This window comes from Trichosurus vulpecula, chromosome 3, assembly GCF_011100635.1.
Source record: "Trichosurus vulpecula isolate mTriVul1 chromosome 3, mTriVul1.pri, whole genome shotgun sequence".
NCBI classification, from domain to species: domain Eukaryota; kingdom Metazoa; phylum Chordata; class Mammalia; order Diprotodontia; family Phalangeridae; genus Trichosurus; species Trichosurus vulpecula.
In genome coordinates, this window is record NC_050575.1 from 367,232,843 (window position 1) to 367,304,931 (window position 72,089).

The following is a 72,089-nucleotide window of genomic DNA, read 5'->3' on the forward strand; positions in this document are numbered from 1 at the left end:
GTGTGTGTATGTATCTTAACAATGTTTTCAATAGAATTCACCATATCAAATTCTACTCAAGAGTTCCAGTTAACTTGCTTTGAACCATATAAATCATTCAAAATATAAACAACTATCAGAGGAGGACAAAGTCCTATGGATCTGGATGAAATACATGCCAACACCAATGGAGTTGAACCAAGGATGTTTACACTAGCCTTTGAAGAATGGGTTTAAATCCTAACATTTTTCTACAACTACAAAAGGAAATTATTTTATACACCTATGTAATAATTTAAATAAACTAAAATGTAAAATAGTAGTAGCAGGATAGGGGCTTGCCTCACAACTTGCTATTAGAATATAATTTTTAAAGTGAGAACAAAAAGATGATGACAGTGGTGGTGGTGGTAGTAGTGGTGATGGTGATATAGAAAGTCTCCTTTGCTGATTCATTGCAGATATCAAGGCTGCCAATTATGGATATACCACTAGGGTTTGTCCTGGGTTCCTCCTTTATTTCCATACACAATGAAGTAGTGACATCATTAGCACCCATCAATTTAACTATATCCATGATATCCATGTTCATTATTCTCATGTATTTGTATGCATTGATGTGTGTGTGTGTGTGTGTGTGTGTGTGTGTGTGTGTGTGTGTGCATATATTCAAATGTGTGTTTGTCCAGTCCCACATCTCCATTGTCCTTTTAGGTATGTCCAACTGGTCAGCATCTAGGCATCTCTAATTCAGCTTGTGCAAAATTGAATTCATTAATGCACTCTATTCCAAATTTTGTTATTACTGCATATTAGTATGCTTTGAGTCACCTAAGTTTGCAACATTACTACAACCATCCATTTCATTCTATTCACAATGCCACCATATTAGTTCTGACTCTAGAGCCTGTATTCTTTCCACTGAACCACAACAGATAACAAAATAAGTAGGAAGATAATCTCTTCCATTTGGAAACCTAGATACCAGTATGAAAAAAAAGGAATGATATCCTTTTGGTTGAGGCATCAGGAAATCAACATTTGCTTGAGTTCAAGATCAGAACATATAAACGTTGGTGCTCCTTTAGCTACAATCCTCCTCTATTGTTTCATCTTCAACATGTGGATGTGGTACTAAGTTTCCAAGCTTCATTTCAGTGGATCAGAAGCTATGGAAGTTCATTCCAAGCTAGACGAACTCCAAGAATAGGTCCAACAAAGGTCTATGTGCCTATCTTTTAAGTATTAGTCTAGGCTAAGTGCAGAGAAGATTTTCCGCAGAAAATAAATTGAGTGATTTTTTTTCTGTCTGCTGTAATTCATGTATACCAACAAAGTATCAAGGAATTTTGAATTGTGTTAGTAAAGGGTACACACACTGCTGACATCATCTGTCTTTGGAATATTGAAATATATGAAGGTTTCCTCTTTAGTTCTAGGTAGATTAATCAGTTGTTCAGAGTGACATGCTATGGAACATCAAAAAGACTGGTACTACTTTTCTTCTAAATGGGTGCATTATATTCCTTAAAAAGAAAAAATATATATATTTTAAACTGTGAAGAGAAAAGTTTCTATTAAATATCTTACCACACTGATTGAAGTTGACTTACTATATTTTTTTCTATTGAAGATGTTGAAATAATTAAATTATATTTGGTAAAACAGATTTTTGACCATTTAATTATAAATTTTATTTATAAAGGGCTATTTGCCAATAATTTGCATATTAAAATGACAGAATATAGGCTTCTAGGTAACAAATATTTAGTTTACATGGATTAGTAGTGAGGGAAAGACCGATGTGATGCATACAGTTCTGATTTTGAGTCCCTCCCCTCTATCCCTACTGCTACTTCTCATAACTGATTTTGTGACTTAGGCCAAAGAAAGTTAAATCCAAGTTATTCATATTCTTCTTCTCTAGTTGGAAAACTAACTCACTTTAACTTTAATATTCTTTTATTTAAGAGATAGAGTTATAAAATATTAGTGTTAAAAGGAGCCTTAGAATATAAAATGCCTAAACTGGAGATAACTTTAAAACATGAAATATTAGAACATAAAATATACAGCTGTGGTTCCTAATACTTTAAAGTATAAGGACCTATTTTCAACAATACAATTTATAAATCTTCCCAAGAGAGTAGTTGTAATACTATTATATCTTTTCATTGAGAAAATTTATAATAACAAAGAAGGTACCTTGAATTTAGTAACATTTTTAAATATACTGTATTTCTTTCTACTAAGCATGACTGCCGTACTTCGATTCCTCGTTGTGGTATAGAGCTGACCCTGGCACCTTGATTATTATGTTAATGGAATCTAAAGTTTGGCAGGTTTTTCCATGATAGAAAGGGTTCAAGGATGGTTCAAACAAGAGACTATATCTAAATGCTGAGTATCAGCTTAGCCAAGCACAGAGAGGCTTATCACTAATGCACAGGCCACTTGAGGATAAAGTTATTGGCCATGCATGACAAATAGGATAAAAATAAAAATAGTCCTTAGTACAGTGCAACCTCCTATCTTTTCTTCAGTGATGGTGTTATTGTAGCAGAAGGTGGTATGGAGTGATGAGAATCACACTATTTTCAAACTATCAGCATACCTTGCTGTTGGCAGCCAGAATTTGAGATCTTTAGTCAATGTTCAAGTATATGCTATCAAAATAAACTAATCTTACCAATCATGACATTTTCATTATAAAAAATAAAAACTAAAAGACAAAAATATTCAATTGAGATGAAAGTATGGATCACAGGTGTACTAAGAAATAGTATTTCATGTCATCATTTCTTTTCTTGTATAGTACAGATAAGCATTCATAAAAAGACAACCATGAAAATAATTGTGGTTTTTGTACCAACATCTGCTACAGAGGATAAGAAATGGAGAAATTCTGTGAAAGCTCAGGAAAACTTTTCAAATTAAATCAACATGTACATTGATACTCAGTGTCATCAATGCATAAGTAAGTGAAAACCACAAAATACACATTGAAACATATGGTTCATGAATAAGAAGGTCAAAGGCTTATGGACTATTCAGAAGCTGTATGCCTAAAATCTCTTGAATATTTTTTTTTTAATTTTTAACCAGATTGGAAGGCACTGGAAATGGTAAGGACCAAATAGCATAGCATAAAAAAATTAAATCAATTTAATTTTTAAAGACAAGATATGACTAAGTGACGTGGGAGTCATTTCTGAATCAGCTTTGTATGTATAGATCACCTAATTGTTAGAATAAAAAATGCAAAACTAGAATAAAAAACTTAAAAATTAGAAAAATTAAGAGGTATAATTTAAATGCAATTAGGGTATTTAACCAAGTTATCATTTCCCAAAATGAAAAATGTATAGAAGAATGGACATTAACAATACTGATACTTGATGCAGAAATTTAATTGTTGTAAATCAATAATTCCCTAAAGAGAAGCTCTTCTCTTTCTGTTTTGTATGACCTTATATTTGTAATGGAGTTTGTATTTCTTGCTTTCTCAGTGGGTAGAGGAGGGGAAGAGAGAAAAAAATTTGGGACTAAAAATAAAATAAAATAGAATTTAAAAAATAAAGTGCTAAAACTACTTTACTCAGTAAAAACATGAACATCTTACCAGGAGAAGAGAGCTGGTAGCTATGAGTTCAGAATAATTCTGTATATTTTTGGAGAATTAGGTTGGAAGATGATGAGCAATATTGCCTTATATCAGAGAGAAATGGTGGAATAGAATCAAATAGATATTACTTCCATCAAGACAACAAGTCCCAGAGAGGTTAAAAGTCTTAGTTATATAGTTGTTGTTGCAGGCAATTTAACCTAGCTACCTGAGAGGAGAGTAGGACTAGATCTTCGCAAGTAATAAAGAACCAGAAATTGAAGATACTCTTTGGAAATTGGGTTAATGTTTTGCTCAATGTATACGTTCAAAAGATTTTTCAAATTTTAAACCACACCCAATTTCTCCTTTGTTCTGATGTCTCAAGGAGACATAGAAAGCTATTCAACTCTTGCCCAGTTGAATCCATGGGATTAAGTGAAAGAAACTAGTAGACAACAGAGATAGCATTTGGGATAGAGAGCACTGAAGACAAAGTATAATTATTTCCACATCAGTCCTATCCCATTATTTCCCTGAGTAAACCAATATGCCCTTTCCTCTCCAGCTTTACCAGACCAGAAGAAGAGGGAGAAATGATTTCCCTAGACAAGTTTCCTTCCTCTCTAGAGAAAAGAATGATCCTTAGTTAAACGTACAATAAGACCATTCCTAGTTAATATGCACCATTTAATTTCAGGGTGTAATAAGAGGTTGCTTAGGGTATTAATTCTAAGTTTGTTTGTAATACTAAGGTACATTTCAAATCTCCAAAGATTTGCCCCTTGATAACTTGTCACCACTCATCATTTTTGTGGGGAAGCATATTTTGGGAAGCTAGGTGATAATTCCTTTTTAACCTATAGTTTCAGGGTGCTATGAGACTATAGGTGGTCTTCTGTGATTTTGGAGGGCAAAAGAAATACTGGGTTTAGTGTACTTAAAGTGAAGAAAACAGAGGCTATTCAAGCTATTAGTTATTACTTTTCTGTTCTTGAAGAAAAGAGAAGATATTAGAACTAGGGGCAAAGAAAGATATATTACCTCACTCGGAAAGCATCATCCTTCAAACTGTGTAGCCTGGTTTCCACTTTGTTAGGATGGGGACCAACAATGGTGTTCTACTTTTAATTTTTAACTTTCAAACAGAAGGCCCTCAAGAATAGTCTGCTCAGTAAACATTTGGTCTAGAGTCTTAACATTTCTCTTCATTTGGCAAATAGTATTGCAAATGTTAAATGTTAAAGCAGAGCTAGTGGCATGTGTGTGTCATCAAATGAAATGTTCCCTGAGAATTTCTCAGGATTTTCTGGATGTCTGTGCACTGCTCTCTGAGAAAACAAACCTGAATCACTGTTACAGCTTGGGAAATGGAAGGGTTTGAGACAAGATGAAAACAAGGCTTCTAGTAAGCCAAAGGACATTTTATAGATCAGTGATAAAATACATTTTCTGGTAGCTGAAAATTTTTTAGCATTAGATTATATTTATATAGACCTTTTGGGCTTAATTATAATTAAAATATTTTAATAGTATTGTAGCTAAACAGTCATATAGCACTTTGAAGATTTCAAAGCAGTTTTAATGTCTTATCAAATTTTGGTTTTTCAAGTCCCCCCCCCATAAACTTAAGACAGGCAAAGCAAATGTAATTATCTCCCCTTAATAAATTTGTAAATGGAGGTTCAGAAAGATGCAGTGATTTGCTTAGTCTTATAGCTAGTAAGTGAAAATTGAGAATTAGCCTAAACATTCTGATCCCAACATCAACTTCACCCTATTCCCTTCCCATTAACTAAATAGGCTTTTTTTCCTATTAGAAATGGTGGCATTCTTTGTATTTCTAGCACCTTAATAAATGTGTGTTGATTGACAGATGCTGAAAATTCTAGTGTATTTTGAAGGTCAGGATACATCAATCAGTTAAACCAATCCAAACTGGAAGAAGCTTACATTGTAATGTCGATATAATAAACACATAAATAATAATACACAAAACAAATATAAAGAAAATAAATTACAAAACTAAATCAAAATGTAAAAAATAAATAGAAGCATATATAAGTAATTAAATTCAAGGTAATTTGAGAGAGAAGGTATTAGAAATTGGGAAATGGGCATTAATAAATACTTTCTGTCAAAGGTGGTATTTAAGCTGCATGCTGAAAGAAGAGAAGGGATTGTCCAAGGCAATGAAGAGGGAACACATTCAGGTGTTGGAATGTGGGCCAGTATAAAAGGTGCTGAAGATGGAGGTGCACTACTTTTCTCACCGGGAAAGAAAGGAAGAAAAGAAGGAAGTTATTTCTAGTCCTATAAAACATAGGAAGTCAGAAGGAGAGGTATGTTTCACAAGGGTGGTCATGGGCTCCTGGAGCAAAGTGCAAGCACAGGTGCCATCTTGGGGGTGGCTACACTGACTGCAGCAACAGCTTCAGGAGCTCTCAGCTCATGAACTCTGTGTGTGTGTGTGTGTGTGTGTGTGTGTGTGTGTGTGTGTGTATTGGGGGGTGAGTGAATTGGACAACTGCTCAGAAGGAGATTGCAGGAGATGCTTTAGTTAGGCTGGATTCAGGACCCTGGTGTATTGCCCATTTAATTCTGGATCAAATTGCAGGGCCAAAACAAGTGATAGCACTTGCACTGCAGGGTGAGTAGGGGTTTAGTTCATGGTTCCAGGGCAGAGAGGAATGCTTTTGATTGCTAACAGAGAAGTGAAGACACAGATAGAAATCATAACTATGAATGTGAATGGGATGAATTCTCCCATAAAACAGAAGCACATAGCAGAATGGATTAAAAGAGTAAAGACTTAATCTTTTAAGAAGGGGATAAATCTAACCAAAAAATAAACACGAAAAAAGAAAAGAAAATTAGTAGATTTTTAGAAATGTCAATATGAAAGAACTCTGAGGAAATTGAATGGAAATAGAAAGGAGTTTACTTTTGTTCAGCTACAAGTAACATGCAAAAATCGGCCATATATTGAGGTATAAAAACTTACAACCAAATATAGAAGAACAGAATATTAAATGTATCCCTTTTAGGCCATAACACAAGAAAAACTCCATTCAGTGAAGGGCTGTGAAAACAAAGATTTAAAATTAATTTTAAACTAAATATCGTAATCCAAATGAATAAGTGAGTTAAAGAACAAATCATAGAAGCAACCAATAATTTCATTAAAGAGAATGGACAATAATGAGACAACATACCAAAATTATAAGTTACAGCTAAAGCAGTACTTGGAGCAAAATTTACGTCTGTAAGCACTTACTTCAATAAAGTAGATAAAGGGGCAGAACCCACAGAACAGCAGAGGGAAGCAGGGCTCCAGCCCAGGACAGCCTGGATGGTCTCTGGGTGAGGTCTATTATACACGGAGCTGGGAGCTGGGAGCTGGGAGCTGGGAACGGAGTGGAGCAGAGCCCAGCCTGAGCAGCGTGGACGATCCAGACCAGAAGCCGGGCGGAGGGGGCCCTAGCGCCCTGAATATGTGAGCTGCGGCGGTTACCAGACCCCTCGACCCACAAACACCAAAGACTGCGGAGAAGGTTAGTGGGAAAAGCTGCGGGAGTGGAAGGAGTTCGCAGTTCGGCTTCCAGCCCCGGGGGCAGCGGAGGTGGGGCAGCTACCGCTGCTGTTGCTTCCGGCTCCAGGCCCACCTGGTGGGAGGAATTAAGTGGCGGATCAGAGCAGGAGTGCAATAGCCTGCTGAAGATCTATGCCCAGTCTGGACTGGGGGTCCTTGGGGAAGGAGGAGTGCGGCTCTGACAGAGCTGGCACCTCCCCCCCAAACGTAGAACATAGAACTCGTTAGTCTACAAGCAGTCATACCCCACTGAAAAACTCAAGGGTCAAGTTAGTTGCTTGGGAATATGGCCAGGCAGCGAAAACGCGCCCAGATTCAGTCTCAGACTTTGGATTCTTTCTTTGGTGACAAAGAAGACCAAAACATACAGCCTAAAGAAGACAACAAAGTCATAGAGCCTACAACAAAAGCCTCCAAGAAAAACATGAACTGGCCCCAGGCCATAGAAGAACTCAAAAAGGATTTGGAAAAACAAGTCAGAGAAGTAGAGGAAAAATTGGGAAGAGAAATGAGAAGGATGCGAGAAAACCATGAAAAACAAGTCAATCAGTTGCTAAAGGAGACCCAAAAAAATACTGAAAAATACACTGAAGAAAACAACACCTTAAAAAACACACTAACTCAAATGGCAAAAGAGCTCCAAAAAGCCAATGAGGAGAAGAATGCCTTGAAAGGCAGAATTAGCCAAATGGAAAAGGAGGTCCAAAAGACCACTGAAGAAAATACTACTTTAAAAATTAGATTGGAGCAAGTGGAAGCTAGTGACTTTATGAGAAATCAGGATATTATAAAACAGAACCAGAGGAAAGAAAAAATGCAAGACAATGTGAAATATCTCCTTGGAAAAACCACTGACCTGGAAAATAGATCCAGGAGAGATAATTTAAAAATTATTGGACTACCTGAAAGTCATGATCAAAAAAAGAGCCTAGATACCATCTTTCAGGAAATTATCAAGGAGAACTGCCCTGATATTCTAGAGCCACAGGGCAAAATAGAAATTGAAAGAATCCATCAATCACCTCCTCAAATAGATCCCCAAAAGAAATCTCCTAGGAATATTGTTGCCAAATTCCAGAGCTCCCAGATCAAGGAGAAAATACTGCAAGCAGCCAGAAAGAAACAATTTGAGTATTGTGGAAACCCAATCAGAATAACCCAAGATCTGGCAGCTTCTACATTAAGAGATCGAAGGGCTTGGAATGCGATATTCCGGAGGTCAATGGAGCTAGGATTAAAACCTAGAATCACCTACCCAGCAAAACTGAGTATCATGTTCCAAGGCAAAATATGGAGTTTCAATAAAATAGAGGACTTTCAAGCTTTCTCAGTGAAAAGACCAGAACTGAATAGAAAATTTGACTTTCAAACACAAGAATCAAGAGAAGCATGAAAAGGTAATCAAGAAACGGAAATTGCAAGGGACTTACTAAAGTTGAACTGTTTTGTTTACATTCCTACATGGAAAGATGATGAGTATGATTCATGAGACCTCAGTATTAGGATAGTTGAAGGGAATATGCATATATATATATATATATATATATATATATATATATATATATGTTTATGTATATATATAAGTGAATGTGTATGTATGTATATATCTATGTGTATATGTATGTATGTGTATGTATGTGTATATATATATGTTTATATATATATGTAAAAGAGAGAGAGCAGACACAGGGTGAGTTGAAGATGAAGGGAAGATATCTAAAAGAAATAAAATGAAATTAAGGGATGAGAGAGTAACATACTGAGAGAGGGAGATAGGGAGAGATAGAATGGGGTGGATTATCTCGCATAAAGGTGGCAAGAGGAAGCAGTTCTATGGGAGGAGGGGAGAGGGCAGGTGAGGGGGGAATGAGTGAACCTTGCTCTCATCAGATTTGGCCTGGGGGGGAATACCATACATACTCAGTTGGGTATCTTACCCCACAGGAAAGAAGAGGGAGGAAGATAAAAAAAAATAAAAATAAAATAAAAGGCGGGGGGATGATGGAGGGGAGGGCAGATGGGGGTGGAGGTAATCAAAACAAACACTTTGGAAAGGGGACAGGGTCAAGGGAGAAAATTCAATAAAGGGGGATGGGTTGGGAAGGAGCAAAATGTAGTTAGCCTTTCACAACATGAGTATTGTGGAAGGGTTATACATAACAATACATGTGTGGCCTAGGTTGAATTGCTCAACTTCTTAGGGAGGGTGGGTGGGAAGGGAAGAGGGAAGAGAATTTGGAACTCAAAGTTTTAAAATCAGATGTTCAAAAACAAAAAAAATGTTTATATGCAACTAAAAAATAAGATACACAGGCAATGGGGTGTAGAAATTTATCTTGCCCTACAAGAAAGGAAGGGAAAAAGGGATGAGAGGGGAGGGGGGTGATAGAGGGGAGGGCTGACTGGGGAACAGGGCAACCAGAATATAAGCCATCTTGGAGTGGGGGGGAGGGTAGAAATGGGGAGAAAATTCGTAATTCAAAATGTTGTGAAAATCAATGCTGAAAACCAAATATGTTAAATAAATAAATTGCATTAAAAAAAAATAAAGTAGATAAAGAGCAGGTCAGTAAATTAAGCATGCAAATAAAAATAGTAAAAGAACAAACTTAAAATCCCCAGTTAAACATCAAATTGGAAATCCTGAAAAATCAGAGATGAACAAAATTGAAAGTAAGAAAGCCATTGAACTTACAAATAAAACCAAGAGCTAGTTTTGTCAAAAAAAAAAAAAACCCTCAAAAAACAACAACTATAAAATAGATGATCCGTGGGTTAAATTGATTTAAAAAAACAAAAAACAAATCAACAGTATCCAAAATGAAAAGCGTAAATTCACCATGAATGAAGATGAAATTATAGCAATTATTAGGAGCTATTTTACCCAGTTATATGCCAATAAATTTGACAACCTAAGTGAAATAGCTGAATATTTACAAAAAAATATTAATTGCCTGGATTAACATAAGAGGAATTTGAATACTTAAATAATGCTTTCTTGGGAAAAGACACTGAACTAATCACAAATGAGCTTCCTAAGAAAAAAGGAGCAGATGGATTGAAAAGTGAACTCTACCAAACATTTAAAGGACAATTAATTCCAATACCACAAAATCCATTTGGTAAAACATGCAATGAAGGAATCTTGACAAATTCCTTTTACAACACAAATATGTTGATGATGCCTAAAACAGGAAGCAAAAAAACAGGAAGAAATGTAAATCAATTTTCCTAATAATTATTGTTGCTAAAATTTTAAATGAAATACTAAAAAGGTCACACCAATATATCACAAAGATCATCCACTATGACCAGGTAGGATTTATACTATGAATGTGGGACTGGTTCGATATTAGGAAAACTTTTAACATAATTTAGCATCAATTATAAAACAACAAGAATTCATATGAATGTTAGAATAAATGTGGAAAAGGCTTTAAAAATATAACATTCATTCCTATGTAAAACAGTAGAGAACAAAGAAATAAATGCAGCTTTCCTTAAAACAATAAGTGGTATCTATCTAAAACCATCAGCAAGTATTAGTCATAATGGGGATAAGCTAGAAGCTTCTCAGTAAGATTAGAGGTATACCAAGGATGCTCATTATTACACCTGTTATTCAATACTGTTCTAGAAATGCTAGGTATAGGACATGATGAAATGCTAAACATCATGAATACTACCGTAACTCTATTAGAAAGAGTGACATGGCGGGGTGGAGCCAACATGGCCACACGAAAACAGCATCTTACTGGAGCTCTCTCACAAGCTCTGTCAGATACCTATAAAAAAGTGAATCTGAGCAGATTTGAGATAGTTAGAAATCACAGGCAGTCTGAGTGGGGCAAATTTCCAAGTCAGTAGATTCCAAAAGGCTGACGGGATGAATCTGTAGGCTGGGAGAGTGTTCAGCATGCGGAGCTGTTCCAGACAGCACCAAAGTAGAAGCAGCTGCTGAAACCAACCAGCGAGGCAGGCTAGGAGAAAGCTGGGCACCCAAAACTGGTGGAGATCCCCAGGTCTCCTGAAGGGAGTCTGTGGAAGTGATGAGAGGCAGCAGTGCAGTGCCACTGGCCATGAGACATCAACTCTTGAGACTTGCAGCCCACAGGTTTGAAATGAGTCTTCTCAAAATTCCGGGAGACATGATGGCCAGGTAAATGGCTCTAATCCCTACCCCGCCTGACCCAGAGAATTCCTCGGGGAAAAAATGATGGAATAGAGGAGACAGAAGTGGGACTTCAGTGGCTGAGTAGTGGGAGTTCCTGAGTACCAGAGGGGCGGAGCCAGCAGGAGTCCACACCAGGAGCCCAGACATACCCTTACACCCCCAGGGGAAGTGGCAGACACAAGCACAGACAACAAACAGCTGAGACCATTGCTGAAGAGCAACAGTGCTGGAGAGCAGCCCCGGGGGAAGAGGAGACTTCAGGCAGACCCCTCCCCCATACCTCAGGAAATTGAAGGCTATAATACCCAAAGCCAGTTACTAGACTCATAATCCCCAGAACAAGAAACATGGGACTGAGAGCCCTGAGCCCCAGAAGCACAAATTCATTGTAAAGCCAGGAAAAGGCTAACCAACATGAAGAAGAACACAAAAAACCCGAGGACCATTGATTCTTTTTATGGAGACAAGCATGATCAAAATATCAATTTGGAGGGGGATAGCAATGACAATATACCCATGTCTGATACCCCCAAAGGAAATGAGAATTGGTCTCAAGCCCAAAAAGCATTACTGGAAGAGCTAAAGGAGGATTTTAAAAACCAAATTAGGGAGGTAAAAGAAAAAATGGAAAAAATGAAAAAAAATAACACTGACGAAATCAAGTCCTTAAGGAATAAGATTGGTGAAATGGCTGTGGAGATTCAGAAACTAAATAGAGAAAAAAGACACCCTGAGAGGTAAAATCAACCAATTGGAAAAGGAGACTCAAAAGCAAAATGAAGACAGCAACTCATTAAAAATTAGAATTGAGCAAGTGGAAGCAAATGACTCTATGAGGCATCAAGTAGTAGTCAAACAAAATGAAAAGAATGAAAAAATAGAAAAAAAATGTGAAATATCTGATTGGAAGAACAACTGAGCTGGAAAATAGATCCAGGAGAGACAATTTAAGAATTATTGGTCTACCAGAAATCCACAGTGAAAAAAAGAGCCTTGACAGTATCTTGGAAAAAATTATCAAAGATAACTGCCCAGAGGTCCTAGAACTAGAGGGTAAAATAGTCATTAAAAGAATCCACCGATAACCCCTTGAAAGAGATCCCAAACTTAAAACACCAAGAAATATTATAGCCAAATTTCAGAATTACAAAACCAAGGAGAAAATACTGCAAGCAGCCAAAAAGAAACAATTCAAATATTATGGAACTATAGTAAGGATCACGCAAGACCTTTCAGCTTCTACATTAAATGACAGGAGAAATTGGAATATGATATTCTGAAGGGCAAAGGAGCTGAGACTACAACCAAGAATCAACTACCCAGCAAAATGAAACATAATTTTTCAGGGCAAGGAGATGGACGCTCAACAAAATAAGGGAATTCCAGACCTTCCTGATGAAAAAGCCAGAACTCAATGGAAAATTTGATCTCCAAACACAAAACTCAAGAGAGACATAAAAAGGTAAATGGAGAACCCCCCCCACAAACCTTATTAATCAATAAGGGCAAATTATTTACATTTTTGTATAGGATTATATCATCTTGTGTATGTGATATACATATACGTATGTGTATATATATATATATATATATATATATATATATATAATATATATGTCAATCTTGAGAATAGTACAGATATTATGACAATTGAAAGGGATACACATAGACTCTGGATGTCTGTCTCTATAAAATAACTGATACAAGGATAAAAAAAAATAAGAGATATAAAGGGAGGGTTATGGGAGAAGAGGTAAGGAAGTAGTAGAAAAGGGTAAATTACATCAAATGAAGAGGCACAAAAACACATTATAGTAGAGGGAAAGAAGGAAGGGAGAAGACCAGTATTTGAGCTTTACTGTCATTGGATCTGGTTCAAGAAGGGAATAACATACCCTGATAAGTATAGAAATCTAACTTGTCCTACAGGCAGTAGGAGGGGAAAGCGGGAAAAAAGAGAAGGGGTGGTCAGAAGGAAGGAAAGAAGTAGAAAATGGAAAATGGGAAGATAAGGGAGGGGAATCAAGAGGCAGGGTAAACTGAGGAAGGCAGAAGTCAAAAGCAAAAATCTGTTAAGAAGTGGACGGGGAAGGGAGAAATAAAAGCATAAGCAGGGGGGAAATAGGATGCAGAAAAAGACACAGATAGAAATCATAACTGTGAATGTGAATGGGATGAATTCTCCCATAAAACAGAAGCACATAGCAGAATGGATTAAAAACCATAATCCTACAATATGCTGTTTACAAGAAACACATTTGAAACAGGGGGATACACACAGAGTAAAGGTAAAAGGCTGGAGTAAAATATATTGTACTTCAGCTAAAGTAAACAAAGCAGGTGTAGCAATCCTAATCTCAGACAAAGCAAAAGTAAAGATAAATTTAATTAAAATAGATAAGGAAGGACACTACATCCAGCTAAAAGGCACCATTAACAATGAAGCAATATCATTGTTTAACATATATGCACCAAGTGGTATGGCATGTAAATTCTTAAAGGAGATGTTAAGGGAGTTACAGGAAGAAATAGACAGCAAAACTATAATAATGGGAGACCTCAACCTCCCCCTCTCTGAACCTGATAAATCGAACCTCAAAATAAATAAGAAAGAATTTAAGGAGGTGAACAGAATTTTAGAAAAGGCAGATATGAAAGACCTCTGGAGAAAACTGAATGGTGATAAAAAAGAATATACATTTTTCTCAGCGGTACATGGCACATACTCAAAAATTGACCATGTAATAGGGCATAAAAACCTCACAATCCAGTGCAGAAAGACAGAAGTAGTCAAAGCATACTTTTCAGATCATGATGCAAGAAAAATTATTTGTAATAAAGAACCATGGGACAATAGACTAAAAATTAATTGAAAACTAAATAATCTAATTCTAAAGAATGAGTGGGCCAAAGAACAAATCAGAGAAACAATAACTTCATTCAAGAGCTTGAAAATAATAAGACAACATACTAAAACTTATGGGATGCAGCAAAAGCAGTTTTAGGGGAAGTTTTGTCTCTCTAAATGCTTACATGAATAAAATAGAGAAAAAGGAGATCAATGAATTGGGCATGCAACTGAAAAAGCTAGAAAAAGACAAATTGAAAATCCCCAATTAAATACCAAATTAGAAATATTGAAAATCAAAGGAGAGATTAATAAAATTGAAACCAAGAAAAATATTGAATTAATAAATAAAACAAAGAGCTGGTTTCATGAAAAAAAATCAATAAAATTGCTAAACCTTTGGTCAATATGACTAAAAAAAAAGAAAAAATCAAATTACCAGTATCAAAAATGAAAAGGGTGAATTTACCTGTAATGAAGAGTAAATCAAAACAATAATTAGGAATTATTTTGCCCAATTGTATGCCCATAAATTCGACAACCTTAGGGATGTGGATGAATATCTACAAAAACATAAATTGCCCAGGGTAACAGAAGAGGAAGTAAAATTTCTAAATAACCCCATCTCAGAAAAAGAAATTGAGCAAGCCACCAATGAAATCCCTAGGAAAAAGTCTGCAGGGCCAGATTGTTTTACATGAGCAACTGATATTTTTCTCTTTATTTAGATCTGACTTTATTCACGTGAAAAGTGTTTCATAATTATGTTCATATAGAGCCTGGGTTTGTCTTGGCAGATAGACTCCCAAATATTTTATAGTATCTACAGTAACTTTGAATGGAATTTCCCTTTCTACCTCTTGCTATTGGGCTTTGTTAGTAATGTATAGGAATGCCGAGGATTTATGTGGGTTTATTTTATGCAACTTTGCTAAAGTCCAATAGCTCATGGTTAGGCTGAGCTAATATAATAAAAATGACAATTTTACCTAAATTAATCTATCTATTCAGTGTCCTACCAAATGAACTCCCAAAAAATTATTTTACAGAGCTGGATAAAATAATAACAAAAATCATCTGGAAGAACAAGAGGTCTAGAATATCTAGGGTATTAATGAAAATAAATACTAGGGAAGGTGGCCTAGCCATATCAGATATTAAACTCTACTATAAAGCATCAGTCACCAAAACTACCTGGTACTGGCTAAGAAACAGAGTCGTGAATCAGTGGAATAGGATAGGTACACAAGATGGAGAAGTCAATGGCTAAAGGAATCTACTCTTTGATAAACCCAAAGAATCCAGCCTCTGGGCTAAGAATTCACTATTTCACAAAACTGCTGGGAAAATTGGAAAATAGTAGGGCAGAAACTGGGCATAGACCAATATCTTACACTGTATACCAAAATGAAGTCAAAATGAGTTCATGATTTAGGAAAAAAGGCTGATACTATAAGCAATTTGGGAGAGCAAGGAATAGTTTACCTATCAGATTTATGGAAAAGAGAAGAATTCATGGCACAACAAGAGATAGAGAGCATTACAAAATACAAAATGGATGATTTTGATTATGTTAAATTGAAATGTTTTTGTATAAAAAAGCCAATGCAACAAAGATTAGGAGGGAAGCAGAAAATTGGGAGAAAATCTTTACAACCAGTGTCTCTGATAAAGGCCTCATCTCTAAAATATACAGGGAACTGAGCCGAATTTATAGGAATACAAGTCATTCCCCAATTGAGAAATGGTCAAAGGGTAGGAACAGGCAGTTTTCAGAGGAAGAAATTAAAGATATCTATAGGCATATAAAAAAATGCTCAAAATCACTACTGATTAGAGAGATGCAAATCAAAACAACTCTTAGATACCACATCTCTCCTGTCAGATTGGCTAACATGACAAAACATGAAAATGATAAATGCTGTAGAGGATGTGGGAAAATTGGAATATTGTTACGTTGTTGGTGGAGTTGTGAACTGATCCAGCCATTCTGGAGGGCAATTTGGAACTATGCCCAAAGGACCATAAAAATATTCGACTCGGCAGTACCATTTCTAGGGTTGTATCCCAAAGAGATCACACAATTGGGAAAAGGACCCATATGTATAAAAATATTTATAGTGGCTCTTTTTGTAGTAGCAAAGAATTGGAAATCAAAGGGATGCCCATCATTTGGGGAATGGCTGAACAAGTTGTGGTATATGAAGGTAATGGAATACTATTGTGCTATAAGAAATGGGGATGATATGGACTTCATAACAACCTGGAAAAACCTACACAACATAATGCTGAATGAGCAGAGCAGAACCAGGGGAACATTATACACAACCATATATTTATGGATTCTGTGACAACTAACCCTGATAGACTTCGCTGTTCCCAGCAACACAAGGTGCAAAGATAACTTCAAAGGACTCACGATGGAGAATGCTATCTACATCCAGAGAAAGAACTATGGAGTCTGAATGAAGATTGAGGCACACTTTATGCTTGCCTTTTTTTCCCATTTTTTTTGTTTTTGTTTTTGGGGGTGTTTTTTGGTTCTATTTCCTCTCTCTCATGATTCATTCCATTGGTCATAATTGTTCTTCACAACTTGACTAGTGTCTTATACATAGAAGATATATCGGATTCCATGCCATCTTGGGGAAGGAGGGGGAGGCGGGGAAGAAAACCTGGAGCTCAAAATTATGTAGAACTGTATGTTGTAAACTAAAAATAAAAATTTTCAAAAAAACCCCAGAGAACTGATAATAAAGAAAAAAAAAGAAGTGTAATGGGAAAAAAAGAGTAGCATGCAAAGAAACAGGTGCCTTTGACAAAAGCTGTAGAGTAGATTTGAATAAAATTGGTGACTGATTATAAGCACACATACACATAATAAAGGGTGTCCCAAAAGTCTTACTACAGGTTTACACTTTGATAGATTAAAATAACTTTAATAGCTTATCCTCACTCTTGATTCATCTGCAGCCTTTGATATCATTGATCACTTCTCTTTAGTTTTTCAAGACACTATTCTCTTTTCTGCTTACCAATCAGACAGCTTGTTCTAAATTTCCTTTTCTAGATCTTCTTCCAGATCATACCCACTAACTGTGGGTGGACAGCAGGGGTCTGTGGTGTCTTTTCCTTCTATATAACTTCACTAAGTGATCTCATCATCTCTTATGTATTTAATTTCCCATGTAATTTAATTTCTTTATGATGATTATCAGATTTATCTATCCTGATCCAAACTTTATTCTGATCTCCAATCTCACATCTCCAATTGCCTTTCAAATATCTCAAATGGGATGTCCAGTAGACAACTTACATTCAATATGTGCAAAACTGAACTCATTAAATTTCTCCTTTAATCCATCCCTTCCTCCTGGCCTTCCTATTATTGTAGAGGGTCACACCATTCTCTCAGTCCCTTGTTCATGCAACCTAAGTGTCATCTTCAACTCCTCGCTATCTCTCATCAGCCTGTTCCCTCCTCTATCCAATATGTGGCGAAGGCATGTTAATTTCACCTTTGCAGCATTTCTTGTATACAGATCCAACTCTCTACTGATACTGCCACTACTCGGCACAGGCCCTCATCACCTCATGCTTATATCCATAAATATCTTTCCATCTAGGAATGTAAACAGTTCAACTTTAATAAGTCCCTTATGTTTTTTTCTTTCCTATTTACCTTTTCATGGTTCTCTTGAATCTTGCATTTGAAAGACAAATTTTCTATTCAGCTCTGGACTTTTCATCAAGAATGCTTGAAAGTCCCCTATTTCATTAAATATCCATTTTTTCCATTGAAGTATTATACTCAGTTTTGCTGGGTAGATGATTCTTGGTTTTTATTCTATCTCCTTTGACCTCCACAATATATTTCAAGCCCTTTGATCCCTTAATGTAGAAGATGACTTGAATCATTTCTTTCTGGCTGCTTGTAATATTTTATCCTTGAACTGGAACTCTGGAATTTGGCTACAGTATTCCTAGAGGTTTTCTTTTGGGGATCTGTTTCAGGAGGTAATTCATGAATTATTTCAATTTCTATTTTCTTCTAGAACATCAGGGAAGTTTTCCTTGATAATTTCTTGAAAGATGATGTGTAGGCTCTTTTTTTTGATCATGTCTTTCAGGTAGTCCAATAATTTTAAAATTATCTCTCCTGGATCTGTTTTCCAGGTCAGTGATTTTTCCAATGAGATTATTTCACATTGTCTTCTCTTTTTTCATTCTTTTGTTTTGCTTTATAATTTCTTGATTTCTTGTACTATTAGCTTCCATTTGCTCCATTCTAATTTTTAAGGAATTATTTTCTTCAGTGAGCTTTTGGACCTCCTTTTCCATTTGGACAACTCTGCTTTTTTAAGACATCCTTCTCCTCATCGGCTTTTTGGATCTCTTTTGCCATTTAGGTTAGTCTATTTTTTAAGGTGTTATTTTCTCCAGCATTTTTTGGGTCTCCATTAGCAAGCTGTTGACTCATTTTTCATGATTTTCTTGCACCACTCTCATTTCTCTACCCAATTTTTCCTCTATTTCTCTTACTTGCTTTTCCGAATCCCTTTTGAGATCTTCCATTGCATGAGACCAATTCATATTTTTCTTGGAGGCATTGGATGTAGGAGCTTTGACTTGTTTTTTTCTGGTTGTATATTTTGATCTTCCTCATCACTAAAATAAAATTCTGTAATCTGATTTTTTCCCACTGTTTGCTCACTTTTGCAGCTAATTACTTGACTTTTTAGCTCTTTGCTAAGGTAGGACTCTGCTTCCAGAATAGAGAGTGCACTGTCCCAAGCTTCAGGGATTTTGTGCAGCTGTTTTCAGAGACTTTTAGTTCTTCCAAAGTTGTATGATTAAAGGAGAAGTGCTTAGTCTTCTCCTGGACTGTGCTCTGGTCTGTGAATGACCACAAGCACTCTTTTATGCCTTGCAGCTGTGAAGAGGTTTTCCTCTCCATCTCTGCCACAGGCTCTGTTCACCATGCCAGGGCTCCTCCTTGTCCCAGGACCATCACTGAAAATTGTGACCCAGATCCAAGAAAGGGCAAAGCAAGAGAATCCTGCCTGAGTGCCAGCAAAGAAATCTCTGCAATCCCCCTCTGATCAGCATCTTGATTCCCCCACTGTTGGTGGGCCAAGAGCTCCAGAAGTAGCAGCTGCTGATGCTGCCTCCACTGCCCTGGGGCTGGGGCTGGATCTGGACCACGCTCCTTTCTCACCCAGGTCCCACAGACCTTTCCTACTGACTTTCTAAGTTGTCTTCGGCATTTGTGAGTTGAGGAGTCTGGAAACCATTACAGTTACCAGTGATTCAATCCGCTACTCCCAGTTTGCTGGGGCTTGGTCTGTGCCAGTGCAATCTGGAATGCCCTCCTCTCTCAGACTAGTGCAACAGACCTTTCCTGTCGACCTTTCAGGTTGTCTTGGACTGGAAATTTGTTTCACTCTATCATTTTGTGGGTTCTGCTGCTCTAGAATTTGTTTAGAGTAATTTTTTACAGGCATTTGGAGGGATTTGGGGGAGAGAACTCAAGGAAGTCCTTGCTTTCACTCAGCCACCTTGGCTCCCTGTAGAATTTCTTTAATATCATTCTTTTCACTAGACATTGCATATAAGCTAATGAAGGAGCAGGATGAAGCAATTTTAATAAGATGAAATAGAGCAATGACAGTGGGCTTCTGCTCTCCCCAAGAACTTTCACTTTCTTCTTTCTTGCAGAGCAATAGAATTAGACACATACATGTTAAAAAGGATATGAGAGGAAGTCTAGTCCAAACTGGAGCTTAGCTTGATCTGCAGCAAAACATGGATCTGCTCTGCTGCTTGTGCTAATTTTGGCCTAACAATTAACACCAATAAAACACAGGTTCTCCATCAGCCACCAACACACCATCCATCATCCATAAACAGAACCATCAGTTACAACAAATGGAAAAGTTTTGAATGTTGTGGATAAGTTCACTTACCTTGGTAGTGTACTTTCTAGGGATGTACACACTGATACTGAAGTTGACGCATGCATTGCCAGAGCTAGCTCAGTGTTTGGGAGACTCCAATGGTAAGTATGGGAGGGAAGAGGTATTAGACTGACTATCAAACTGAGAGTCTACAGAGCTATGGTGCTGACCTCATTGTTGTATGCCTGTGAAACCTGGACAGTCTACCAGTGCCATGCTAGGAAAGTGAATCACTTCCATTTGAATTGTCTTAAGAAGATTCTGAAGATCACCTGGAAGGATACAGCACCAGACAATGAGGTCCTTTCTTGAACTAAACTGCTAAGCATTCAATCTCTTCTTCAGAGAGTGCAACTCTAATGGGCTGGCCACATTGTTTGAATGCAAAACCCACAGCTGCCAAAAAGACTGTTATATGGAGAACTCACACAGGGGAAGCATTTACATGGTGGTCAGTTGAAGTGATACAAGGACATTCTCAAAGTCTCTGTCAAGAACTTTGGAATTGGTTATGTGACATGGGAGACACTGGCACAGGACCACTCAACATAGCATGCCCACATCAGAGAAGGTGGTGTACTCTATGAGCAAAGCAGAATTGAGACAACTCAAAGGAAACACAGGGTGTGCAGATTTGAAGTATCCACCCCAAATGTTCATAGGGACTATTTATGCCCAACCTGTGGTAGAACATTCTGAGCTCATATTGGTTTGGTCAGCCATAGTCTGACACATTGAAACTTGATTCTAGCATAGTAATGTCATTTTGGTCCTCTTCAAGAAGGAAGGACAACAACCACCACCACTGCCTAATGAAATATTGGACAAGTTGTCATCTAACCTTTGCTCTCAAAACTCCAGTAGACCTACTATGTCCTAAGTTAAGCCATAACATTTGAGGAAAACTGAAATTATTAGGATATTTTGGGAAAAAAAATCAAAACCCAAATTGTAATTTTGTACTTACCCAATACTCTTAGATATTTTTTTTCCTTCTGGTGGCAGGGAGAATAAATCTTAAATCTTTAAAGCCTTTAAATATTTGTATTATCTGAAATTATGAATCTATGTAAGACCTCTTGTATGTGGGGGGAAAAGGCTACTTGTGGCTAGATACTTAAATAATAGCTCTTTACTTAACCTCTCACACTCTGGGTTTTCTCATTTGTAAAATGTTAATAATAAAAATCACAGACCTCTGATGGTCATTGCAAGAATCTAATGAGTTGATAATTATACTGTTTTTCAAACTTTAAAGTGCGATATAAAAGTCATCAGTCACTACTACTATTGCTATTGGTATTTAATACTGGAAGATAATTAAGATAACATCGTAGATTTAGATCTGGAAAGGCCCATAAAGGTTATTTGATAAAATTCCTTCTTTTAAAAGATGAGATTCACAAGTGATTTCATTACTGTAACAGTACCAAGTACAGTAGAACCATCACTGATCACATGCAAGTAGAATACATGTCTCTGGAGGGGAGGGAACCTTCTCCACTTTGTCTTACATTCTTAATGGCTAGTGTAGGAGATTCTTAATAGATGCTTGTTAAATTCAGAATGCCTTTTTCTATGTTAGAATGAGTGGGAGTGGCTCCTTTATTTCTTCTAATTCTGCCTAAGATTGCATTAGCTTTTGGGAAGTAATGTTATATTCGACTCATTTTGGGGTTATAGTCTCTAAAATCTCAAGTCCTTTCCTAATTAACTATTGCATAGCCATGTCACTCCTAGTGTGTACTATTTCAATGAATTTTAAAAAAAATGAATTTAAGACTTTATATTCATATCTGTTATGCTTTATCCCATGGTTTACATGCACCCAAAACTTTTCTTTTTGACTTTCTCACTGAGCCATTTTTCATGTTAATTGTCTTATTCAGGATGAGTAGGAGAGATAACAGAGTTGTGGGCCGAGGAACCTGTCTCAGGTAAGGTCAATGAAGGTGTTAGAAATTGTAATAGGTGTTGGCAGATTTATGAGTGAGACAAAGGTGAGAAGTATGCCTGGCACATGAAGGAGGAATATTATGCATCAAATTATTTACTGATGTACTTAAAGTTAGAAGAGTCAAGTAACAACCAAGACGTATTGTTACTGAACACACCTAAAATAAATCTAAATTAACTTCATGAGGGGAGGCCATTTGATCATATATTATAGAACTCTAACTGAATAGGAAACTAATTAAATAGGGAAATGAATGAATAAGTTTAATTTTCAAAATAGCCACTTCAGCTCAAATGAAATCTTGTGTGCTTTCTATCAAATCCTGCTGCTGGCACTTAATGTATTTAAGTCAAAAGACTTTAAGTATTTACATTCTCTGAAATTATAAATGTATGTAAGACCTCTTGATACAAGAGGAAAAAAAACACAGCTACTTGTGGCTAGGTGCTTAAATAATCAGTTCACTATTTTATGAAGCTGAAAAAGGGTTACCTTCATTAGGTATGGGTAGGAAATTCTAAATAGCCTTAATGATAGACCATTTTCCCCTGGGAGATTAGAGATTTGCAAAAAAAAAAAAGTGGTTGCTATAATTTTACAGAAAAAAATAAGAGATCCTTTTAAATTATAATTCTAGCTTATTACCATTTGAACAGCCATCCTATGAGCCAAAAGAAAATGTATCTCCATCTTTTATTGCATAAATCTGCAATTGCCAAAGCGATGCGTATACATTCAGATGTAATGCAGTTTCATAAATCTTCGTTTGTCTTTAGTAATGAAAGCTCCATGATTTTTGCATCAGATATCTAGAGAAACTAAAAATGTATTACTACTTGTCTTTGTAATCTGTCCATCAGATTGTCATCTCCATATTTAGTTTATTGACTTTGAACATAGGCTTAAAGCCAATTTGAGAATAAATGGCAGAGAATATTTGGAGAATATAAATAAGAGATGAAAGGCCCCTTGAAATCCTGGGCTCTCCCAAGGGCAGAAATCAATAAAATGGCACCGCTCCAACACTCTAGCAAAGAAAAACAGAGGCCAAATACTTAGGTACTATAAACAGCCATAAAAGCTGTGGTCTACAGGAAAGCTAGAAAGATTCAATAGAGGGATTTTATATTGTGATGTGAAATAAAAATGAAAAATAACTGAGAGGCAAGTGCAAGAAAACAGTGATGGCCCCACGAAAAGTGGTCCAAGTTTTGTGTATATCTTTCATGGTTATATGTATCTTCAGATACCGTATCATGTCCATGGAAGGAGGAATACTTAGAAAATGAATGTACAGAATTCGTACTTACACAAAGAAACACAGAAACTTAATAGTAAAGAGACCTAAGAGGTCATATAAAACAATCTGTACTTGAACAGAAATTCATCCTGTATTTATTCCAGGGCAATTTTTTGTTTATATTGTTAACTCAATAAAGAGGCAGTGAGTCTTAGTGGATAGCAAGATGGCATTAGCTAACTTTCTAAGATTATAAATTGCTTAGTATTTGCTGATCTCCATTGATATGAGTTTCTTCACTGGGAATTCCCTATACCACTGAAATCACAGATTAAATCTCTGTTTCTATATTCATCTCACTATAAGATGTGGATGCACATGTGTAGATACACACACACACACACACACAGAGACACATACATATGTATGTGATACACACTATAAGCACATATGTATGCATTAATATGTATATATGCATACATATGTATCTATGTTCACACATATGCATATGTGTGTATACATACATTTAAAATTTCATTTCACTTTGCATCTGATGCTCTGCCTAGTTTCAACTCTATAGCACAAGATTCTCCATCACCAGCTATTTCCTGGTGCCCTCCCCTCTCAACTCTGGTTTCAGCATCATTTTGGGTGTTGTCTCCCCCCATTAGATTGTAAGCTCCTTGAGAGCAGGTAATAATTTTTTTTATTAATTCTACCCATTAAGCACTTAGAAAAGTTCCTGGTGCTTAGTAGGTGCTTAATAAATGCTTCTTAGGTTGGATATAATACACATAAATACGTATATAGATTTTTGTGCATTGCATTGCAAGAGAGCTTTTATACACATGAAAACAGGGAACTCACTTAGTTGACAGATTAATACTTGAGACCTATTACTCAAGGAACATAGACACACACTCTTACAAACAAAAAATGACAGAAAGGAAATTAAGGCTGGAAGTAACTTTAATAAGTGTGATCCCTGGAGAAGAGAGCTGAATGTGGATTCATAGGAGAACTAGCCCTGGCAATGGAGAATTTAGTTGTGGAGAGAAACCAACTCTGGGAGCCTAACTGAAGAACCTTCTCACCAAAGTACCAAAGTTAATATTCCTAGTGCAGAGCTTTGTTTGGAAATGATAAGAAAAGACACAGAGGCATTTTAATTACCTTGCCCATGCATATTTTCTCTTATGTTCCTTGCTTTTATTGTAATCCACAATTTATGCCCACTCTTTTCATGATGCCACAGGCTTATTAGGGGTGTGATTTTTAGCTACTGTTTTTGCTATTCTATCTTAATAATGTTTTTTTATTTTAATTAAGGATTATTAAGGGGAAATTCAATCATTTCATAACTCTAAACCTTATCTCCTTTGTCATAGTAACTTACATTTATAAAACTTTTGCTATTACAAGGTCAGCAACCAAGTGAGGGAGATTCAGAAAATATCATTATCTCCATGGTACAGAAGAGAAAACTGAGGGTCAGATAGATTAAGTGACTTTGCCATAGTTGAAGAGCCAGGAAATATAAGAATAAAGCTTTAAACCAATTCTTACCAGTGCTAGATCGAGCAATTTTCTCCCTACTTTTATACTCTCTCTTTTGTCAGGCCTGGATATTCTGAATCAGAGATAAAATTCCTGCATATCTGAAGTAACAGCAAAATATTTTCATAGTACTATGATTTTTTGATATATCAGTATATCTGTGATCTCACTCATATGGTCACTTCCTCCAGCAAGGAGGATTTCAAACCATACAGGCTGTCTCCTGTGTTACTATTGTTCATATTTTCCCATAAATTATCAGTTGAGGGAGGGAATGAACCTTCCCAGCATGAACATGTCTCCTGAAGGCAGCTAGAGCCTGGCAGGTGACTTCTATTTGTGACAGAACAAGGCATCCTTCCTCCTTGTTGTCAGCCTGATCTCTCAGTCAAGATGTGAAGAAACTCTGGAGAAAACCCCAGGCCTTCTGTTTCCTGCTGTGCCTGTCCCTTGAGGGAAGATGAAGACGAAGTAGGGGGACTTCCATATCCTGTGCGGATTTGATTTTCACCTCCTGCTGAAAAGCTTCCAGCCTAATCTCCACTCTAAAGAGAGAAGTTCGTACAAGAGGGATTTCCGTGAGAACATCTGCCTTCCAACTCATGCTGCATTTTTCTCTAACCTGATCTCCAGCCTTCTCTGGAAAGAGGAATGATGTCTTCTACTCAGTGATGAACATTTTCACACCTAGTCACACTATACACTCTAGTGATTCTAAGCTCACATAGGTCATCATTCGAACCCTATTCCCCAGCCCTCAGTACTCAATACCTTATTTCTATCCTCTTTCACTTTCCTATTCCAAAGTTCCAACTAAATGCTACCCATCCCTTCTACCATGTCCTTGGAACACCTATTCTATAGGCAATAATCTTTTCTTCATCTTAAATATTTTCCTCTCCCACTCTTTTCATCTTCTGGCTATTACTAAAACTTTGTTGCCCCCCCGATGACACAGCTTCTTTTGCCAGCTTTTCCAGTACTGCCTCCAACTCCATTCATTTCTCTTGGTTCAGTAGTCAAGGCAGGAGAGGTGGAATACTCCATACTCCCCATTGCCACTTCCAGGTTCTCACCTTAACTTCCTCACTCAGTAACTCCTCCTTCTTTGGGGTGCATGCAATTAAGATTCACTATACGATCAAAATCCTGGTAGCTGTTTCCTACAGACCGCTAAGTTGTTCCCTGTCCTTCTTCAGTGAGTTTGGTACCTGCTTCACAATTTTTCTTTTCTCCACCTCATAGTGTCATACTTATAGACTTTGATACACACACACACACACACACACACGTACGTACCTATATATATATATATATATATATATATATATATATATATATATTTACATACATACATACATATATATTCCCTTTCAAGTACCCTATTCACTCAGTTTCTCAACCTGCTCACTTCTCATGACCTTCTCTTCCACTCCACCTCAGCTAAACGTAAAGATGCCCTGACACACAAATCCACCATCTCTACCACCTTACCAACATGCACAACATGACCTTCAATCCCTTGACTCCTCAATTGTCTCCAAGGTTATCATTCTTGCATTAGCCACTCTCTCCTTTTCCCCACCATTCTGACCTTTTTGTAAAAACAGTTTAACTCACTACTGTCCATCTCTTGAATTCCTATTCCCCTTATCATTTAACTCTGCCAAGCCTCAGCCTTGGAATACTCTTACTCCCACAATCCTACACTTTCAATTCTTCAAGTGCGCTACTAGCCAAAGGTGGAGAAAATTACATGATTGTTATTTTGGGTCCACTACAAATTTATTTTATACAATTTCAACTGTGTCCTCAAAGATATTAGGCAATCCTTATCAACTCGCTATGCCACTCTTCACAAATGTTCTTCTAAATCTTTTTGCCCTCCTCTAACTTCCCATGACTCCCCTTTCTCCAATCCTCTCAGTTGGGAACCTTGTGTCATATTTTGTAGAGAAAAAAATGGAGCCATTGCTATGAGTTCCTTCTTATGCCTCTTCCTCATCTCATATGACTAAGTTGCCTCTGCCACTATATCCTCCTTCACCCCTCTCTCACAAGAAAGGGCCTAATTCCTCTACTTATAGAAACAAACTCATTCCATTCCACCTTCTCCTGCCTTTGTCACTTATCATTAATTGCTTCCTGTCTCCTGTCTCATTCCATCTTGTTTACAACCGTGTCTATGGTCTATGTCTCCTCTATTCTCAAAACAACCCCTACATTGTTTTTTTTTTCTTTTTCTGCCTTGTATCATCCTGTATTTCTTCTTCTGTTTTGTGACTAATCTTCTTGAAAAGGCTGTCTACAAAAGGTAACTTTGCTTTTCGTCTCCCTCTCCCTTTCTCTTCCTTAACCTCTTATATGCTATCTTCTAACCCCATCATTCCAACATAACTGATTTCTATAAAGTTTCCTATGATCTTTTAATTTCAAAAACCAAAATCCAGTTGCTCTTTCCCAATCTTTATTTTCCTCAGAATTTCTGAAGCCTTTGAGAGTTGATCACCCTCCCTGGATAAATAATCTCTTCTCTTGGGTTTTCTGGTATGCCAGTCTCTCTTGGTTTTCCTCATACCTATTAGACTATACCTTCTCAGTCCCCTTTGCTGAATCCTCATCCAGATCAAGACTTCTAATCATGTTTTCCCCTATCCTGCCTTAATCTCTCTACTGATCTACAGTCTCACATCTCCACCTGCCTTTAAGACATTTTGGACTGAATGTCCAGTAGACATCTTAAAATCAATATGTCCAAAACTGATTTTTTTAACTTAGAAATCTGACCCAATCCCATTATTACTTTTCCTATTACCTTCTAGGGCAACATAATCCCCCTGCTCCTTCAGGCTCCAAAATTAGTTGTTATCCTCCACCCATAACTATCTCTCACCACCCCCATATCCAACTTGTTCCCAAGACCTGTCAGTTTCACCTTTGTGATATCTCTTCAATATGTTCCCTTCTCTCCTCTAACACTGCAGCACCTTGTTATAAGTCCTCATCTTCTCATGCTTGATTATTGCAGTAGAAGGCTGGTGGGTCTGTCTGCCTCAAGTTTCTCCCCAATCCAATCTATTTTTAATTCAATCACCAAATTGACTTTCCCAAAGCAGAGGTTTGACCATGTATCAATTAACTCTCACTTATTTCTGTTGCCTCCTAGATCATATATAAACTCCTGTATTTGACTTTCAAGGCCCATTATAATCAATCCCCCTCCCCAAAACACGTACATCTTTCCATCTCCTTACACCTTACTCCCCACCTCGTAGTCTTCAGTCCAGAGGTCTTGTCATTCCATGAACAAAATGTTCCACCTCTTGGTTCTTGGCATTTTCTCTGCCAATCCCCTACACCTTGAATGGTTTTCTTTTTTATCTCTGCCAACTCATTTACGTGAGTCCCTTTAAGTTTTAACTAAAATCCCATCTTATACAGGAAATATTTCCTAATCCCTCTTAATTATAGTGCATTCTCTCCTAATTATTTACTTTTGATCCTATACATAGCTTGTTTGCATGTATATATTTTCACTTCTTTTCTCCTCCATTGGATTGTGAGTTCCTTGAGGGCAAGGACTGCCTTTTGCCTTTTTTTTAGTAACTTCGGTGTTTATCACAATGTCTTACACATAGTAGTGCCGTAATAAATGTTCATTGACTGACTGACTACCTGCTTGTAGACTTACTCTAGTTCTCTTGATATTATATAGCATAATAGGATCATAAAGGTACTTCGTCTGTTATCCCTTATTCTCCCCAAGCAAATGGCCTATCTTAATTCTTCAATAATTCCTACCTTCATCTTTTAATCTAGAAGTATCAAACTCAGGGTGTAAGGTGCTTGCAAAACTGTGAAGGTCAGGCCAAACCAGATTAAAATGTAGTTAAGAAATGTTTAACAAAATAAATTAAAAATTGCATTGTAACACAGGTAATGCTAATTTGTGGTTTTCTAAGTCATGTGGCCTTGAAGGATGCATTTTGATTAGTTTTCCAACATCTCATTAAGAAATTTTTTCTGTCCAAATCTTCATTTGTAATGTATAGTGGCTTGTTTTTTGCCCACCAGGAGCCTCTCAATTGGTCTTTGGGAAAATATCAAATTTAATTATTTGGGAATTGGTATTCTATGAACAGCAGTCATTTAGCACCTAAAAACCTTCCCCAGTGCCTAGAATTGACTTCTATTTTACTCTTCAAATTGAATAATTTTCTTCTTTTAAGATTCAGCTTGTTGCTTTTGTTGTTTAGTCATTTTCAGTCATATCCAGCTTTCTATGACCTCATTTGGAGTTTTCTTGGCAAATATACAGGAGTGTTTTGTTATTTCCTTTTCCAGTTCCATTTACAAATGAGGAAACTGAGCCAAACAGGTTCCATTGACTTGCCTAGGGTCACACAACTAGTAAGTGTGTGAGGTCAGATTTGAACTCAGGTCTTCCTGACTCTAGGCCTGGCACTCTCTTTACTATACCACTTAGCTGCCAATACTAGACATTTCTAGTTGCAGGAATTATTCCTTTATTCCTACAACTAAAAGTGTACTTGCCTTTACAAAATTTTATTTTTGTAAATTGCCTATTTTTTGTTCATGTCAAAGCCTAACCTATATTTAGTTATGTATATGTTATGTACATGTAAACAATTGTAAATAAGTATGTATATAGATAGGTATGTTTTATTTTCTCAAGCAAATATAAACTGAAGAATAAGGATAACATCTTTTTTTGGCAGCTTTATAGACAGAGAAACAGAGTTTTAAACTTTGTTTTGTACAATGTGTATATTTAATATATAGAAATGTCATGATTAGAGCCTTGAATTTGAATTTGGAAGGCCTCAGATCAAAACTTAATCTTATTATATACTAACTCAAAGAATTTAGGAAAAACTCTTTATTTTTTTGAGTCTTAGTTTTTCCCTTATGTAAAATGAAATTCTTGTGCCAAATGGCTTGTGATATCCTTCCATCTCTAACTTTATAATATGCCAGCTAGTTAGCAAAGTATCGACTTGGAGCTGGGAAGATCTGAGTTCACATCTGGCTTCAGACTCTTAATAGCTGTTTGATTCTGGGTTGCTGGTTAACCAAATCACTTAATCTCCTCCTATTTCAGTTCCTTCTTCTGTAATATGGGGGTAATAGTAACTTCTACCTCTCAAGGTTGTTGTGAGCATAAAATTATATTTGTAAATAGACTTTGTGTTATGTACACTAATAGTCCTATCATAGGAATAGCTATATTTCCCATGATCTTTGAGCATTGTAGAATGGAAGAGTCAAAAAGCAACTCAGAATTAATCAAGTCCAACAAATTTCTGAACAAGAGCCCTCTATATGATGTGGGCATCCAGTTACTTCTTGAAATTCTCTATTGGTGAGAAGCTCATTTTACAGAAAATGGAGTTAGGACATGCTATTTAAATTGGGATTTTATTTGTTGGGTGGTATGGACAGTGGGAAAGAACAAGTGAGAAAAATGTGAGGTAGAAGTGGGTGTTCATTTACAAACAACTCATTGTTAGGAAGTGACTTAATATACTTAGCTGAAATTGATCATCTTATAAATTCTACCCATTGACCCGATTTCTGACTTTTGATGGCATCTGCTTATTGTTCATGCTACCTACACTCTTCTATGCCTTTCGTAATTTGGATAGAATTTAAGAATGTGAAACTGAGTTGGATTTTTAAAAAATGGCTATTGGAAGCAACACCATTTGATGTTTTTTTTCCTAAAATAAATTCTCTGTTATGTGTACATGTGTGAGGGGTGTTTTTCATTTTAATTAACCCCTTTTAAAATTCTATTTTCAGACTCAATTTTCTTTGTAAATGAACTGTGAAAAGTTCAAACTCTGTTAAACATCAAAATTTAGTTTTCTGTTTTGCATGTGAAATATTCTTTCTAAATATGGTCCTCAAACCAACTTCTCACTGTAATAAAGAACAAATAACTTAGAAGGAAGGAAGCAGGTTTTTAAACACCCACCTTGTATGTAGGAAAGAGTAGTTTGCACAAGAAGTCATCAAAGCTGCTTCTGTAATTCTCAAGCAGACTGAATTAGAGACATCTAATAGCAAAGTTCATTTTCAGTTTGTCATAAATGACCCTGACAGTATATGCCATTCAAGTAAAACAAATAAAACAAAGCAAAACAATACAATAATAAGTTATGTAAGGAACACAGATAAAACTGAGCTTAGGAGATTCATGGAGAGCAGATTGCTAAAGGGGTTGTTAGTTTCAATAACAAAATAGTCCTTGCTAGCAAAGAACTTGACTTAGTTGAGGCAGAGTAGTACAGAAGAAAGACAATATTTTATGTGTACTTGAAAAACTGGAAAGACCTGAATGTTAGTACGAACTTTTAACACTTTTTAGGTCTATAATCTTGTTTAAGTCACATCTCTTCTCTGTGTCTGTTCCTGATCTGTCAAATGAAAGAGCTGAGTTGGCTGATGTCATATCCTTACATCTGAAACATTACATCATGGAAGCCAAGCCTGTGACTACAAGCAAGTCTTCTGCTCCCTTTGATTCTGTTTCCTTTCTATGAAATCAGCACCTCTATTTTTTAGGGTCCCTTTGAGGAAATAACATTGAATTCACACATGAACTGCAACCCTTATTACAAGTGGAGATTCTTGAGACTCTAAATTCCCTTTTCTTAATTAAACTTTCTAAATCTCTTCCAAAGCTAGCAGTGTTCTTTAACAAATAAGAGCTTAGTAAATATCAACAGATAGAATAAATATGTTTGTTGTTGCTGTTAAATCTTAGTTACTGTTGTGGGAAAATGACAATGCATAACATGTTGTGGGAAAATGACAATGCATAACATGAGTTTTAAAAAGATCAAAATAAAGCCAAAAGCTGAGTAACTGAAGTGATAAATCTTGCCTCCAAGAAGAGATGAGGAGGACAACTAGGTGGTGCAGTGAGTAGAGCACCAGCGCTGGAGTCAGAAGGACCTGAGGTCAAATGCGGCCTCAGGCACTTGACACATGTACTAGCTGTGTGACCTTGGGCAAGTCACTTAACCCCAATTGCCCTGCCAAAAAAACAAAAACAAAAAGAGATAAGGAAGCACCTAACTTCTTTCTGTAAAAAAGTGGAGAGGTATAATTGTGGAATATTGAATATAGCCAATGTGTCCCTTGAATTTGCTTAACTTTTACTTGTGATCTCATCATTGGGATGAAACTACTCACTCCACAGTGACTGATGATTTCTTGTCAGCACTAAAGCACTTTTCTCAATCCTCATCTTTCTTGATCCCTCTGAAGCTGTTGAGGCTATTGACCACCTCCTAGATATTCTTTATAGCTTTTCATTATACTTCTCCCTCCTGGTTTTCATCCTGACCACTCAATTTCTTTTGTTAGTACTTCATCCAGGTTATGTACACAAACTATGAGTGTTTCCCAAGGGGGTATCTAGTTTCCGAAGGTTTCGTCTCTTCTCCCTCTACTCCATTTGACTTTATGCTCTCACCAACTCCCATGGATTTACTTATGCAGATAGTTCCCAGGGCTCTCCCCTGAGCTGTAGTATCACATCACCAATTGCCTCTTGTACACATGGAACTGGATGTCCTATAAGCATCTCAAACTCAGTATATCCCAAATAGAACTCATCATCTTCCATTCTAATCCTTCCTCTCTTTTGAAATTCCCTCTTACTGTCCTCTTCAGTTACCCAAGCTTGCAACCTTCTTTGATGTCTTCCTTGATTCTTTTCTCTCACACACTCCATCTAGTCATTCTGTTGCCGGGTCTTGTGATTTTTTACCTTCACACCATCATGTGTATACATCCCCTTCTTTCCACCTACATAGCCATTACTTTGAGGCATGCTCTTACCACCTCATGTCTATGTCTGGAACATTGCAATGGCCTACTGATTGTACTCCTTGCTTCAACTCTTGCGGCACTCCGGACAATCCTCCACTTAGTTACTGAAATGATCTTTCTATAGGATAGGGTTCCTTATTACCTACAGAGTCAAATATAAAATCCTCCGTTAAAAGCCTTCATAAGTTGGTCTTTTCTTACCTTTCCAGCCTTCTTTTGCCTTAATACTGTGTTCATTGGTCCAGTAATACTGGCTTCCTACTCCTCTTCATACATAACACCCTGTCTCCTGACTCCATGCTTGGTCGTTAGCTGCCCATCCTTGAAATATTTTCCTCCTCCCCTCTGATTCCTGACTATCTTAGCTTTCTTGGGTTCTTTTATGACTCAGTTTAAATACTCTGCTTCTCTGGAGGACTCTGCTGATCCTTCCCACACACTCCCTCCCATTGCTATTGACTTCCATCTTATATAGCCTCCCATTTACACTTAATGTCTAATTTAATTTTTAGTATATCAGCCTTTTTACTTGAAATGAATTTTTTTCTTTCTTTTTCTTTCTTTCCTTCTCTCTCTCTCTCTCCTTCCTTCCCTGCCTCCCTCCCTCCCTTCTTTCTATCTTTCTTTCTTCTTACCTTGAATGTGTGTAATTGTTTAGATGTCTTCCTCAATAGATGTTATCTTCCTCATTAAAATTAGTTCCTTGAGGGCAAGGACTATTTTTAAAAAATTTTTATTTTGTGTTTGTTTTTCTTTGTATCCCCAATAATCGACACAATATGTGGAGTATATTAAATCCTTAATTAATGCTTTCTGACTGAATAATAAGCTGTTTGACCAGGACTCAATGGTCATTCATGTTATGTCCCAAAGCACTCCTAACCCAAAATGAAGTCTGGCAACTGTAGAATAGGTCATTGTGGTGAAGCATCTCAAATTAATTCTCCCCTTTAAAAAATCCAAATAATTGCTGGTCAGGGTATGATTAGAATTTTTTTTCTTTTTTTGGTTGTTAGGGCAAAGAGGTCACTGTGAATTTAAATTAACATTTAATAAATGACATAGAACCTTTACTCTGGAGGCTGAATTCTATATTAAAGGCCAAAATTGACATATATTCCTCTTTAAAAGTATGGGGTCTGAGATATCTTAAAACTAACTTCTATTTTAGTGTAATGTTTTATAATATAAAACAAGACTCAAAGAAAATGTCAGGCTGCTCACAAGTACACAGCCCTAAAATAAATTGACCCTCCCCAAACTTTGGATGACATTTTTTGGAAATGTTTAATTTTTAGTATGAGTCAGCCTCTACTTGAAATAGAGTTTCACATTTTTTTGTTTCTTTTAGTTCACAAAATGTATAGTTTTGTATGAAAATATCAAGGAAAATGAAATACTGGGTTGAGTATAAACACCCAAGAGGATGTATTCTTAAATACAAATATTAAAACACAAGGTCTTTTAAAAAATGTATCTTTTGTTAATTTCCCTAAGATTGAGAATTCTTGATTGTTAGTAACAGGGAGTAGGGGTATATCACCTATTTAAAATGATTATGATCACTTCAAAACCTACCCCCCAAAATGAGAGAAAGATGGAAAAAATTTGCATGAACTGATGCAGGAAAAAATTAACAGAACCAGGAGAACAATGTGTAATATGATTATGACAAGACAGATGAAAGGAACATTGAAAGGAAAACACAATTATGAGTAACTCAGAAAAAATATGATGGTCTCAGGAAACAGATAATGGAATATGTCTCCTTTTTATAGGCAGAAAACCAGGGCACTTGTTAGGTGCAATGTTCCATACATTGTTAGATATTCCCACTGTACTGCTTGCTTTTGTATAACCATTTTTCTTTGTTACTAGGGTGGGGGTGTTGACTTAGATTTTCTAGTATGTTTGTGCCTAGGGTGGGGGAGTGGATCCAAAAATGACAGTTATTCTTCAAAAAGGACCAGGAAAAACTCTCTCTGTCTTTCTGTCATATTGTTTCAACAATCTGGCTAGCAGCTGTTGTGGGGGTGAAAGACCAACACAAGTCCAACAACAAGCACGCTCCCAAAGCCCAGGTTCCTTTAATCTGCTTTAGTAAGGAAAGCAACGGATTAACAAGCTTACTTTGATTCAGCATACAAATACCATTCACTTAGTTCAGGGAAAAAGCCAGTACCCTGAACTTCAGAGCAGGTACAAAGTACAAACAGGCCTTGTCTGATTCAAATCCCAATACATAGTTACCAGAGTTTGACAACGTCCCAACATCTGGGTTTATGCACTGGAGGGCTCTTGGCTACAGCTGCCCGAAGTCTCCGCATCAGCGCGTGCCACCAAGAGTGAGAGCCCTGTGCAAATAGCTCTGTCTTCTCTTCTTATACCGTTTCAGACATCATCAAGTCATCTGAATGACCAGAACTTAGGCTCCTATGATTGGTTCTTGAGTTAGCACCTCCCCTTAGTACCCTGGGAGCTTCACACCCACATAGGTTTAGCACCTAATAGGGGTTTGGGCCTGGGGCTTAACACCTAGTAAGACGCAATGCAATACACTGAATTACTCAAAGGAAACAAAAGCCAAACTCTTCAAGGGCACTTGGTTGAACTGAGCTCTAAGAGCCCATTTTGCTTACCAACACACATATATATGTATAAAAGTATACATTAATATTTGTATATCATAACTAATTATATATCAATATAATTCTGCAAAATCTAGTTAACTTCTAAAACTCAGTTCCCTTATCAATCTGTAAAATAGGGACAATATTGTTTGCATTCCTCTGAAGCATTACTGTGAGAAACATGTAATAAATTTTAAAAAACTGAATAATGTAAGGAAGTACTATCATGGCATTAAAATATGGCTTCTCTCTCCAACTACTTTTCAATTTCAGTTCCATCAAACTTTTAGTAAGTGACTACTATGGGGAAAAACACTATGCTGATAATGCAAAAATAAAAAACAGCAATGATCTTGCCATTAAAGAGCCTGCATTCTATTGGTTGTAGGGTAAGAGGGGGAGGGATACAATTTGTGTACTTACAAATATAATACAGGGGAAGGAGTTAAAGAAATACTAGGTCAAAAATTCTTCAAGTGTTTGAAGAGTGAAAGAGCACAAGCAGCTAAAATGATCAGGGGAATCATGAAGCAGGTAGCCCCTGAGCTTAAACTATTCAAAAACTCAAGATTCAGGATGGAATAAAAGGAATTTTAGGTTGGAACTATATTGAGAAGGATTTTAAAATCTGTATCATATTTCAAAATAAAATCCATACATATTTCAGAGTTTATCTTAAAGAAAAGAGAGAGGCACTGGAGTTCTTTGGAAGAGAGAAGTGGCATGACAGGCATGTGCTTTAAGAACTTCAATTTAGAAGCCATGTGAAGAATGGGCAGTAGAGGGAAGAAGGTGTGAATGGGGACTGATTTGGAGGCTATAATAGTGGATCAGGCAGGAGGGGGAAAAACTTTAATAGAGCATGGCTATATGAATGAGACAAAGGGGAAATGTGAGATATATTGGGGAGGTCGAAGAGGAGGTAATTTAAAATAAGTCTGGACAGGCAGTTTGAAAGCAAGAATGTTAAAGGACTTGAATGCTAGACAAGGGATTTTATGCCTTAGGCAACATGAAAACACTGAAGATGTTTGAGCTCAAAAGTAACAATCAAATAGTGATTTAGAAAGTCACTGATGTGACAGTCTCAAGAGATTAATCAGTCAGTGTTCTAGAGAATGCATGGGATACAGAAGACACCCAAGGCAATGATAACACTTAGGAGTATACTACAGAATACCATGCATAAAACATACCTGTCTGAATCAGAGTTCTGACAGTAGGGATGGAAAACAATGTATATTAATCAACTCTTATCTATTATATAGTTGTTTTGTGCCACTCAGTGTGCTAGTCATTGGAGAAACAAGTACAAAGAAGGAAAAGATCCCTGCTATTATATGAAACAGAAGTAAAACTTGAGAGGAGTTGGTGCATAGTTTGATGTTGTTGGAGGCAAGGAACATGGAAGATTTAAAGATGCCTTGATTGGAATAAGTATTGCAGCAGTATTAACCTGGATGGTAACTTAAAAATATTCTTATAACTGTAATTTACTATAAGTTGTTTCTTATGTAATTTTATGTATTTTATGTACTTCAAAACAATATTCTGATAAGGAGTCCTAAGGCTTTAACAGATTACCATGACATGAAAAAGCTAGTAATTTCTGGTATATTAGGGGAATAGAACCAGAAGACCTCAATCTGAATGCTAGTTCTATCTTTTTTTTCCTATTGACAAATCTCTCAGAGCAATAATATCCTTATATTTAAAATATGACTAGGTTGTACAGTGAATAGAGGACTGAATTTAGAGTCAGGAAGCTGGGAGTACACATTCAGTATCAGGAACTGACTTGTTATATGTAGAACATATATCGGATTCCATGCCATCTTGGGGGGAAGGGAAGAAAATCTGGTACTCAGAAACATGCAGAACTGAGTGTTGTAAACTAAAAATAAAAAATCTTAATAAAAAAACCCCAGATAACCTAAAAAAAGAAACTTACTAGTTATGTGAACTTTGGCAAGCTGAGTTATCCTCTGGCTATCACAATGTACTCATCTGTAACATGGGGATAATAATAACACTTACCTCTCAGGTTGGTGGTAAGAATCCACCAAGATAATCGCTATAAATCATTTTTTAAAACTTAAAATATGGAAATGTTAACTATTATTGTTATTGTCTTATTTTGGTGCATTAGCATTTATCAGATCTCTATTATGGGCAAGGCATTGTGTTAAGTGCTAAGGATCCCCCCTCCATCACCACCACCCCCAAAAAAGAAAGAAAAAAATATCACAAAACAACATTAAAGCATTATCCCCTTTCCGAGGAGAAATACAACAGATATATGTTAATAAAATCGCTAATAATAAAAGGAGGGAAAAAGTACTAACCACTAGGGGGATCAAGAAAAGTTTTCTCCAGGATATGGTGCCTGAGATGATGAATGAAAGAAGCTAAAGAGAGAGCAGTGGAGAGAGAATTTGTGCTAGGCATTACAGGTAGCCTCTACCAAGGTTGTTAAGGAGAAGAGAGAATGCCATGTTAGGGAAGAGCAAGGATGACAGTTGGATAGGATGGTGGAGAAGGAGAACGATATATAATTCTGAAGAGGTAGGCTAGAGTTTTTAAGGTCCAGGCTCAAGAATTTGTATTTTTTTCCCTAGAGACACCACCCAAAGCTCTTGAGAATGGGAATAACAAGATCAGATCAGGCAGCTGTGCTATGGACGGAAGAGAGGGGAAAGACTGGAAACAGTGAGACTAGCTAGCAGGCAAGGGCAAGAGATAGAGACAGACACACACAGAGACAGAGAGTCAGAAACAGAGATACACACAGAGAGACAGAGACAGAGACTGAGGGCCTAAACAAGGGTAGTAGCCATGATGGTTAAGGGGCATTTGGATACTAGAAATGTTGTCATTACTTGGCATAGAATTAGATGCACCATTCCTTGATCATCTTTGCCTCAGTCTGGAACAAAAGACTATAATTTTTTAATGAGCTGAATTAACTTTGTCAGCTTTTACTGAACTTTGCATGTGCAATAGGTAGAGAACCAAAGCAAGAAATGAGATTGAGAAAACATACTGGTTTTGATTGAAGCTTGAGTTTACATCACAAGCAGTTAGAAAATGTTTACTTATTAACTAAGTCTGAGCAAGAATGTCATTTATATAGAATTATCATATTTACTAGCATAAAGGTCATTCTTGCATAATGACCACACATTGGCATTAGAATCAAAACCTTGTCATTTATACATGAATCCTATGTAGATTTGCTGTATTACTCCAAGCTTCGAATGTAGGTATTAAAATTATGGCTGTTAGGGGAAAAGCATTATGGAGAATATCCTAGGCATGTGTGATATTTATACACTAAAAAATAAAGTTGGCTTCTTTTTATATCAGTAAAGATTTATTTACTTTGAGAGGTGTGTCATAACAAAAAATAGTGGAATCTACCATCTTTTAAAAAAATATGATGATACTCATTCAGGACAATGCCAAATGCAAGAGTCAGAAGTCCTGAGAAACAAATCATTGCAAAGAATCAAAAAGAAAGAAAATGTCTAAAGAGGTAGGTGGCTTGGTGTGGTAGAGAGAGCCCTGACTCTGTACAGTCCTTTCTATATAAGGAAAGATGGTATAAGGTTCATGTGATTCATCACATTTCTCATCAGTCAGGCAGCTTATAAACAGTTCTTAAGCATCTACTAGTTTCCATTAAGTTTAAGGTGCTCTGCTTGGCCCTGGTGGCACAAAAGTACATATATAATGTTCAGGAATGAATGAGAGAAAAACAAATATGAGGCCTACACAGAGGTCTTTTTCTGCTGGCAAAGTGTGTGTGTGTGTGTGTGTGTGTGTGTGTGTGTGTGTGTGTGTGTGTGTTGGGGGTGGGTGGGTCAGAGAAGGCCTTATGAAGAGAGAAACTGAGTTAGGATTTGAAGGAAAGAAAAGATATTAAAAAGGAGATTTCAGGTTGGGGTTTAGGAATGAAGGAAGGAAGTCATTTCAAGACATGGGTCCCAGCATTGTTTGAGCCACGGAGAGGGAAGAATGAGAATAGAGCCTCAACATTTTCTTCAAGATTGGGTTCATGAAGGGAAGTTGTGGAAAATAGGGTTTTATGTGTCCAAGCTTTGGACACAATGACTGCCAACCCAACTGTGTGGTTCTTCCTTCAAAATATTGGAGGAAGAAGAATGAAAATAATTTGTAGAGTGGATAACACAGTTAAGATTCAACTACTTCTTAACAATAATAGGAAAAATTATTAGTCTTACATTTAAAATCTTTCATTTGGGTTAAAAAACAAACAAATGACTGCATGTACAAATGGGAGAGGTGTGTTTGTTGTTGTTATTCAGTCATTCTTGTGTTGTGTCCATTTCTTCATGACCCCATTTTGTTGCTGTTGTTATTGTTTTGGTAAAGATGAGAGAGTAGTTTGCCATTTTCTTCTCCAGCTCATTTTACAGATGGGGAAACTGAGGGAAATAGGATTAAGTGATTTACCCAGAGTAACACAGCTACTAAGAGGCTGCAGCAAGATTCGATCTCAGGAAAATGAGTTTTCCTGACTCTAGGCCCTGTACTCTATCCATTCTGCCATCTAACTGCCCCAAATGGTATGTTTACTTAGTTTTTGATCTGAAAAATATCTGGGGATTTTAGTGGATTAGGAGACAAATATGATTCAACAATATGATAGGAAAGGAAGAAAATGAGTAATGTTACCTTGGGTATTGTTTTAAAAAAGGGCATAGATCCTGGAAATACATAGGTGAAAATCCAGCTACATTTTATCTAGGTCAGAATATTTATGGGGTGTCGTATTCAGTTCTAAGTGCTACAATCTAAAAAAAATGATAACCTAGAGTACACCCATTGTAGTGAGAAGGCAGGTGGCTATGCCTGATGGAAGGATATAAGAATATTTACCCTGGAGAAATGAATGATCGGATTGCTCAGAATAGCTGCTTTCAGTTATTCACAGGGCTCTCTTAGTGAATCTGTTTGTCCCAAGAGAACAAATCTTAAAAAAAATGACTAAAGTTTCAAAGAGGGAAATTTAGCTTTGGTAGAAAGAGATACTGCCTAACGATTAGGATCTAAAGAATGTAGAAGTGGAATAGGATCCAATGGGTTCCATTTATCATAAATCTTCAAAATAAGCTGGGTGACCACTTTGGGGGCAAAGTAATAATAAGGGTGGCATTTGGGCTTAACAAAACTTTCCATCTCTCATATCTGGGCATTTTCTCTGGTTGTCCCTCATGATCTCCCTCTTCATCTCCACCTACTGGCTTCTTTAGCTTTCTTTAAGGCCCAACTAAAATCTTGTCTTGTACAGGAAACCTTTTCCAAACTCTCTTAGTTCTAGAGCCTTCTCCCTTATTTACTTCCTATTTGTCCTATATATAATTTTTTTTCATATTTGTTTACTAATCGTGTCCCTATTCAACTGTAAGTTCCTCAAGGGCAGGGTCTGCCTTTACATATTGTCTTAGCATTTACCACAGTGTGTGGCATGTGGTCAGCCCTTAATAAATGTTTATTCACTGATTACTATTGACTGATAGCCACTCTTTTCCCTCAAATTCCGAAATTTTGTGTCAGTGAAAGAATTTCATTAAAAAACAACAGGGCAGAGTGAAGATGGTGGAGTAAAAGCAGGGACTTGCTTTAGCTCACCCTCAAATCCCTTCAAATACCTGTAAAAAATGACTCTAAACCAATTCTAGAGCTACAGAATCCACAAAATGACACTGTGAAACAAGTCTCCACACCAAGACAGCCTGGAAGGTCAACAGAAGGGTCTATAGCACCATGCTGGGAGTGGAGCACATGCCAGCACAGACTGGGCTGAGCAGACTGGGCAGAGCAGGCCTCAGGGCACTGAATCACTGGCAGCTGTGGCAGTTTCCAGACTTCTAAACCCACAAACACCAAAGACATTGTAAAAGTTCAGTGAGAAAACTCTGTCAGGTCTGGGTAAGAGAAGAGCAGGGTCTGGCCCCAGCCCCGGGGGCGATGGAGGCAGCTACAGCAGCAGCAACAAGGGCTGCTTCCAGAGCTCCAGGCCCATGGATGGTGGGGGAATCAAGCTTCTGATTGGAGTGGAAGGGCAGGGATCTCTTTGCTGGTGCTGAAGCAGAATTCTCTTGCTTTGCCTTGCTTGGATCTGGATAGTAATCCTGTGTGGCAGTCCTAGGGTGAGGAGGAGTGCTGGTTTGGCACAGCTTCTTGTGGCTGTGGAGAGGGAATCCTGCTCACAGTTCCAGGGCAGAGTGCTGGAGGTCACTCACAGACCAGAACATAGGTCAGGAGAGGAGTAAACACCTCTACTTGGATCATGCCACCTAAGAAGAACTGAAGATTTACAGGTGCCTAGAAGTAGCTCTGAAAAGAGCTACACAAAACCCCTGAAGCTTGGGATAGAGAACTCTCCACTGTGGAAGCAGAGTCTTACCTTGACAAAGAGCTGAAAAGTCGAGTAATTGTCTGGGAAAATGAGCAGACCTCATAAAAAACTCTGACTGCAGAATCTTACTTTGGTGACAAAGAAGATTAAATCATACAACCAGAAGAAGAAAACAAAGTTAAAGATCCTACATCCACAGCATCCAAGAAAAATAGGAATTGGTCTCAGGCCATGGAAGAGCTCAAAAAGGATTTAAAAAATCAAGTAAGAGAAGTAGAGGAAAAATTGGGAAAGGAAATGAGAGTGATGCAAGAAAATCATGAAAAAGAGTCAACAGCTTACTAAAGGAGACCCCCAAAATACTGAAGAAAATAACACCTTAAAAATAGATTAACCCAAATGGCAAACAAGGTCCAAAAAGCCAATGAAGAGAAGAATGCCTTAAAAAGCAGGAGTGGCCAAATGGAACAGGAGGTCCAAAAGCTCACTGAAGAAAATCCTTAAAAATTAGAATGGAGCAAATGGAAGTTAATGACTTTATGAGAAATCAAGAAATTATAAAAGAGAACCAGAAGAATGAAAAAATAGAAGACAATGTGAAATATCTCATTGGAATAACCACTGACCTGGAAAATAGATGCAGGAGAGATAATTTAAAAATTATTGGACTATCTGAAAGCCATTATCAAAAAAAGAGCCTAGACATCATCTTTCAAGAAATTATCAAAGAAAACTGCCCTGATATTCTAGAACCAGAGGGTAAAATAGACATTGAAAGGATCCACTGATTGCCTCTTGAAAAAGATCCCCAAAACAAAACTCCTAAGAATATTGTAGCCAAATTACAGAGTCAAGGAGAAAATATTGCAAGCAGCCATAAAGAAATAATTTGAGCATTGTGGAAGCGTAATCAGGATAATGCAGGATCTAGTAGCTTCTACATTAAGGGAACAAAGGGCTTGCAATATGATGTTCTGGAGGTCAAAGGAGTTAGGATTAAAACAAAGATTCACCTACTCAGCAAAACTGAGTACAATACTTCAGGGCAAAAAATAGATATTCAATGAAATAGAGGACTTTCAAATATTCTTGATGAGAAAACCAGAGCTGAATAGAAAATTTGACTTTCAAATACAAGAATCAAGAGAAGCATGGAAAAGTAAACAGGAAAGAGAAATCATAAGAGATTTTTTAAAGTTGAACTGTTTACATTCTGACATGGAACGATGATATTTGTAGCTCATGAGACCTTTCTCAGTATTAGGGTAGCTGAAGGGAATCTACATACATACATATGTTTGTGTGTATATATATATATATATATATACACATATATATATACACACACACACACACTCACACACACACACACACACACAGACCCACACACACACACACACACATATATATATATATACATACGCATACATTATGTATATGTGTATATATAGAGAGAGAGAGAGGGGGGGGGCACAAGGTGAGTTTAATGTGAAGGGATGGTATCTCAAAGGAATAAGAGAGGAATATATTAGGTGAAGGAGAAAGGGAGATATGGGGTATGGGGTAAATTGTTTCACATAAAAGAGGCAAGAAAAAACTTTATAATGCAGAGGAAGAGGGGGGACATGAAAGGGAATGAGTAAACCTCAGTCTCATTGGATTTGTCTTAAGGAAGGAATAATATACACACTCAATTGGGAATTTTATCCTACGTGAAAGTAGCAGGGAAAAGGATGAGGTGGGAGGGGAATGATAGAAGGGAGGGCAGATTGAGGGAGGAGGTAGTCAGAAGCAGGCACTTTTGTAAAGGGACAAGGTCAAAGGACAAAATAGAATAAATGGGGGATGGGATAGGATGGAGGGAAATATAGTAAATCTTTTACAACATAACTATTATAGAAGTGTTTTGCATAATGATATATGTGTGACCTATATTGAGTTGCTTGCCTTTTCAATGTGAGTGAATGCAGAGGGAAGAATAGAGAGAATTTGGAACCCAAAGTTTAAAAACAAATATTAAAAATTGTTTTCACATGCAACTGGGAAATATGATATACAGGCAAAGGGGTATAGAAATCTATTTTGCCTTATAAGAAAGTAAGGAGGAAGGGGATAAGAGGAGGAGGTGGGGTGACAGAAGGGAGGGCAGACTGGGAAAGGGGTAATCAGAATGCATGCCATCTTGGGATGTGGAAGAGGGGAGAAATGGGAGAAAAATTGTAACTCAAAATCTTGTGAAAATGAATGTTGAAAAGTAAAAATAAATGAATTAATCTTACACAACAACAACAACAAAACCTAATACATTCCAGTAGACCTATGACTACTCAATTATTTTCTTCCAAAGGACTTGCATATTTGTTATCTCCTTTGAGTCTGCCCTCTGATCCCTAAGTTCCAGGTAAGATACTTTGACATTTTGAATGAAAAAATGATCAGGTCATATTATCTAGAGCTGGAAGTGACCTGGGAGATCATTTAGCTCAATATCTACATTTTTCCAAAAAGTAAACTGAGTCTCAGGGAGACTTACCCAAAAGTTAGCTTAATGACTTGCACAAAGTTAACTAGGAAGTAAGCTTGCAATGTGGAATAAGAACCCAAATACTTAATCTTTAGAGTCTGTTTTTTTCTAGAGGTTCATGTGATCCTTTTATCAAGAGGAACAACAAATTTTATTCCTTCACAGACAGTTTTAATGAATTGTACTCAAATAAACAGACAAATAAAATCATTATCTAGTGGCTAATCTGACAATGAGTCTATCTTCAGTTAAACTGGTCCTTGGGAAACAAAACAGTGTATATCACTTGTTCTGTATGTGTTTAGTAGCAAATCCTGGAATCTGTGCTCTGCTGACACTGCCTTTAAAAAAGAGCATCCCATTCACAGAACTGAGAGTCATCAGAGAAATAATTCTGAGGAGAATGTAATAGAAAAGCTAGATGTTATCTACTCTATTTTTGTTGGTTTGTTTGTTTAGGTGAAAGCACTGAGGAACTATCTAATATTAGAATTCATACTTCCCAGACCACAATTTCCTTAACTAAGTCAACCAGCTGTCTGCAAATTTCCAACTCCTTTGAAAGTCTTTCAGTACTATTGGGGTCTTATTTGGGAGTCAGGAGAGAAATTAGCCAGTTGTGCTTAAAATCAGGTCCTTAGGAAGAAATATATGTGCTTCACTGGAAATTTGGCAAGCAAACAGATTTTACTTGTAATCTGGCTCGACTCCCCCATTCCCAAAATGAACCTCACTGCAGGGATGTGACCCTGGCAAATGAGGGATTGGGAACATAGTAGCTAGAAATCACTGGGGTAGTTGGGTTTGAACAGCTGTCTAATTTAAAAGTCAATCTTTTGAACAAATATGGAATTAACTGGATAGTTGTTCTAGTCTTAGCAAAATTGGCATTTAACATTTGATGGGCCCCATTCACTTTTTCATGTGCAGTATAGTGCATACTTTAGTTCTCCCTTAGAGGAAAAAAAAATCAAAATGGATAAGAGCAACCTGTGTTGTCTCTGTACAGCTGCTCCAACAGGGTAGCCAAACGTATTTTCGATGGTTAGAGGTGCCTGGGAGAGCAACTTTAGAATTAGTCACTGGTTAATAGGCAACATCACCTCATCCTGTTGTTGATACATATCTAACCTTGTATCCCTGAGCCAAGATAACCAGGCATGCATGATATAATTCAATTAAATTGAACAAATATTTATTAATCACTTAGTTCCTGCAAAACATTGTGCTAGGTACTGGGGATATAAGGATAATGATCAAGCATCCCCAGTCGTCAGGTATTTTGTTTTCTCTTGAAGAAATAAGTGTAGACAAGTAAATAAATGCAAAATTCAACAACATAATTTCAAAACGGAGTTAATGCTAATATTGGCAAAATAGTTTGGGATCATGATTAACTATGTGCAGGAGATGATACCTGACAGTATTCTGAAGGGATGCTAGGGGAGTATAAGAGATCAAGGTAAAGGCATGCTTTTCAAGCATGAGCTAGAGCATTTCTTCAAATTTCAAAGAGGAAGAAAATAAAATAGTGTCCATAAAGTATAGCTTTCAGGCCAATTTTGCTGATATGAAGAGTTCATGAAGGGATTTTATATGAAATAAGATTAGAAAGTAAGTGGGATGCAGAAGTATATCCAACCTCAGCCACACACAAAGATGGTCATATCCTTGATTTTGTCATCCCTTACAAATGTACCACCTCTGTATTCAAGAATTCTGAAATGCCGTTTTGTGACTATAATTCATTGACTTTTTCACCTTTACCTTTTCTTGTATATAATCCAAATCTTCATCTGCATTGTGACCTTCAGTCTCTTGATCCTTCAGCTCTCTCCCTGGCAATCTCCCCTGCATTACCTACTCTCTCCTCTTACCATCTTGACTCCTTGGTGAATCAGTTCAGCTCTACACCACTTGGGTCTCTTGAATACCTAGATAGCACCAATTTTGCCCAGCCAGGTCACTGTTTTGGATGAGTCACACTCTTTGGTCCTACACATGTGCTCTTGAACAAAGATGGAGAAAATCCTGCAACCATTTTAGCTGAGTCGACTACAAATTTATGTTACATAACTCAACTGGGCCTTCACTGCTGCTAGGCAATCCTACAAACATCTTTATCAACTCACTATCCCACTTTCCACAGCAGCTCTTCTAAAACTTTTCATCCCTCCACAATCTTTTCTGGCTCTTCCTCAGATGAGGAACTGGCTTTATATTTTATAGAAAAATTAAGGACATTCACTGTGAATTAACTCTCCCCCGCCCTTTCTTATCTTCCATCACTCAAGGGCTTCTACTACTTCACCCTTGTCTCACATGATGAAGTGGCTTCACTCTTTACCAAGGTTAATCTCTCTACTTTTTCAAGCAATTCCATTCTATCCTATTTCTTCTGACCTATTGCCCCCTCTGTCACTCACCTCTTTCACTTATTTTCAATCGCTTCTTCTCTATTGCCTCTTTCCTCAGTGCATATAAACATGCCCATATTTCCCCTATCCTGAAGCAACCTTCCCTTGATCCATTTATCCTTGCTATTATCCTCTCTTCTCCTCTTTGCAGTCAAACTCCTCAAAAAGGAGGTGCTTCAATTTTTTTCCTCTTACTCTCTTCTGAACCCCTTACAATCTGTCTTCTGACCTTATCATTCCAATTAAATTGCTCTCCCCAAATGTGCTAATGATCCCTTAGTTATCAAAAATATTGGACTTTTCTCTATGCTTACTCTCCCTGGCCTCTCTACAACCTTTGATACTATTTATCACTCCTCCATGATGCTCTCTTCACTGTTGGTTTTCAGGACACTTTGTCCTGGTTTTCCTCCTACCTATATGACTGCTCTTTTTCTATTTCCTTTTCTGTATCTTCCTCCTGATCATGTCCTTGAACCAGAGGTGATTTAGAGTTCTGTTTTGAGCTCTCTTTTTTTCTCTCTCTGTTCTGCCTCACTCAGTGATCTCATCAGTTCACATGGATTTAATATCATCCCTATGCTAATAATTCTCAAATCTACCTTTCTTGCTCCACTGTCTCTACTGACCTCCAGTCTTGCATCTCCACCTGCCTCTCAGACATTTCAAACTAGGTGTTTAGTAGACATCTTAAACTCATTATGTCCAAAGCAGAACTCATGATATTCCCCCATTCCACTCACTTCTGTTTTCCCTGTTATTATAAAGGATGGCACCATCACCTCTGTACCTCAGGCTCACAACCTAGGAGTCATCCTGAGTTCCTCACTTTTTCTCACCCTTCATTTCTAAGCAAAGGCCAAGGCCTGTCAATTTCACCTTTGCATCATGTCTCATATATTCTCCCTCTCTTCTCTCATACTTTCCACTTTGGTACAGGACCTCATCACGTAACACTTGAACTATCTGGATAGACTTCTGGTATGTCTTCTGCCTCTAGTCTCTCCTCATTCCACTCCATTCACCATTCAGCCACTAAAGTGATTCTCTTAAAACACAGTCCTAAAAATGTCACCATTCTACTCAACAAACTCCAATGCCTTCCTGTTGTCTCCAGAAGCAAATACAAAATGCCCTGCTTAGCATTAAAGTCCATTATAGCTTGTCTACACACACCTTTCCACTCTTCTCACACCTTACTCCAATATACTCTTCAGTCCAGGACCCTGGCCTTCTGGCTGTTCCATGATCAAGATATTCCATGTCTTGTTTCTGGGCATTTTCCCTGGCTTTCCCCAATTCCTTGGTCACTCTCCCTCCTCTGCTTTGACTACTGACCTTCCTGACTTCTTTTAAAATTCTTCCTTCTACATGAAGCCTTCCCCAACCCTGCTTAATTCCAATGTCTTACCTCTGTTAATTATTTCCTATTTATTCAGTATATGGCTTACTTCATATATATTTGTTTACATATTGTGTCCCCTGTTAGATTATAAGCTCATTGAGCCCAGGGACTACCTTTTACCAGTTTTTGTGTCCTTAGTGTTTAGCATGGTAAGGCACATATTAGCTTCTTAATAAAGATTTAGTGATTAATAGATTGATGCATGCATCATAGAACAGTGATGATCTATACAACAAATATCTCAGAACGATCTTTCTCTCAATGAATTAATCAATATTTACAAATCAGCTGTGTGTATAGCCCTGTCTTGGTGCCAAGAATGATCCAATTATAAGAATAACAAAAGCAATAATAAAAATAACTTATATTTATTTGTCATTTTATAGTTTGCTTTATAGTTATCATTTCATTTGTCCTCATGGCAGCCCTGGGAGAAAAGTGCTAATAATCATTCCCATTTTACAGATGTTGAAAATAAAATTAAGAGAGGCTGTGATTTTCCCATAATTATAGAGTTAGTAAGTGAAAGAGGGAGGACTGGAATCCCTATGACCTCTGACTCCAAATTTAATGTTCTTTCCACTAGATTGACTTATTTTAATGTAAAGCAGTACAACAATAGATCTGAGTGCTAAGAGTTCAGGCTTGTGAAAAATGCAAAGGACGATAAATAGGCAGATAGAATCATAGATAAATAGAGATATATAGATAAGTAGATAGAATAAATAATCATTTAACAATAGCAACGACAAAACCCCGTATTTTGGACAGGAAGAAAAGGGAATGGAAGGTAACATACCTGGGGGAAGATCATAAGAAGATAAGTATAGAACTTCAAGGACCTGTGAGGCGATCTAGTCCAACCCCTCTCATAATGTAGATGAGGAAATTGAATGTTAAGGAAACAGGGATGTTAAGTAATTTGGCCAAGGTAACATAAGTAATAAGGATTAGATATGGGATTTGAACCCTAGTTGTCTGACTCCAAAACAATACTTTTTCCACTGTACATGGACATTCCATTCTGTTGGTGAAGAGCTGGGACAAACATACAAGGAAAGAGAACTTGTAACAAAGATGAATGTCAAAATTGTGACACAGATAATGTATGTTCCAGAATCCTGGAGGAGCAAGAGATCTCTGAGAGCTAGGGTTGTCAGAGAAGGCTTCTTGGAAGAGATGAGATTTGAGTTGGGCATTGAAGGAAGTTAGAATTCAAATAGACAGAAGGTAGTCATGGGAAGGGAGGAGAAGGCACGATTCTATTAAGGGGAATGAAGATGGGGGAATAAAGACATAGAGACAGGAATGTACAAAGTGAGTTCAGACATCAGTGATTTGACCAGCTTAACTAGGTGCAGCTAGATAGTGTAGGACATGGTAGATAGAGTGCTGTGCCTGGAGTTAGGAAGATTAACATTTTTGCATTCAAATATGGCCTCAGACCCTTACTATCTATGTGACCCTGGGCAAGTCTCTTAACCCTATTTGCCTCAGTTTCCTCATCTGTTAAATGAGCTGGAGAAGGAAATAGCAAACCCCTCCAACATCTTTGCCAAGAAAACCTCAAACAGGGTCACGAAGAGTCAGACACAACTGGAAAAGTAACTGAACAACAAAAATACAAGGTAAGGTTAAGAACAGATGTTTTATTTTCTACTGTTAACATGTAAGTGTAATAATATCTCTTTATAGGAAGTGCCAGAGATGTCCTTATTTTCCCCCAAAACACTTTTCCTCCCTGTTGCTTCTGTCTGTACTCTCTAATCTGTAGAATAGGTGATAGACTCTCTTCTCTCCTGCACTGACAAATGAAGACGGCTCTCAATGAGACAGTAATGGCAGCTGCACCAAATTGTTCTAAAAATACCATCAGGGTATCAGTGTCTCCCTGAACTGCCTTGTTATCCTAATGCAATTATGTAACTTTCTAATCTTTTCAGTCACTGGAGTAGTCAGAAGGCAGGGGGAAAAAAAGCTGCTGCCAGAAGGCCTGAACATGCAAAGTGGAGGTGGCTGATTAATGATTGCATCTGCTTTAATATAACCCTATTAACTTGTGGCATCTGAGCCAATAACTTCTTAAGATTCTCACTGAGCTTGTCAACAATTCTATTTTCATTAAATCCAATTTAATGCCTCCCCGCCACCCAATGTTAGAACCTTGGCAAATATGGGACCTTGCTAGATCTTAAATAGGTGCCTCAATCCAGCTGTAGTCTCCCAAAGTGCCACCATGAACTCATGATGTATCTTGAAGTTTGAGGGGGCTTGAAAATGAAAGCATAGCCTAGGAACTGAAGGATGTGGCTACTGTGTCATGTAACCTACTTAAATACACAAACACACTTAATTTAGCTCCTTAACAGGAAGAGTGAGACTTCTGGATGAAACTTGTGATAAAGAACTATTTCTTTTAAAAGAAATAAAATGAAATGTGAAAACCACCTGAAGTAACACCAGAAGGAAGAATTATATTGTCAATCCTGTCCCTAGCTGGTGCGGGCCACCATGAGCCACAACATGGTACTGTGTAAAGTGTGTTCGATTTGTAATTTGGGCCTGCCTTCAAATCAATCACTCATTCAACAAGTATTTATACCAATTAATTGCCAGGTAGTAGGCTAAGCACAGAGCAACAAGATAAACAATGCATTCTAATTATGGAAATTACACATATAAATAGATCTAATAGAGACACAAATATATATGTATGTGTGTACACATGTATACATGCATACATATATATATATATATACTCTCACACACATATATTTGCACAGAGACACAGACACATCGAGTAAATTCAAAGCAATATCAGGGAAGACCTCAGGTAGGGGGTAGCACTACAGCTTATAAGATTCTAAGATGTGCAGCTAAGGATTTTATCCCAGGCACAGGAAAAAAACTTGTTCAAAGGCAACGGGATACAGAACAAAATATTTTGTGTGAGGACCACTATATAGGGCACTTTGGAACTTAAAATATATAAAAGCAGAACATGCTGGAGCCAGCTCACGTTGGTAAATTAGAACAACTGTTAAATTTTCTGTGTGAATATTTTCATATCAGCAAAATTTAAATGCTACAAATCATGGCGTGGTATGTGATTTTGCTTTGATTGTCTAGACAATGTAGAAAATACTCACAATGTAGCTTAAGCTTAAAAGTTTGTTGCGTGTGCTTTTTTCTGGAAAACTGGTTGTTAAACATTTATAAGCATACTCCTATATAAAGGGAATCATGTAGAATAAGCCAAGGAAGGTAGGATGTAGCCAGGTTGTAAAAGATTTTGAATGCCAAACAGAAGATTTTGTGTGTGTGTATATATATAGGACTTGACTCAGATGGTTGACTTTACCTGAGTTTCTTGTAACCACAAGTGTTCTTCTCCATCCTGGAATTGTGACCAGGCACTGGGTGATGAACAACTGAGTTGCCAAATGGCACCTAAGGACAACAGGAAGCCACCACTTGAATTAATGTAAGAGAAAGCAAAGTGGGACTTTTTACTGCTTTTTGCTTTGGAGTGCTTCTCAGCACTAAGGCAATCAAGTGGTTTTGTATTGAGTCTTGCCTTTGTTTGTAGGAAGGACCATACCCTTTTGCTAATTAGGTCATGAGAAACCTTCTGATCCTGAACAAGTGTATATGTACTCTGAGATTAGCATTTTGCTTGGGGCTCACTCAGTGGAAGAGTGTTGGTGTGGAGACTCTGGGGAGCCTTTAAGGAGCCTTCCCAGCTTTGAAAAACCCAGATGTTGGTGCTTCTCTCTCTGGTAACTATGTATGTATAGCTTTGGTCAGACAGCTAGAAGCCTGTCTGTTGATTTGTGTTATTTGCTCTGTTTATATTTTCTCTGTTTGTAATTTCTTTTTGTACTTGCTCTGAAGTTCAGAGTGCTGACTTATCCCCCTGAACTAAATGAACGATATATGTATGTTTGATTAAAGTGAGATTGTAAACCTCTTTCAGTAGATTTCCTTAGAAAAGCAGATCAAAGAACCTGTGCTAGCAGCCCTCTTGTATGCTGATGTTATTGGCCTTACACAGCCACAGTAGCTGCAAGTAACATTGTTGTTACAGTTGGTTAAGTAGGAAAGTTATATGGTCAGATTCATGCTTATGGAAAGTTATTTCAGCAACAGTGCGTAGAGAAAACTGGAATGGTGAGAGACTTCAGGAAAGAAAATCAAGGCAGTACTTTAGATAAGAAGTGATAAGGGCCTCAATTAAGGTTGGATCTGTATGGGTGAAGGAAGAGGGTTAGATGTGAAAGATGCAAAAGTAGAAATAGTGAGATTTGACAACTAGTTAAATATTGAGACTGAGGGAAAGTTAAGAAAACAGATCAATGCTAAAATGTCCCATAGAAAAGCCAGCAAACGACTAAAGAGAGGTCACATTGACAGAAAGGCAACCAGGAAACAGCAGTTTTATGAAAGTCCAGAGAATATAGAGTATCCAGAAAAAAATAGGTTGACTCACAGTGGCAAATGCAATAGTTAAGTTGAGAAGGATGAAAACTGAGGGAAAAAACGTCCTCCGCCTAGTCAGCTGGTAGCAGAGGCTAACTACTTGTGAACAGCTGTCATTGTTTGAACATTTTTCCTGAAATCAAGTCTAAATTGAACTCTTTTTAAATCCTACCCATTACTCCCGCTATATCTCTTTACCTGGTGTTTCCATAGGTATTTTTGACTCAACATCTACAAAACTGATGTCATTTTCCCTCAAGCCCATCCCTTCTTTAACTTCCCTACATCTGTGTACCATCATCATTCCAGGTCCTCATGTCCTCAATTTTATGGTATTCAGTCAATGAAGAAGAAATTAACAAGCACCAACTATATTCTAGGTAATGGGTATAAAAATATAAAAATGAAAATGGCCCCTTTCCTTCAATGAGCCAACATCTTTTCCTAGGAGGAAACAATATATACACTGACAAGTTAAATATAAAATATAACTCAAAGAAACTACAAACTCTTTGGGCGTTTACAAGGGGACTGGGGAACAAAATTAATTGGAGAGACAAAGAAAGGCCTTAAATGCAGAAAGTGGCAAATGAGCAAAGCTTTGGATGTAGCTAGGGGTTCCAAGTCACATTGAGGTCATAAGGGAAGTGCATTACAAGTATGAGAGGACTGCCTGTGCAAAAACACAGAAGCAGGAGATCTGATTTTTAGTATGAGTAAAAGAAAGTAAGCTAGTTTGGTTGGAATGTAAGTATGTGAGGAGAAGTTATATGAAATAAGTCTGTAAAAGTAAATTAGAGCTAAATAAGGAAGGTTTGGAAATATAAAACCGAGGCTTTTTTAACCTCTTACCTAAAGGTAATAGAGAAAAACTAAAGCTTTTTGAGAGGTGATATGGTCATACCCGTGCTTTAGTATTGTCAAATAATTTAACGATTTTATTAGAGGGAAAACAAAGGCAATGACTAATATGTAGCATTAGAATTTTTGCATATATTTCTTTTCTAGGTTAGGATGTTCCCTTACCAGTTATGGTTGACTGGTGGTATGACTAAAGAAGTATGACTAAAATCAGAAGAGAGTATCAGAAAGAAAAGACAGAAAGCCTTTAGAGGATATTCAAGCAGAGGCAGCAAGGTCGGTAGACAGCTTCTTAGGATTGTAACTGAATAGAATGGAGAAGAGGAGGTGGATTCCTTGTCAGCCCCTGCTTTTATTGTTTTTATTTTTTCAAATTGATCTTCTGCCCCTACACTTGCTACCTTGGCCTCCTGCAGTGACAATTTGGCAGCCACAGCTGCCTCTAGTGCCAGCTGTACCCACCTACAAGAATCAAACTCCCAGCAGAGTTATTTTCGGGACTTGAAACAAAAATATGTAATTAAGAGGAAGTCAACCTTTTCCTCTCTGAGCCCACCAAATTCAGAGAAATGAATCTATTCTCTATTCTCCCCACCCATCTCAGAAGTATTGTCTTTATATAAAAAACTCCTAAAGGTCAGTGCCACCTTCTCTTGCATTGAATTTGTCATGGTAGTATGACATTTTGAGGAAGGTCTCTTAATATTTTTATTAGAATTTAAGAATAAACATGCATTTTAAAAGATACCTCCTACTCTGATGAATCATATAAGTCAAAAGAAATTGCAAGCACAAATATTCTTGGCCTCATTCCCTACCTTCCAAAACAACAATAAACAAATAAAAATAGCTGAATTCATGTATACTTACTGTGATAGAATTAAAATCATTATGGGAGTCTGATTAAGAGATATCAAGGATCTTGAGTTGGAAGAGACTTTAAGGATCATCTTGTCTATTTCACAGAAAAGGAAACAGACATAAATTGACACAGTGACTTGCCCAAACCTTTCCAGGAAGTAGGTGGCAAACCTGAAATTCAAACCAGGCCTTTGACTCCATCCACTGTGATTTTGTTTATGTACTACAATACATTGACTCTAATTTCTTCTATAAGAGTCATCCTTGAATTATTTATTTGTAGATTTTAAACATACTAAATAATAGTTCATTTTCATATGGTACTTAATGCATTATAAACTTTTATTATCTGATACTTATGATACTCCAAGAGGTAGGAAAAACAAAAATAATTATCAGTAGCTTTTACAAAGAAAGTAGGAACAGATCTGTGATTTTTTTTGGTTACATAGCTAGAATTAATAGCAGAATCAGGACTAGAACTTAGTTGCTTTGACTCCTGGTCCAATGATATTTGGACTTTACTAAGATTTTTCATATAGTACCTTAAAATTGGAAGGATCACAGAGGACATGGACTTCAATGAAAGCCTAGAATCATCGGCAAGTTGTCATTCACCCTGTTTGATGATATATATATATATATATATATATATATACATATTTGGAGGGGCAAGGGAGGATTGGAGTTAGGCAGAGGATGTATCACCTCCATTTAAGGACAGAGATCATCATTAGGAAGATCTTCCCCTCCCACCTTTATGTTGATATAAAATATCATTTTATGTCATATTCTCTGATTGCTCCTATTTGTGTCCTTTTAGACTCTAATTGATTTGCCACTTTCTCTTAATACATGACCTCTCTCTAGGAATATTTAAGGCCACTTCAATTTGTTTCATGAGTGCTACATGTAGAGTTGGGGAGATCACTAGTTTCTTCATGAACTAGAAAATTAGCCATTTTTTCAAGTTTGCATTTTCATACCAAAGCAACGAGGCAATAAAGGCATGTTTAGAAAATGAAAAGGCAATAAGTAGGCTGTGCATAAAAGGGAATCTGGAATGGAAGAGTGAGCTTTGATTGCACATTTTAATTGGAAGTGCATCATTTACTATGCAAGAGGCCTTTTGTGTTCTCAATTGGTGGGTCCATTTCTTCCTATTAGGCCATAATGTTTTGCTATCCATGTGTTTCTAATACTTTTGTGACTTTCAGAACACTCACAGAAAAGGTGTTTTGTAAAGTTAGTCTCAATCATTTGCTATTCTTCTCAGGAAATTTTGAGTCAGAGGTAGATAGTAAGTTTTGACATAACTCCCCTTGTCCAGACTCCCAGGTCTTTGTGAGAGGATGTAGTACAGGGAGCCTTAGCCTTAAGTTATTCTTGGTTCTGCCATTAACTTCACTATCTAACATGTAGGTCTTCTTTCAGCTCTCTACATGGTTTTGTCTGTTGTTTTCCAACATGGAAAGTGAAGGGAATGGATGATGTGATCTCTAATGTCTCTGAAAGATATATTATTTCTTATATGGGAGTTTTCTCTCCAAAGTTACAAATTGCAACCTTTTCAAGCCTTAGAAAATAACTTAATGAGTTTTGGTGAAAGAAAATAATGATAATAAAAAATAGTGATATCATCATCTGCTGATCAGTCTTTTTTAATGAGAGTTTCTGCATTTTAATAGACAAGCAAACTTCAACTCTAGGCCTATAGTCAAAGCCTTTTTAGCTAGATAGATTATAAGTTCATCTCCATGCTATGGCAAAGCATTAAAAACAGACTTACTGGAAGTAAGAAAAATCCTTTTTTTTTTAAATTTTAATCTAAAGTACCTTCCAGCTCTAAAATTTCCACTTCTCCGTCAATTATAATCCCTGTAATATCCCTGCATACCCTGCAACAACCAGGGAAGTCTCTTATGCATTATATGAATGACTAATTTTTGTTAGTCGTTCATAATATTTCATGAGGAATCAGGGCCAGAGAGAAAAATCATAAGAGAGTATGATTTCTCAACCACTTGATGAATGAGATGCTTTTTGATTAGCTGAGGGGGCATTCAAAAAGCTTTAGCTGGTTTTCACCATCTCTATTAACTCAGTACTTAACAGCTGCTTTCTTGGTGGCTATAGTCCTAGGCACAGGGCATGTATTGGGAAACTATATTGTAAAAAGCAGAAGCCTTTAGATTCTTTTCCCTCCTGAGGGCATATGGTTCTGAGAAATAGGTCTTAGTCCTTGCCCTCTATGGTTGTTTATTTTTTCCAGTTTTGATGAAGGGAATGGAATTGTTGATCTTGTGAGATTTGAAAGATCAATATGACTGAGCATATTGGCATTCCACTGTTGAGGTATATAGTTTCTTTAAATCTATAAAGAAAGAACAAGGAATGATCTTTGGATTGGAGTGACCTTCAGGACTCCAGCACAATGGTAGCTGATATAAGAATTCAACCTTAATCACATCACATCTAGAAGCTACCTTGGTGGACCTAATGATATATGGGAGTTGAGCTAAGAGCATGTCCCCAAGGTAAAGAAGGAAATTTTTGCACTTTTTTCTTACTCTGTCTTTTGAACAAATAGCTCTATGTTGAACAAATGTCTCTTACTGATGTTAAGTGGTTAAATGGAAGTGAGTTTTTCCATTTTCCATTCTCCATCTCTATAAACATAAGAGAAATAGATTGTCCTGTGACAATCACAGGTCAATCATTGCTGGCAAGATTCTTGCCAGAGTCCTCCTTAATAGGCTGATCTTTCACCTGGAAGGATCTCTCATCTACCTGAGAGCCAGTGTGGCTTCAGAAAAGGCTGAGAAACAGTCAATATGGTGTTTCCTGCCCGAGAGATGCCAGGAGCAGAACAGAGGTCTGTACACAACATTTGTAGATCTGACCAAGGCCTTTGAAGCTGTTAGTCATGAGGGCTTATGGAAAATTGAGTCAAAATTTTGGTTACCCAGAGAAGTTCATCAGTATTGTACATCAATTTCATGATGGCATGCTTGCCTGGGTTCTAGATAATGGACAATGCTCTTGTGCCTTCCCGGTCACCAATGGAGTAAAATAAGGCTGTGCGCTTGCTCCGATGCTTTTTAACATGATGTTTTCAGCCATGTTGTCAAATGCTTTTAATGAGGATGAACATGGCATCAAGGTCTGCTACCATGCTGATGGTAAATTCTTCACCTTCAAAAAGCTACAAGCCAAGACCAAAGTGCATGTTTTTCTGTTTGCAGTCGATTGTGCACTTAATGCGACCTCCGAAGCTGAGACGCAACAAAGTATGGATCAGTTCTCTGCTGCTTATGCTAATTTTGGCCTAATAGTTAACAGCAAGAAAACTCAAGTGCTCCATCAGCCACCCACCATACCATCCATATGTGGAACCATTAGTTACAGCAAATGGAGAAGTTTTGAATGTTGTGGATAAGTTCACTTACCTTGGTAGTGTACTTTCCAGGGATGTACACGTTGATAATGAGGTTGATGCATGCATTGCCAAAGCTAGCTCAGTGTTTGGGAGGCTCCAAAGGAAAGTACGGGAAAGAATAGGTATTAGACCAATGACCAAACTGAAAGTCTACAGAGCTGTGGTGCTGACGTCATTGTTGAATGCGTGTGAAATCTGGACAGTGCCATGCCAGGAAACTGAGTCGCTTCCATTTGAATTGTCTTGGGAAGATTCTGAAGATCACCAGGTAGAATAAGGTACCATACACTGAGGTCCTTACTTGAACTAAACTGCCAAAAATTCAATCCCTGCTTCAGAGAGTGCAATTCTAATGGGCTGGTGTAATGGCAAGCAAAGTGGGACTTTTCACTCTTTTTTCTTTTGGAATGCTTCTCAGCACTAAGGCAATCAAGCGCCTTTGATTGATTCTTGCCTAATCAAGAGTCTCTGATTGAATCAAGTCTTTGATGACCTGCTTAAGTCAGAAGAAAGCTTAAATCACATGAGTTTGAGTCACATGGTTGTGAGACCCTCTGACCCTGAAAAAGTGTATATACAATCTGTGGTTAGCATTTTGCTTCAGGGGGCTCACTCATCGGAAGACTGTTCCTGTGATTTGGCCAAATGAGATTCTGGGTAGCCATTAAGGAGCCCCTCCCCCCCAGCTTTGAAAACCCAGATGCTAGTGTATCTCTCTCTGGTAACTATGTATTTATTGCTATGGTCAGACAGAAGCCTGTCTGTTGATTTATGTTATTTACTCTGTTTATATTTTCTCTGTTTGTAATTTCTGTTTGTATTTGCTCTGAAGTTCAGGTGCTTTGTCCCCTGGGCTAAATGAATGATATATGTAGATATTTAATTAAAGTAAGATTGTTAACCCCTTAAAGTTGCTTTCCTTAGAAAAGCAGATCAAAGAATCTATCCTAGCAGCCCTCCTGTGTGCTGGTGTTGTTGATCTTACACCTCCATAGCAGCTGCTAGAGCACTGTTGTTACAGCTGGCCATGTTGTTTGAATGCAAAACGTATGGTTGCCAAAAAGACTGTTTTATGGAAAACTCGCACAGGGCAAGCATTCACATGGTAGTCAGAAGAAGTGATACAAGGTCACTCTCAAGGTCTCCCTTACGAATTTTGGAATTGATTTGTGACATGGGAGACACTGGTACAGTGTCATTGCCATTCAGCATGGTGTGTCCACATCAGAGTAGGTGCTGTGCTCTATGAGCAAAGCAGAATTGAAACAGTTCAAATGTTCACATGGACTATTTGTGCTCAACCAGTGGTAGAGTATTCTGAGCTTGTATTGGTCTGATAAGTCACAGTCAGACACATTAAAACCTGTCTCCAGCATAGTGATGTCATTTTGGTCCTTTTTGAGAACACAGGACAACAACAACTTAGTCGGAAGAACCTAGTCAATGGGGGCTTGAAACGAAGACAGGACAGAAGAGACAAACTCATAAATTCCTCAGGGTATGTGTATGTATGTATATATGTACATGTACATGTATAGATATAGATATAGATATAGATATAGATGTAGATATAGATGTAGATGTAGATGTAGATGTAGATATAGATATAGATATAGATATAGATATAGATATAGATATAGATATAGATATAGATATAGATATAGATATATGCCCTTTAGGTTACCCTGAGGGATGTATGTAGCTTGTCTGTCTCTGGGAGAGTGAACTAGAATTTACTTGGTACGCTGTGGATTAGTACCATCTCAGTTAAAATTAGACTGTGCCCCTGTGGAAGATTACACATGAATCAATCATGACAGGGTAGACACATGGTAGTAGACACATCTTAGTGAGTATCATATAGTGATAGACCTTAGATGTCCAAAGGCCAGAATGTGGGTACTAAATTTGAGGTCTATGTGTGTATCATTGGCTTGTTGTTCAATTGTTCAGTCACATACAACTCTTTGTAACCCCATGGACCACAATGTTCATGGAATTTTTTTGTCAAAGATACTGGAATAGTTTACCATTTTCTTCTCCAGTGGGTTAAGGCAAACAGAGGTTAAGTGAATTGCCCAGGGTCACACACCTAATAAGAATCTGAGGCCAGATTTGAATGCAGGTCTTCCTGACTCTAGGCCCAGTGTTCTGTCACTTAACTTCCTTCTGCAGCTTCTTGGCTACCTTCTACTAAAATATATTTTGTTTGCTTTTGTACATATTTCACCTGTACCCATGAATAAATATATATTTATAGATTTAGACTTAGAAGATTTATTAGTAGTCATGCAGTTCGATACTCTCATTTTATAGATGAGTGAGACCCTAAGAAATGAAGGGATTCCCTCAGAATTATGTAGGTAGAAGGTCACAGAGCTGAGATTTGAATTTGAGACCCATGACTCCAAAAGTAACGTGTTTTCTATGAGCTCCAATTTTTCCTCCTATAACTCTGATATAGATAGGACTGAAAATTAGGTTTTATTCATTTTGATTTTCTGTTACACCCTTGGCAACTGAATAGCATTTTAAAAAAGACTTAACTTTTCATATCTCTTTAATTTAGGCTATATGCTACACGTATATTTGGACACAATTTTCTTAGTGCAGGTGTTTGAATTTAATTTTATGGGGCTGTTCCAAGTTTCTTCAGGTTGGTAAAGTAAAAAATAAAAGAATAATACTCTCAATAGTCTCATATTCTGAGGAAACCGAGCTCAATATTCTGGGCTGTATTTTAGAATGTTTGCCATCTTTTTTGGGTTGGCACTGTACAAAGGGAAGGTCTCCCTGCTCTTCCTTATGCTTGGCTAGTCTCCATTTTGCCACCTCACAATTTCATGTTTTATTGGAAATCCTAGGGGTTTATTATTTGAAAGACCTGACATTTAAAAGAATTTAGATAATCCATTGCCTGGGGTATGGGAAGGTGGTGGTGGTGGAGGTGTATAAAAACCTAAGCTATGATGAATCCAAGGGCAGATACGATGAATACTGTATTTTTATTTTCATTTCCACAAATAGAATTGTTACATTTGGAATTTTCTAATTTCTTTCCTGAATGGTTTTCAGAAAAGGGTCTGCAGTGGTAGAGGCCTTCTACCTCTGGGAAAACTAATGTTTGGGCAAATTATTTGAGTTTTTCCAAAGAGAGTGCTGATAGAAATTATTTGGCCTTGATATGAAGGGCATCTCTTACTACATTCATATAGGGAAAAGTACTTTTTTTCTCAAGATGCTATGCTTCTAATAGAAGAAATAGAAAATTCATAGTTTGTCCAAACTGGGTGATTCTTCTCTGAATTACAAACAACCACAGGTACATGTGCAGGTCCCAGGCCAGTGTCCTGCCTAGGAAGAGGAGGGAAAGACATCTTTCCCTCTGTGATCTTTTTCCTCCCTCAGCCCAGCTTTCAGGGCACCAAGGCCGGCCCAAAAAGGGAGCCCAGAGCCAGAGAATGGCCCCTGGGGCCCAGAGACTCCCACCCAGATGAGTACAGTCCATCCTCAGATCTGACCAGCATCAGCAAATGTGGCCATTTCCACAGCCATGAAAGATTGTTGTTGAGGCTGGCCATCTCTCTTATCTATGAATCATTTCTTCACAGAAATTGACAGAGAATTGAATACAGTAGTAACCACACTGACATGCTGTTTTCTTCTCTGTTTTGAAGTGTTACTTTTTAATCTTGAGTACTAACTCCCTTCCCTCTCCCCTACTCCACCCAAATTGCTGCTCTCTGTATGTGTTTTTTAGGTTCTTTCTCATTACAAATGACTGACAAGGGCAATCGCTTCAGTCATTATTTTCTATCCATAGGCATCATGGCTTTGCTCTCTTTTTGCCTGCCTGGCCCACCTCCCTCTGCACACAAGTTCTCCCTCTTCTGTTTCTTTTGGCTAAGCTCTCCCCTATAGCAACTGAAGGTCAAGGAAAAACCTTTTCACACTTGAGTCTCATCTGGACAAGCCTGGAGCAGAGGCCTGAAGTCTTCCCCAGCTCATGTCCTTGACTGTGTTGTAATAAGAGCAGAAATTGTCCTCCTGATTCTGCGGGCTGCTTCTGCCTCAGCTCACACAAGTCTTCCAACGTCTCTCTGAATCATTTACCTTTTCTTAGGTCAAGCCAATAAGCATTAGAAAATGGCTACTCTGTGCCCAGCACTGTTCTATGTCTTGAGAATCAGCCAATGCTACAAGTCAAGGCTTGATGGTTTTGTTGCTTTCCTAGACACAAGAAAGTGATGACTATGATGAACACAAACCTTAAACATGTGTTGTGCTTACAATTGTTTCTTCTTAGAAAGCTAGTTGTTGAGCCTTTACTAGTACACCACTGCCTGACTTCCTCCTACTTTAGAGGAACTTACCTTATATTTCTGTGCTATAGGGATCCCAAAACACCTCCTTCCTTCCTCTTATGAGGGCTTTAGGAAAGCTGCTAATTTTTTGTGGTCTGGGCAAGAGGAAATGGGAGCCAGTGCATGGAAGAAGTAGAGAAAAAGGTACTGATAGCCCACTAGTGGAAACAAAAGTAGGGAGGAGCAAATGGCAAGAATGGCAAGACAGAATGGCCAAATATAGATTTAGGCCTCAAGTCCAAGATCAACTTTTGAGAATAATTAAGAATCAAAAATGACAAAAAGGTCTGGTAAAATGACCCAATAAATCATCCAGTGATTCTGACAGGACTGCTCTGTGCCAGTCGCTGTACTAGTGAGGGGAAAAAGTAACAATTAATGGAATAATTCCTGCTCCAGTGAGCTTATGTTAAAATAGAGGAGATTACAAGTACCCATAAAAATAGAGTGAACACTTTCAGGAGAGGGAGGAGGAAATCGAATGTATAAGGGGTTAAGGAATGAATGTAAGAGAGGAATAGGGAGTTCAGACAGATTTTTCAAGGTATTTGGCAAAGAAAAGGATATGAAATAGAATGATAGCTGAGTGGCTGGTGAGAGTTCCCTTTCAGGTTGATTTTTTTATTAGGTAAAGAGGCTACTACCTGGCTTATTTCTAATGTAGCCTTAATTACTGCATGGGCACACTCAGTCAAACTGAGAACTGTTAAAGAAAGACCTCAGCTTAAAAAGATTAAGTTCTCCCACTGCATTCAGAGCCATTGCCAGACATCCTCATCTATCTCTTGCCACTGGACCCAAATGGCTCTAGAGGCTCAGGCTTTGCACAGGCTTCCCTCACTTAAATGCAATTCACTTATATATCAAGGCATCACATCCCTGATGGCATGGTCCTTTTTGAGAATGAAGGACAAACAACAACAGCAAAGATTCACTCACATATGTGCAGATGGGTGTGTGGCTGTATTGTTGCCTGAATTACTGAATCCTTCAGTAATAAATCATCTTTTAATGAAGTTGAATGAAATCAGTAATGAAGGGAGAAAAAAAAAAGTATTCTTGTACATAGTTCGATTAATTGAGGCAAAAATATTCTTTTTTTTACTCTCCTAGAAATTACTTCAATTCTCACAATTCAATTGTCATCTTCATGTAGTTGATTCCCAAACCTATATATCCAGTTTTCATTTCTCTCCTGAATTCAACTCATTTCACCTACTATCTCCTGAATTTCTCAAGGTGTATATCCCCTAGACTTCTATAATATTCTCCAAAGATACCTAAGTCTCTAACATTGTCGTCCCCCCCCCTGCCACCTTCAGATGTCTCTTTCTGCTGGGGACACTGCTATCTTTCTTGTAACCAGACTTACAATGTCAGTATAATTTGTGAATCATTGACCCTTCACTTTATTCACCCACTCCCTCCTGTGATACCAATCAATGATTAAATATCTTTCCCACCCATTCAATAGGCCTCAGGTGGGGCCAGTTAAGGGAGGCTTGATTAGAGGCAAGCCTACACCATTGTGATGCCAATCAGTGATTAAAGATCTTCCCCACCCATTCAATAGGCCTCAGACAAGGCCAGTTAAGGGAATCTTGATTAGAGGTTTGTTTTGAAGGGAGGCCTACACCCTTTACTTACTAGGCCCTAAGCCCCAGGCCTACACCCTTTTGCTGATTGGGCATGAAGTCCTTGTGCTGTAAAAAGAGTATATATATACCCAGAAGGTAGCCATTGTGAATTAAGCCCGAGGAGGAGAAGCAAGAACTGTGAGTCCACAGAGCTGCAGAGAGAGTGCAGAGCAGAGAGTGGAAACCAGGGAGCTGTGGAGACCAGAGAACTGAGGGTGGAGAGAATGCAAGTAAGGATTTGTTGAGTTTGATTGATTTGTTGCTGGGATAGAATGTTCTTGCTAAAAAGATGAGCTTTTGCTATGATGAAGGCCTGACTTCAAGCTCCCCATAGACATGCTTTATATAGCGTCATATCATGTTGTATTGTATCACATAGTTATCATATCACATCACATTATATCATGTTATTATGTTATAATAGTTCCATATATTGCACTGTATTATATTTTATCACACTGTATTTTTTCATAGCATAGTTTGATACAAGATAATTTCTTGAACAGTACCAACAGTAGCTCAAAAGAATCATGACTGTTCTTTTGTTGTAGGAAGTGTTTGAGCTGGTCTTTGAAAGAAACTAGAAATTCTCCAAGTATCAGAGGGAACCATTTGTGCATAGGTATGAAGACAGGAGATGGGATGTCATATGTGAGGAAGAGACAGAAGCTGACTTTGTTTGAACTGAAGAGTACAGAAAGGAGAATAAGGTGAAAGTACAATGTGATAGGTTGGAGTCAGGGGAAACAGTATAGACTTTGGAGCAAGATGGCTGGGGTTCAAATCTTATCCTTGCCATTTAACACCTGTATGATATTTGGCAAGTTACTTAGGTCTCTGGTCCTCGGTTTTCTCAACTCTTAAAAGATGTGGTTTAGATTAGGTGATCTCTAATATGCCTTCCAATTGTCACAAAGCCCTACAGTATCCTATAATCTTAAGTTTGCATTTGATTCTAGAGGAAATAGGGAGTCATTGGAATTTGTTGCATAGAAAAGTAACACAGGCAGACTTCTACTTTGGGGTTGTACTTTGACAGTTTTGTGGAAAATAGACTGGTGAAGTCAGAGACTCGAATTAGGAAGAATAATTGGGCAGGTAGTTAAGACAAAAAAATACCAAGGCTTGTATTTGGAATGGCAGGGGTGCTTTAAGTAGATTCTGCAATTATCCTCCTCCCCCAACTATTCTCCTTCTTGATATAAGATTTTGGCAGGGCAATTGGGGTTAAGTGACTTGCCAAAGGTCACACAGCTAGTACATGTGTCAAGTATCTGAGGCCGGATATGAATTGATATAAGATTAAATACAGATAAGGCAAAAGTTTTGTTTGTTTGGTTTGTTTATTTGTGGTTTTTTATGTGCAGCTCGGACCCCTGTAGATAAGCAGATCATCCTATCTTCCTGGTCCAGCAGTTCCAAAGGGAAAAGAATTCTGCTTTTGGCAGAACCTTTCTCCTCCCCTTCAGGAAATCAATCCTTTCCCCACCCCTACAGGTCTTTTCCTCCTCCCATACTACTCCCATTCAGAACATTTCTGTGCCTCTTCTTTTTATTGCAATTTCATAAAAGCAAGCTTCTGTTGGATTGTGAACTACTAGCACCTCTATAGGGGTTCCACATGAATTCATTTCTCCTGCAATGAGGCCAGTTTCACTTATGTTTCATGAAGTTGTGATTTCTGGTTGATAATTTCAAGTGCTAGTAGAGACCTGTTATATTTCGCTTCCACTTTTTTACCATTAGTGGCTAGAAGGAGCAGGAAGGGGGGATGCTCATAATCCAGATTATTAACTTAGTAATTGGCCTTGAAGGTTCAATGTACACATAAACTTCATTAGGGAATTCATAAGATCACAGACCTGGAGCAGGAAGAGAACCTGGTGGCTGTCAAATCTCATTCTCTCACCTTACAGATGAGAAAAGAGAGGTAACTTGCTCATGTTCACAGGGGTAGTAAGCATCAGAGGTAAGAGCTGACTCCAGATCCTTTGACTCCAGGCTATTTCTCTTTCCACTGGACCAAAATGTTTTTCAGAGAAACAAACTATACCACCTTACCTGGGATCAGTGACCATTAAAACATGTACATGCTTATTCAGAATCTCTCGTTATAACTATATAGTCAGATCAAAGGTAAGTAAACCTCATGGTGCACAGTGATAGAGCAAAGGAAGTTCATAAGCATAGTATGAAATGCAAACCACAGGGTTGTCTGCTGTGACTTCTAATGCTTTGCTTCAGTTTTTTTTTTGTACTTAGGAAATAACAGAAGCATTTCCATAACATAGTAGAATAAAAAAACAGGTGATTGTACAAGAAACTGCTATTATGTACAACTTGCTATTCTTTTTAAATGTTTAATAGTTATCTTGTAAGTTTGTTTTTTCCTTTTTTATTTCTTCCCTTCCCCCTGGCCCTAGAGATGGCTGCCATTAGACATATTTACACATATACATGTGTATGTATGTATGTGTATATATATATATATATACACACATAAGTGTACATATGTGAAATAATTCTATACATACTTATATTTATCATTTCTTTAGCTTCAGTTTTAAAATATTCTCACCCATCTTGGCCTGTTTTGTTAATAACAACAAGCTCCTGGGTAGATATGCTGAGGAGCAAAATCCTTAGAGAAGTCCTTAAAAGGAGACTTTGAAGTTATATGATACATCAGAATGAACAGCAATTAAAAATAAACAGTAAGAAATGAAGTAAGAAAAGAGTTGGGGAACTCAGTAGGAAGGCTTGATTAAGTTTAAGGAGCATAACATCATATAACATCCTCAACAAACCTTAGGCATTCCATTCTGCATTTAGATATTTCAAATTGTGACATTTAAAATCAGAAGAAACCTTAAACATCAATAAGACCAGTCCTCTCATTTTGCAAATAAGAAAAATGAGGAACAGAGAGTTTAAATGACTTGCCACGGTTCATATAGCTAGTAAGTGTGTAAGGTAGGATTGGAGCCCATGTCTTCCTGGCTCCAAGTCCAGCTACCTATCCACTCCTTTCCTTTGAGGTCTGTTTCTATGACTTGTGTCTAAGCTGTTTTTTCCAGTAATGAATTCACACTTTAGGCATAGACCAGAAAAGTGGTCCTTGAGAAGTAAACAGTGATAAGAGAAAGACAAAATACTTCAGATTGAGGTGGTTGATATGACTTCCTTTAAAAAAAAACAGAATAAATCAAAAACCAGCCAAAATAAAACCCTTTCCAAAATATATTTATAAGGCTCAGTCTTTCAACCATTTTCAAAATGATTTCCTTAAGAGACATCTAAAGAGATTCATTAGTTTTAGGAAATTAAGTGGAGACTGTGTTAGAGAACCTTTTGACAAAAACAATAGGGGTTTCCATAATGGCTGAAGCCTAGCCTTCATTTCTTATCAGGGATGGAGCTGAATGACACAGAATTGTTTCATTTCAAATGAAAGCTCAGATTGGACTAAATCAATCGATGTGGGGAAAACATCTTACAAGGAAACAGAAAGGCATTTCAAGCCAGGGTTCAAATGAGGCACTAAATGGATTTGTGAAAAACGTATATGCTGCTCAATACTTCTCTGGTCAGATTAAGGAAAAAAAGATAAGATAATGAGATGAGAAAGCAGAGAATTGGGATGTGCTCACGCTCACACACAGACACACAGACACAGACACACACACACACCCCTACACCCCTACACCCCTACCTCCACCCTCCATAAACATTCACAAATAGAAGAGACTGTGTGGCCTAGAGCAAAGCTCCCATTTAAAATAAGCTAGAAACCAACATTGCCGTTAGCATCTCTTTTGAGTAGCTTGTTTGTTAAGTAGATGAAATAATCATTCTTTTCAACATCTTTTGGTCTTTGTCCATTTCAAAACTACTTCCTGTTAGAAAGGGGGACATTTTTTAAAAGGCGCATTCACTTTTCTCAGGGCAAAGTCTTTTAGTTCCACCCTTTAATTCTTTCAGACAAAGTTTAGGAAACTCTGTAGCAACATTAAGGATCTTATATGGATCATAGCTTAGGAATTGGGGCTGAGAGTGATACTTCACTAGCTTCCAAAAGCCACAGCTACCTTGCCCTAATCTTAGTGCCTCAAGCACCTAGAATCATAGCCTATTAAAACCAAGAGATCTTTAAGATTCTTTAATCAAAGAAATAACAAATATATATATATACATGAAGCCCTCTAGTTCCAACCCATAAGTGTGCATGAGTCTGCCTTATATTATCCCTGACAACTAGTTATCTCATCTCTACTGGTAGGCCTGCAGACATGGGGAAATCTAAGACTTCTTACTTCTACCTTCCTGGAAACAAACAAACAAACAAACAAAAATCAACAGCTAATGCCTCTATTTCTTCACTATACATTTTCAGAGAATCATAGAACAACAGAGGTCAAAGGATCCTCAAAGACCTTCCAGTTTAACTTATATGGCTAATGTAGCACAAGGTTATGTTGATTGTTTTGGCTGCCAATGCACATTGACGGCCTATAATGAAATTAGACTTTACTCAAATCCAGCTAGCCAGATATCATAACAAAATCATTGTGGCTCCTTATGTACCCCTTTTTGAATTTTCATTCACCATTCTTTTTGTGATACATTCTAGAATTTTACAGAAAAAAAGTCAAGTTCATAGGCCTATCATTGGAAAACTCCTATTCATTCCATTCCACATTTTTTTTTTGAAAATCAGGAGAAGATTTGCCCTTCCTTAGCTACATAAGACTTTTATCATTCACCATAATCTTTCAAAGATCATTGAAAGTAATTCAGGAATAAAATTCACCAGTTTTTCAATACCCTAAAACATAATTCATTTATATATGATAACAGTTTATCAAGATAGCTAGGCATTGCCTTATTATCTCTTTACTTACAGTATCCAGAGGTTCAAATCCCCATTAACCAGTCTTGTTCTCATCTTTCTTTGCCACTTCAGAAATTGTTATTCTTTGAAGAGAAAAGCAAAATCAGCTATTATTTTCCTGCCTATGCTGTACAAAAAAATATATTTTTTTCAAAACATGAACTTCCTTGTCAGCCTCAGTTCATTGTGACATTATTCTTACAGAATTGTGGAAAGATTTTTATTCATCATCAAATACCTGAATAACTTCCATCTTCTGTATATACCTTTTTTTTTTTTAAAAAAAGTAAGTTCAATGAGGTTCTTGTGTATACACATTGGTCTTTCTTCTCACATAATTCTAACCGTTCCTTTGAATTCAAATTATTTCTTTAAATGTTTCAGCATTTCATTTATTTACATTTTGCCATCTCCTAGTAGATTATCTAAACCTAAGTGAAATATTGTACAATTATTTCTCTAAAACTTCATTAACACATACATTTCTCATTATTCTTAAAATTCTTAGCATAGAATAACCAAACCCGTCTCCTTAAAGTCAAAAAATCCCAACATCCTTCTGTTGATTTCCCCCTTTATAACATTTTTCAGGTTCAAACTGCAGAATTAACTTCCTCTCCTCTAGATTATTTCTCTTTAGTTTCATCTGTGCTTCTTGGGAACCAATTTAAGACATTATGTAGGGTAAGACAGTACATGAGTAAATAGCAGTTTTAGGTAGCACATGGTATTTTCAAAATGAATAACACCAAACATGGGCACTGACTTCAGAGGATAGAGAGAATGCTCAGCATTGGTTTAAAGTGAAATGACTTCATGTTGGAGGTGGACCTGTACCAAACCGTAAGTCTTCTGTATGATATAAAGAGGTAAATAGATAAATTCATTTCAGGCATATGGAGGAGAATAAATGAAATATATAGGAGAGGGTATACAAAATTTGTCTTAAAGATTGTTAGCAGTAAGCTGAGCACATTGAGGAAAATTATTTGTCAGTACCTTGACACATTAGACTTAAACTTCTTATTACGGCATTGCATTTATAAAGTATATTTCTTTCACAGAAGCTCAAACTGGACTAGTCCCTTTAGCTCAGTGTCATTCTTTTGACTTTCCAGTGATACCCAGTCCCACCCCTAAGTTTTAATGCCTCAGTAAAGTTCACTTTATTTCACATTATCTCCCTGCTGTCAATACCCTAGCCACTGCCTACATATGTTAATATTCACCAGCACTCTCAACTCTTTGTCCTGTAACGCAAACTAACTGTCCCCTGCTTAGCTCATACATTCTAGGTTATATCATGTTTATTTGTCTACATACTTTATTCTTCTTTATTAGATTGTAACTTCTTTGAGGGAAGGATTATTGTCATCATATGTTTGTATGCCCAGAATTTAACTCAGTGAGTTTGCATATAGAAAGTGTTTAATTCAAGTTTGTTCATGGCATGACTTTGAATTCAGATAAACTACATCAGAACTAACTTGAACTGACTAAATTCATAGGTGAATAAGTGCAAGGGCTTTGCAGAAAATTATCTGAGATTATTGTTCTCAGCATCAAATAAAATAAAACTATGAATAGATATGAAAGCCCTTGTCATAGATTCACAAATTTATAACTGAAAGGTACCTACATACTACCATCAAGCCCGGTGTCCTCTGTGGACAGTTAAATGAGGTTAAAGTCTTTATTACTTTCTAATGATGAGGTTGTGAAACATTGTTGCCATTTGAATTTCCCTACTTCTTGTCACTACAAGCAACATCATGTGTTTAGTGGAGACGGTGCTGTACTTGGAATCAAAGTCCTGGATAGAAATTTTTCTTAAACAGAACATATTTAACCCAATTAAACAGAACATATTTAATTAAATTAAACAGAAATAGCAAAAAAAAATTAGTTCACCCAAACTAATAAATACACATATAGAAAAATCCTGACATGATACATGGTTTTCCACATACATAATACCCCACCTCTGCTAAAAATGTTGATGAAATGTCTTTTTATATCTCTTCTCTAAGTCTGAAGTCAGCCATTATCTTTTCTCAGCCTTCAGGTGCTTCCATTGCTGTCCTTTAAATATGCATAGTTGTAGTCTTTGTGCTAATTGTTTCCCTGGTTCTGATGACAGCACTTTGAATCAGTTCATTGGTTTTCCCTAGCTTCTCTGTATCTGCCACAGACATTGGGTCATAGAACATTGTAATATTTTATTCAATTCATAATATATACGATGTTTTTAAAATGAACCATATAACTGTTATAAATAAATTTTAAAGGACTAATAAAATTTACTAGGTAAATGTAACTTGGGTCATATCCTGCTTTTTTGTAGCAGAAATGTGGAATCTCTCTTTTGTTGTTTTCTAAGACTTGCTTTGAAGTAAGCAATGGGATAGAAATTAAGAGGATGTTTAAAACAATGTGAAGACTTTATGAACATTTTCCTTTACCAGAATAGCAAGTATGCTATATTTCTAAAAGCAAATTACTGTGGGTTATTAAAAAAAACACATTAAGCACTAACGAGAGTTAATATTTCATTTTGTTGCTTATTAGTCAATAAACATTTATTAAGCACCTACTGTGTGGCAAAATCTATGCTAAGTGCTGAGGATGCACATAAAAAAAAAAGTCCTTGATCTCGAGGAGATTGCAGTCTAACTCAGAAAGTTGATACACAACAAAAGGTTGACACCTTTTGCAGAAGGTGGTTGAGGTGGGGGGATGAAATCAAAGAATTCCAAAATAAGATGTCTTAGGAAATATCAGTGTTATTCTTTCTCCTTAAAAAGACTATAAAGCTCCCTCCTCCAGTCAGAGGGGCAGCAAGCACTAATGAAGGAGGAGTAACAAGGCTATTAGGATCTTGAAAAGTGATATTTTCCAATGATGGTTTTACTAGGTACATGATAGAGATGCCCAAGATATCCAAAATAATCTCAGCTGGGTGGGAAAATGAGATATCTGAGATAGATTATTAGTCAATATTTTTGTCATTTCTTTTGTATTTGCACTAAAGTATCATGGGACAGATGATGGGAAAATCTCCACCAAATAATGGGAAAGAAATAAAATCCACAAATACAACTTGGCCCTTATGAAACTAGATTTTTTTATGATATTGCTTAGAAAAAGAGAGACTGGGTCTAATTGGTATAAGGAGCTCCATTAAAGCAGAAATTCCCTTTACCAGTGAAGTTTAGAACTTTCTATGCAGCTTATATTCTTAGACAGTCATTTAGAGCAATAAGAGTTTAGGTGACTTGCTCAGGGCCTCACAGCCAATGTGAGTCAGAGGACTTGAACTAAGGTCTTTCTGATTAAGATGTCAGCTTTTTATTTATCATTTTGCCTCTCTTGAACTTGACCTTAGGTGAAAGCCTGTTTTTTTTTAAATTTTACTTAAACTACCC